The sequence below is a fragment of the Bidens hawaiensis genome, unplaced genomic scaffold (genome assembly GCF_021521415.1).
Source record: "Bidens hawaiensis isolate Kalapana, Puna unplaced genomic scaffold, B.hawaiensis_p1.1 tig00028833_1, whole genome shotgun sequence".
NCBI lineage: Eukaryota > Viridiplantae > Streptophyta > Magnoliopsida > Asterales > Asteraceae > Bidens > Bidens hawaiensis.
Genome location: NW_027494743.1, coordinates 174,236 through 246,324, shown reverse-complemented (window position 1 = coordinate 246,324; position 72,089 = coordinate 174,236). Strand labels below are relative to the sequence as shown.

At 35.5% G+C, this 72,089-nt stretch overlaps 4 protein-coding genes across 8 annotated transcripts in view; 1 reads left to right on the top strand and 3 right to left on the bottom strand.

Moving 5' to 3' along the window:
• LOC143577854 (homeobox protein knotted-1-like 3) overlaps window positions 1–2,937 on the bottom strand; it is an 8,026-nt gene extending 5,089 nt beyond the window's left edge. For 3 of the 5 annotated variants that reach the window (XM_077061577.1, XM_077061580.1, XM_077061579.1), the window contains exon 1: window positions 2,540–2,937. In XM_077061577.1, coding sequence (XP_076917692.1) covers window positions 2,540–2,743 — 204 coding nt within the window. In that variant the 5' untranslated portion in view covers window positions 2,744–2,937. The remainder of the gene's footprint in view (window positions 1–2,539) is intronic. The other 2 variants (XM_077061578.1, XM_077061581.1) reach the window with 1 other exon arrangement.
• A 4,725-nt stretch (window positions 2,938–7,662) lies between these two features.
• LOC143577853 (trafficking protein particle complex II-specific subunit 120 homolog) lies at window positions 7,663–17,181 on the bottom strand. The gene is made up of 10 exons (XM_077061576.1): window positions 16,751–17,181; window positions 15,621–15,827; window positions 15,336–15,518; window positions 15,108–15,217; window positions 14,730–14,789; window positions 14,135–14,423; window positions 13,756–14,048; window positions 11,220–12,097; window positions 9,924–10,751; window positions 7,663–8,176 (listed from the first exon to the last, which is right to left on the bottom strand). Exons 1-10 carry the CDS (start codon window positions 17,162–17,164, stop codon window positions 7,956–7,958), a joined length of 3,483 nt encoding a protein of 1,160 aa, XP_076917691.1. The 5' UTR covers window positions 17,165–17,181; the 3' UTR covers window positions 7,663–7,955.
• Window positions 17,182–38,475: 21,294 nt separating this feature from the next.
• LOC143577851 (aberrant root formation protein 4-like) lies at window positions 38,476–42,979 on the top strand. The gene is made up of 14 exons (XM_077061575.1): window positions 38,476–38,604; window positions 38,673–38,816; window positions 38,883–39,032; window positions 39,100–39,172; window positions 39,256–39,434; window positions 39,530–39,586; window positions 39,675–39,825; window positions 39,936–39,995; window positions 40,423–40,691; window positions 41,589–41,660; window positions 41,905–41,982; window positions 42,061–42,258; window positions 42,334–42,385; window positions 42,563–42,979. Exons 1-14 carry the CDS (start codon window positions 38,518–38,520, stop codon window positions 42,781–42,783), a joined length of 1,791 nt encoding a protein of 596 aa, XP_076917690.1. The 5' UTR covers window positions 38,476–38,517; the 3' UTR covers window positions 42,784–42,979.
• A 6,175-nt stretch (window positions 42,980–49,154) lies between these two features.
• Window positions 49,155–50,112, bottom strand: LOC143577850 (uncharacterized). The gene has a single exon (XM_077061574.1). It carries the CDS (start codon window positions 50,015–50,017, stop codon window positions 49,448–49,450), a length of 570 nt encoding a protein of 189 aa, XP_076917689.1. The 5' UTR covers window positions 50,018–50,112; the 3' UTR covers window positions 49,155–49,447.
• Window positions 50,113–72,089: the final 21,977 nt, after the last annotated feature.

Sequence of the window (72,089 nt, the reverse complement as noted above, 5' to 3'; positions counted from 1 at the left end):
TACCCATCTTGACCCATATCCATCATAACCCTCTATGTTAATTATCCATCCTGACCCATACCCATCCTGACCTATCACCCAAATCCAACCCAACCTACTCCCATTGCCACCTCTAGTTTCGGCATCTGTTCGGTTTCAATTAATTATGTTTCGATTTCTCGGTTTCTATTTGGTTTTGTGGGTTTGGTTTGAAATAAATTGGATGGAGCTTGTTTTAGTCCATTCTAACCCATAAACAAACCTATTCAAACCTATAAACAAAAGTCACTGGTATTTCCCAACTCATCTTGACCTTCTTGCAAAATTCTTTTGATCTTAGCTCATTTCACTTTTAAAAGTTATCCATATTAACCCAAACAACTCATTCGGGTTTGTTTTGTCACCCCTAGTTTCTTTCATGTAGTCATTATCACTATGCAATAGATATGATGGCAACATGAGTTTTGCAAATTCTTTTATTATTTATTTTGTTTATCCATATTATAATTCATCGTTTTTCTGTGTTAGAGTTAGTTTTTCATGTTTCGGTCCTGTATGCAAGATAATATATATATAGCTTACATTTATGTTTACCAGGTATGTATAAAAATGATTTAGAAAGCCTACGTTCTATCTAATTTCTAATATGGATTTATTTTACTTTATCTTTTCAAATGACATCATATTTCTATGTTTTATTATGCTCCTCGACCCGAAAATAAATTTTGTAGACTGAAAAAATGGGACCCTATAGGTCAAAAAAAATTGTAGGTCCACCACTGGTGTTAAGGCATAGGAAGTATCAAGACGCAATAAGTTTATTTTAATATGAGAGTATATTAGTCTATTTAATTGCAAGTAGTTTTACACAAAGGTGTAGTTACCATTATAATCACTCTATTTCTTTCATGTTTTAGACCTGCACAAACCATTTTAATAAGGTTTAGATGTGCAGTTGTAGCTACTTTATGCGTGTTGTTGTTAGGGATGAGCATTTTCTCCCGAATACCTGTAATTATTCAGTACTCGTACTTGTACTTGTACATGTACCCATACATGTCTATTGGGTACGGGTATGAGTACCTAGATTTACTGATTATAGGTACGGGTACTTTCAGGTATAGGGACGGGTACAAGTACGGGTATTACGGGTACTGGTACTCGTTTAGAATATGTAGGGGCTTTTATTAGGTTTCCAGCATTCATAACTTAACTTTCAAGCGGGATTTACAAAACATAATATATATATATATATATATTAGTTGAATAACTTCATTCTCAATCTATATGTGTGTATTCATATATTGTGTATTCGTATATTTTTATTTCATGTATGTGTAATTGTGTATATCATATATAACATGTATTAATTTTCTCTCTTGTTTTTCTATAGAATTAGGAAAACAATAACAAGGAAAAGGAAAAGAGAATGGATTTTATATTGTGGTTGATTTGTTTCATTTTTAGTTTTGGTATTATGTTTTGGTTGCGGCATTATGGTTCTCGTTATGGTATTACGGTTTTTGTATCATAGATAATTGATTGTCGGTATCGTACCGTTACCTAGTTTAGTGGAGATTTAAAAAAAAGAACAAAGGGGTACCAAAGCGAGTACCGTACCCAAAGTGCCTGTACCCGTACCTGTACCTGTACCTATACCCGTACCCGTACCATATAATTTGGGTACGGGTATGGGTACCAAGATTTACTAATGTAAGGTACGAGTACTTTTGGGTACAGGTGCGGGTAAAGGTACGGGTACGGTCCCGATCTCATCCCTAGTTGTAATTGTAGGGCATACCTTTTTAAAAAAACATGTCATATTTTAATATATGATGAAAACACTCTAAGGCTATGCATAGTGGAGGGGCTATAAATTGGAGCAAATTACGACACGTGACGCCCAATCAGCAAAGGGTGAGAATTTGTTTTTGAGATGTAATGGTGTAGGGGCTACAAATATATATATATATATATATATATATATATATATATATATATATATATATATATATTAATCCTCTCCTCTTCTCCACGGCGACAAAACCCTCTCGCCCTCCCCCCTACCCCACACAAACACACACATTTCGCCCCTTTATCAACTGGGGCGGTGTTCCCCCTCTGATTTCGCCCACTTATCGCCTCAAATCTCATCCACTACGCACGGCCAAACTTAATATAAAATAAAATGTTTGGTTCATACTCAATATACAACATTTTATAATAATAAAAAAGTTAGATATTTTATTTTTCAATTTCAACCCACCTTTAACCTTTTAACTGTTTACTATCTACATCACCCCATCTTAATCATTAAAAAATTATTACGACCAAAACTAGTAGCCCATGCTTGTGCATTTCTTTGGTAATAATAAATTGTAAATCTCAAATTAAAATAGAGCAGCCCCTCTAAGCATAGCATGGGCAAAGTTGGTATTTCAACTAGCATGAACATAATAGTCTTTGCAATAACACCGACACTCTTATATACACAATTTATAGATCACAAATAAAAAGTATAATTCACGAATACTTTTAGAAAATGAAAATATGAACAAACCTGACCGCCGGCGACGTTTGTGTTCCGCCGGAGGGAATCTGAATTCTCGATGGAGGCAATAAAGCCTCCTTGTTGCCGGAGAATTGCGCTATTGAGCCAGTGGTCTTTTCCTGTGGGTGATACGCCGTGCTGATGTTCTGGTTGGAAGAGTGAAGTGTTATCGGTGTTGTCGGAGAAATGTGGTTGGTTAGGATGATATGCCATTAGCTAGAGTATGAGGATAAAGTATTAATGTGCACAAACTATAATATATATATATATATATATATGTATACATACATAAAGTCAATCTTCTCTCAACTCATTAGCGGTGATCGATACGATATTTGATGTTCTCTGATTTACTAGGAACATGAATATTATGTAACATAGCATGACTTATCAATACTGCCTTATAGGGATGTATACTCAAACACCATTCTTATGGTGTCTTTATAGTCTTATATGGCTTGTATAGGGGCTATACGAGTCGTAAATGTATGAAGGGAACATGACGATGCAGTATAGATGGGTTGTATAGCCCGTATACGAGTCGTATAGGCTTCCTGACTCGTATCGGAAGTTAGTTTTTTTTACTTATTTAAAGTAACAAAATTTCAAAAATAACAACCGACTTGGTTATAAAATATAAACATTTAATTTAAAAGTTCATTTTGCTTTATACTAATTAAACTACTCACAAGCAACATGAGTGTTTCGGGGGTACCGATGTTTCAACAGACATGTATCAGAATAAAGTCGGTACCTTGAAACTCATGTTGTTCCTAGGTTGTTTAATTAGTATGGAGCAAAATATGTACTTTTAAATTACGTGTTTTTATTTTATAACCAACTCGGTTGTTATTTACAATAGTTTGTATATTTAAAGTAATTCAGAAAAGAAAAATCACATATATGAGTCAAATAGGTGTTATGCGAGTCATATAGCCCTATATGGCTTGTATAGGGGCTATACGATGCGAGGAAACATCACCTGACACAATCCAACACAAAATGAGAAAATTATGCACCTATGCAGGTCGTATAGCTCTTATACGAGTCATATAGGAGCACCTGGTGTCCAAATAACCTATGTGGTGTAGGAATAACATATGCCTTATATAAAGAGAGCAAACGTTTTGGTCAGTTAGCACAAGTTCACGGATTGTAAATGGATGTTAGGTATGTGGAGGCTCATCTTGGGTTTGGGTTCGGTTTAATGAAGACAAGAAGATTATTGACTTGATGGAGATCAAAGACAACGGAGGCTTGTGGGGCGGCTCATGTTCTCTTTTATTTGAGCTAGTTGAATAGTTTGTTGTTCACTAAATTATAAACCCTAGATCTATCTCTATATATTGTCGTTCTTGTACTATTAAGTTATTTAGTTCCTCACGAGAGTGAGAGGCAAAGCAATAATAAATCATGGTTGCAACCTTCGGACGTAAATCACTCACCATAATTGAACCACATAAATCATTATGTATTTGTTTTATACTTTTTCTAGTTATTTTGCGTGTATGTGTGTGTGTGTGAAAACAAAGATTCTAACAATGGATTGTAATAAATTTATTAATGCGTGTAAACGTAAGCAAATTGACGAGTTATAAATGAGTTGTAATGAAGTAGAAAATGGTATAATCATGTTGACGATTGAGCTTAAAAATTGTATGCACTTTTAACGTTTTAACCATAAATGTAAACAGATTCACGTATTACCCCGATTAATTTTAATAGAACACAAAAACAACTTATTTACCTTTTTAGTGCATGATATTTTTTCCTATAAGTACATATATTGTTGATCGGGTTCTTTACATTTAAACCATATTTAATAATTTACTTGACATCCTAGATGAGTTAGACTTAAAGCTTCAAAATTTATATGAAAGACTAACATCTCATCTCATATTAGAGGGACCTTTGAGGTCTAGGCCTAACGACTCACAACCTACTCTTTATTTAGAATAATTATATTTTTGTCTCTGATATTGTCTTTTTTATCAAACACAATTTCCTTATATTTTATTATTTCTTTATTTGTTGTTAATTTTAGGTACGCTTTGTTCATCGTCAATAATTGCCTTTAAGATGCTTCTTACCATTCATGAGTCGAACATATGGTACTAATTAAAGTGAAACTTGTCCTCGTTTTCAACTAAATGAGGTAATTCCATGAACATGTTCCAAAATTGTGGCAAGTACACATACTATATACTTTTTAATATTCGTGCATCTTCTTTAGAAAAAGATTCATGATATCTTACAAAAGAATCAACATCTTACACTTATTAAAGCTTGATTTATGGTTTTGATGTAACATAACCTAGATGACCACTTAGCCGTCATTCAAGGCATCAAGGATGTTAGGTTAAGTTGATGATTGATGGATATAATTAAGCTTACAAACCACAATATTCAAGGTTCGGGTCCATTCAGAAAGATGTTTAACTTGTGTGATTCGTTTGAAGTGTGTTAAAGCTTAAGGTGAGTATGAGTACATAGCACGAAGTGTACTCTTCTTGACACCACGCTAACAAGGTTTTAGAGCACTCACCTGATGAGTCCAAGACATGATGAGACTAGCGAATCTCGATCAAACGTGGAATAAAAGGCCGGTCCTTAACTGTATTTTTTAAATCTTGTAAGATACGTTTAGCATGCTTTATCATCTAGTATTTTCAAAATGTATTCTTCGACACGTGTTAGAAGTAGTTGATTCCTCATATAATTATTATTGTTGATTGATATTAATAGTCTCTTAATTAATTGAATAACAATCTATTAATTAAACAAGGATCAAATCATCAAGTTAGCATAAAAAAATACGAGTTTTCTTGACAAAAACCCATTAGATATTTATTTATGATAGCTTGTGAAAATTATAAGTGACATATAGTTATGCCATTAATCCTAGTATTTTCTTTCATCTTTGTTCTTTGCCCACAAAAATAGGCTTTTGTTCCTAGGACCACATTAGCACTTATGATAGCTCACATCCTTGGACCACAATACCACTTGTAACTTTCTACGTTTTCCACCATAAGAAAACAAATTATTGGGGTCCACCAAACAAAGAGTGAACAAGGCTCATGGCTAAACTAATGATCCCAATTAGGGAGTGAATCATGGTACAAAAGACCCCACAAGGAGTGGGGACTGGGGGTAAGGGTGAGGTGGGGTAGAGGTTTGAACCATGGTATTTGATGTGGGGGTAAGGGTGGAGTGTGGTAGAGGTTTGAACCATGGTATTTGATGAGTTGTCTTCCTTTAATGAAAGATCATGTCATTGCTTGGTTACTTGAATGACTTTGATGTGAAATCATTTAAGACAAAGATGATCATAATTGTCGATAGCGAATAGCGGTCAATGGCGACAAGCTACCAATATGCTACATAGACGCTAAGTGATGAAATAGCGGGCGCTATTTCGTGTTTAGCGATAACATAGTAGAATTAAAAAATATATTTAATATGGTTTCCATATACAAAAGATCAGTTTTATGGTGGAATTGTTGATGATCGGTGAAATTGTTTGGAAGAAACACCTTAATTGTCGCTAAAAATGATATTTTCATAAGGAAAGATAAATAAAAACAAAAAAACCTCATAATTGTAGCCAAAAACGTTATATTTAATAGGAAAGAGAAGCAAAAACAAAAAAACCCTAAATCTCGCTATTTCCTTGCTATATGGCCACAAAACAGAGAATGATGGGATATTGGCGCATCGCTCCATTGCTCGCTATATCGAGCACTATTTGAGCTATTGACAACTATAACATGATGGTATTATATGTTTCTTGATTCCATGCTTCTCACACTTGTACAAATGTACAATCATATATGCATACAAGAAACATATAGCTGTGTGTATCCTTTGAAGTGAAATTTGACAAATGTGTGCTTGCATTTGGGGCCATAAAAAGGGAATGACAGATTGACAATATGCATTGCATCATTTATCATTCTTATTTGGGGGCAATATGAGTTGTGAGTCGGTTCAAAATGTAAAAAAAGAGATGTTTTATAGAAAAACAAAGACCACGGTCCGTATCATAGAAGGTTGTTGAGTCAGGTTTAAGTCGAGTTCTGGTTTGAGCCACCAATCTAAACCAACTTTTATGTAACTTCATTAGACAAAATATTGTGTGAGAAAAATTGGAATCAAGATTCATATTTATTTTTAGGAAAATTGGATTTTAATAATCCCAACTTAATGCAGTTGGCCAATAATAATCCCAACTTTGAAAATAGTTGTCACTGGTCCTAACTTTCACACTATTTGTTTTCATTGATCCTTCGTTAAAAAAAACTTAACGGCGTTAAGTTTTTTTCAAATTTCAAACTGATATTTTAGGGCTTTTGATCGGAATGAGAATACGAGTCGATTGATGTAAAACTTACCTCCAAACTGTGGTCCAAACAACTAAAGGATGCTTCAATTCGGGTGTTTAAATTATTAATTTACAAAAATCAAGATGTTTGAAGCGCCGTTTCAAGTTAAGTTTTACATCAATCGACTCGTATCCTCATTCCGATCAAAAGCCCTAAAATATCAGTTTCAAATTTGAAAAAAACTTAACGTCGTTAAGTTTTTTTTAACGAAGGTTCAATGAAAACAAATAGTGTGAAAGTTGGGACCAATGAAAGCTATTTTCAAAGTTGGGATTATTATTGGCCAACTGCATTAAGTTGGGATTATTAAAATCCAATTTTCCTTATTTTTAATATCCGTATAAATAACATTAGAAAAGGGCTGGAATTGAAAAAATATTTGTTCTAGCTTGTTATTAAAACATAAGAAAAGCAAGTGTCTCTTCGATTAGAAATAAAAAAGGATGAGATGACTTATCATCAAAAGACTTTTACGTTTCTCATGTACCAAATATGACTTTTTACTTTCTTGGATATACAAACGGCTTCCAACACAACCAAAAAAAAAATTTAGATTCATTGGTTTCGGGTTTGGTATAAACAACTCTGATCGGTTTCAAGGCACACCCGTAAACACTTTGCCTAAATGGGACATTAAAGTGACCCAATTTATTTATTAAATGTGACATGACAACCCAAACCCTGATTATTAGGCCTAAACTTTTGTCTATCAGCAATGAGCAACATACTGTTACATTAAGTCGTTAACCACCTACCAACGGTAATCAGCACCATTTTTAGGGCCACAATTATGATTTAAAAAAATCATACCAGACTATCAACGTAACAGTAACAGTAAAGTCCTCAAATACACACAGGGTTTTGACCGATAACTAGTTATCACGAGTGACGAAAAAGGTTCAAAATGTTACAACAGGGTACAAACAAATGCACATACTCACCACATACATACATGTATATATGTATGCATGCATGTTTTATATATATAAATGAGATATGAGACAGAGAAGCTGGTTGTTTGTATGCAACACGAAGGTGGTTTAGATAGTACCGTTTACGCGAACATGATAAGGTGGGCCCCTACAAAAGATTGGTTCATCAGGTGAAGAAGACGGTGCACGAGCCCTCAAGATTTCATTAGGATCGTCTATAACCGCAGCAGCCAATAACGTGTACTCGCCCGGGACGAGAAAATACAAACAAAACGAATGTTTGATCTCTTCCAGAGGAGGAACATCCACCTTCATGCCACTTAAAGCACCTACCACATTTATAATATCATACGAAAATAAAAGGCGAGTCATTGTTATCAAAGTAATAACAGCGGTGTTCACGGTCTGCTTTTTTATAGTTTTTAGGTCAAACCGTAAGCAAACCATTAGTGAAAGTTTTTGGCAAATGTAAACCAAAACCGAAATATTGAAAACTAAAACCGGGCCAAACCAAACTGTTACTGTTTGGTTTAACCGGTTGGACTAATCAGGCATTTATAATTATAAAATAAAAAATGAAAAAAGGTAACATTACATAATAGTAACCAAGTTTCCTAAATGTCCCACTAAAGTCACTTAAAGTTCATTAGGTATTCCAATCTTGCATTAACTTTTTATAAATGTTAATTTTGAAAAAAAAATTAAGCGAGGCAGATGAAACATATATGAATCTTGAATACTTTTTTACATTTTGATTTAAATTGAACACTTATGAAACTTGGTTGTTATTTAGTGAATTCGTTTTCTTCATTATTACCTCATGCTTCAAATAGCTGGGGAAAAATCATTCGGTTTACAATAATCAAAATTCATATATGCCTCACTTAATTTTAAAATTTTTGAAAATTTATAGGAAAGGGAAAAAACTACACATGATTGGAACACTTAACGAAACTTGAGTGACTTTAGAGGAGCCAAAAAACTTAAGCGGATTTAGTGGAACACCTGGATAACTCAATTACTAGTGTAGAGTTTTCCCTAAAAAAATACATAATATACAATTAAAATAAAGAAGTGATATTGTTCCAAGAGTTAAAACTTAAAAGACCGACTCCATGTGTATAAAATAGTAACCAAAATTTGAAATTGTTCAATCAGGTCACTCATAAAAAATTATGTTCCAATCAGGTCACTAAAGTTTCCTTTGTGTTCTAATCCGAGATATTTTACCTAGATAGCAGGTTATTTAGGTTTCTTTATATATTTTAATAGTTTGACATTGCATAATATATTTTTTTAATTGAAAAAATTGGTAAAAATTGAGAAATAACTTTTAAATTGTGAAATATTTAAAAAAAAAGAAGAAAGAAATCACCCTTTTTTTAAGTTACAGTTTTCTTTTATAAGAAACATATTTTTTTAGAAAGATTTCAAAAAGATAGTTAGGTGATATTAAAGTATTTAATAATGGGATTATTAATTGCTTCCATACCAAAAAAAATTAGGAGCATGTTAATTATATTGTAATTTTTTACATTTTTGCATATATTTTTTTTTTGCAATTTAAAAATTATTTTTCTTAATTTTTACTATTTTTTTCAATTTTCAAAAAAATATTATGCAATCTCAAACTATTTAAAAATAAAAATAAAACCTAGATAACCTAATATCCAGGTAAAATATCTAGGATTGAACACAAAAAGAAACTCTAGTGGCCTGATTGGAACAAAATATTTTATGAGTGACCTAATTGAACCAATTTCAAAACTTGGTTACTATTCTATAGAGTAATCCCCATCTTTTATAATAACTAAAAGCACAAGATATAATAAGTTACATCGCCCAAATCCTACAGTCAGGTTTGGTGTTTTCCAACCGGTTTTGAGGATCAAACATAAACTAAGCAGAACAGTACAGTTCAGTTTGAAAACTCCCAAACCTACTGACCAAAAAAATTTTAAAAAAATTGACCGGAAACCAAACCAATGACCAATTCAGGCGGTTTCACGGTGATTTCAAACCGAACCATAAACACCCTGGTTAAAAACCAATTAGAGGACTAGAAGTTAGTCTTACCAGACCACAGAACAGCAGAATTGGCACCTTCAATGCAGTTTTCACCTGCAACATCTCTACACGTAATATTAAGATTCATACTGATAGATTCCTTCGTGTTATTCCGAACCAAAACCTCCATCGGTGTCATGTCATGTGCCAACACATCACCGCCACCCTTAGAGTTAACTTCTTTCACAAGCCTGAAACTGAAGGTCAAAGGATCTGGTAATAAAACATCCATAATAGATGTCTGCAGGGCTGCTTGCGTGGCATCCTTAATATGTAACTCTCCTGAACTGTTCCGTCCTGATACCCACCTAACCTTAATCTTTGAAATCAGCTTCTTTATATAAGCATTCAGTTCCGCTTTCTTCTTTTTCTCTGAGGTTTTACTATCCCCATTTGATAATGAATTGTTTGCAAGAAAAGAACCGTCAAGAACGGGTAGTTTAAAGTGTTCTAGTGGGATTAACACTCGCGCGCTATATTCTCTGTCGATTCTTGTTTTCGGGTAATCAAATTCAGAAGAATTTTCTTCACTTTCCAGCTGGACCGAGACACCGACTTCAAACACGACATCTGTTGGGTTAGATAACTCGAGTTCTAGAAATCTTAGGCCCCAGCTTCCTCTATAGGGGTCGATTTTCACCAAGCGATCAGCAGAATTATTACCCAGTGAACTGTTTGAAATCTCACCCACGTGGGCAGGGATTTCCATTGACAGGAGACGAGCTTTCACAAAAGATAAGCCCTGTAAAACGCACACGTTTAAGGGAGTAACGAGGCGTCGTCCAGGTGGCACAACACTAACACTTTCTTCCAGCTGTCCTTGATTCTCTGCAGGACCTGTCTCGCAAAACAGGTAGCAGAGGTAAATACTAAAAGTTGAAAGTCACCTAAAGTTAAATTTGAAAGCATACCCCTTCCATATTTTTTTATTTTATATTTATAAATTAGATTATTTTGTGATTACATCCAAAGCTATTTATTAAAAAAAAATTGTATTATTCGTGGTCAACCCAACCCAAACTGATCACCTAAACTATGTCTTTATCGTGGACAACCTTCTAAATCATTTTACTTGTAGATTAAAAATAGTATTGTAAAATTACTGTTTATGTAATCATAATTAACGCACAACCATTATTCATCAAAGAAACTAAACAATAACAAAAAGGTGCTACCGGGTCAACCCGACCCGGCCCCTTTTGAGCTGTTATCCAACTCGCTCTCATATTGCTACTTATAGCACGAGCCTTATAAAGAAAAACATTATTGATAATACCATTAGACTAGAAGCTTTTATTAAATTACCTGCATAATGTATCAATAACATTGGGCTGCTTGCATCCTTTATCGGCCTTGTAACGTTAACCGATGTGCTCTTACTAGCAACAGCATCATGATCCACCAACCCAAGCTGCCAAGCTTTTAAAGTAACAGGTATAGTCACTTCAGCACCAGGCTTTAACGGAAGTGCAGACTTCAATGCTTCATAGCCAATAGATATAACAGAATCTTGATTTTTCCCAGATAACGATATATGTGCCTGCTCAACCGCCACTGTACCAGCATTAGCCACACTTATCCAAAGGTCACGAATCTCTCCTTCATACAATATAACTGCACCATCACCCCCAACAATGTGTGAAACCAACAATGGCAGTGGAGGTACAACTGTAATGTTTGGTACAACTGTCGTTTTCAGCTTCCCAGACCCACAGCATCGAAATGGATCAGAAATCACAAGCCCTTGTGCAGCTCCAAGAAGCAGATTGTCAACATCCTTGAAGAAATGCTCAGTGATTACGCCAAAACAATGAACAAGGCATCCGGGGATACTAACGGGTCCCACTTTAGTTGGAATTCCAGATAAGCTGATTACTTTAGAAGAGTTAGGGGGGAGCGTGACACTGATTGGAAAAGCATCAAAGTTTCCAGAATGAACGGAAAGATATATGCTGTTGACCAGTAAGTCAAAGCCACAAGGGTTCGCTAATTCAACCAGCATTTGAACTGGTTCTCCAACAACCCAAACGAGTTCTTGCTTATTGTTATTGACTGAATCTCCTTTGCTGAATGGTGTGTAAATGAAAGGTCCAGATGGAGCTGATCCGGTCCACCAATCCTCTCTACCGGAATTTCTTTTTATAATGTCCATCTGTGACGGATGCAGAGGAAGGGAATGCAACCTGGTTATCAAGAATGATATTTAGTAATATAGACCAGAATAGTTTAAATAAAAGAAACACAGAACCATGGAAGTATAGGATAACTATGATAGGACATCTAAAGATAAAGAAACTTAATAATGATACATTTGCATGCCATATATACATACACACGTGTATATGTGTGATGCTATTTTGTCAGTGACAGCTAGTAACATAGTATCATAGACAAACATGGCTAAAGCTAATTGCTCCAATTCACATCATATTTTCTCAAATTGCTTTGACCATCAGATCCCACCAGATCAGACCGGTCGTTAAAATCAACATATGAACCGACTAATTGCCATTGAATGCTTGCTCCCCTTGAAATAGTGACTGTTTTTTTTTTCTTTCTTTTTTTTTGGTTCTTTGTTAGCTTTACTTGATAATATAAAAATAATCATTCTAGTTTGATGGGCCTTTTGAGTTTTATTTATGTTTGATTGCTTTGTTCTACTTTCAAATATGTTTATGCTTTGGTGGTAGCCTAGATCTTGGTTTAGGGAAGCGCAAGGTGCTCCAAGACGTTTTGATCCCAAAAGCCAGGGCGTGAGGCTCGTGCATCACAGACGTGAAGCGTGCCTTAGATGATAAAAATAATCTAAGCCCTTAGATAACAAAATAAAGGGACAAGAATCCAATATTCAAGTAACCACATGTGAATATACCAATGGACATAGTGTACGTCTTCATTTAGATGTGAATATGCCAATGCAAATGTGCACACTTTTATTCTTATGTGATTTACAATATACTCGCGTATGATTGCCCAATATTGGTCATAAAATCTCTTGATAAAAGAGCGTAAATCGGTTCCCTGGATATCAAGCCTTTTGTGGATCTCAAATAAACCTGCCCCATCTGGCAGTACAGGTTAAGTATGTTGACTTTATTTCTTGGTTTTGACTTACCACTGACTTAAACCGATTGCCCACATTGACCCTAGTTTTCCTACCAACGACTATTAGCCAAAGCCCTGAAACTTAATGCTCTAAGCTATGCAGTCAATATTGGTGAAATATCAGTCAGAATATAGGTACAGATAATATCGGCGATATTGACCGATATTTCACTGGTTTCCCAATATCAGTGTTTTAAGTCTTAATTGTCAATTGCTAGTGTTCAATGTTAGTGCTTTAAGTCTTAATCAGTTCCTACAAGCTACAATTGTTTGTTTTGCAAGTTGCAAAAGGATAATTTGTCGGGTAGGAGAGTATACTGAATTGCTATGTTAAATTGCTATATATATATAAATTATGCATGATACTAAATTACCGATCCACCGCGATAACCAGTATCTCAAATATCGGTCATTGACCGATATCTGATATTTTTCCGCATTTACTGATTAGGCCCTAAGAGCTCAGAACATCTCACACAACTGAAAAGAGCTGACAACAAAAGTAACAATTATATGCGCTTTATAAGTCTTGACTACTATCCAGCTAGTTCTTTTTAAGTAAAAATTTTCCAGCATGTTACGTATTAGTAGAGAAGTATGTCATCACTCAAGCAGCCCTTAAAGAAATAGCAACTGGCTTGGCTTGTAATTAGTTAGTTTGGGGTATCTTAACAATTGGATACAAATGTTCATGTGCCTTTTTCTTAACAATGATATTCATTTAATGTAAAGTTACCTCACAAAAGGTAAAGCAGGATCAGCACAATGAGTTCCAGAAGGAAGTCTTTCAGCTGAATTGTTGAGTGCACTCGCAAGCCCATTTTGACCTGAAGGTGTTATTAATGGATAATAAGATCTTAATAGGCGTGCAGCTGCACTCCACGCAGCAAGCGGGTCTCCAGCACGAACAGCTGAGAGAAGTATCTCCTTTAGTACAACCATCTGCAGCGTGCTCCATTGTGACTCAAATAAAGATACCACCAAGTGATGATGCATCTTTCCACCATCGGCAATAGATGGCCCAACATCCTTGTATGAAAAAAAAATGCCATTACCTAATATTCTTTTGGTTGTTAAAAATGCATCATATGAAGATATATGACCGAAAAACTCACATTAAAAACAGAATGTTTGGGAATGGAAGCTCGACTTTGGACACGATAAGCTTTTGTAGTTAGGGCCAGTACTTGCATGGCACTTATGGAAGCCAAATTGTTTTCTTGTTGCAAGTATAACTGAGCCACCTGTCTAGAAAAAAAGGCAGCTTTTCTGTGGTAGCCGAGAGTTCCATATAAACGGGCTATCTCAATGTATAATATCAGTCTATCACTTGCATCAATTAAAGACTTTGCTCCATCTGCAGCAGAAGTCAAAAGCTCCACTACCTCTTTAGCCAGCTCACGTCTGAAACACAAACAATCAAATCTGGGTATATACACCGAAACATGTAAACATAATCAAGTAAAGATGGTAAAAAGAGAAACAAAAACACTAAGTATTACACAGTTTGATTATATATAATTTCACAAAATGAACAACTCTGCCTCTTAATGAAGAAAACATTGTATACCTTGATTAATTTACAATATCATACAAAACTGAGTTTGATGTCCACACAAAAATGAAAACAATAGATAGAACAAATCACAGCAGCCATGAAACAAAACCTACAGGAGAAATAATAACAAATAAAAAGTTTTGGGAATATACCTGCACAGAAATCTTGCCAATTTCAGAGTAGCTTCCAGTTCAAAACTGAGAGGTGAGACCCTGTATAAAGTTGATAAGTAGATGAAATATATGCATATTCATAAGAAGCTTAAGCAGAATATGCTAACAAGATCCCGATCTGTATTTAACTCTCCACCAGAACATAAACATCTTATTAGAATAAATTTTTAAAAACACTAAAAGTCCCAAACAAACTTTCAAAAACCACCGCCACTTCAGTTCAGCTACTTTAAATAAAAAATTGCAAGTATAGAGCTTCTAAATTGAGATTAATTTTACTTCGTGTTATAAAGGGAGGTTTATATCATGTGCATATGCTAAAAATGTTACCAGTGTGTGTAATTTGTAAGTATCTACCTCTGAGCATTGTCTTGTATAAATGACTTCCTGTAATGCACAATCACACTGTTGTAGCGAAACTTGACCTCCTCCTCTATAACTTGGTCCTTATGAACTTCTTTATCCATCTTATAGCACATAAACAATGTTACTAGGGTAAGGGCATGAATAATAAGATCTAGATACCAAATGCTAGCATACTGATTTACTATATTTTTATAATAATTGATCCTTTCACATGCTTACCAACAAGGCACAAACACCACCCTCCAATGCGCCAGCATACCAAAAATAATCCCCAGTCAACCTGGCAAGTTCTAAAGCAGTAGAATAATGGTTATTGGCATCAACAGGTGATCCAGCTAGTAAACAATAATCTCCAATTGTTTTCTGTGCTCTACCAAGTCTCCTCTTTTTTGCTTTAATCACCTGAAACAATTGATCAAGTTGGTAAAGTTATAATTCTCAAAGCATGCACTTGAAATTAAGAATTTAGCCATTATTTATAATCAGGACACCTAAAACATAAACCTCCTCTGAGCTGAGACTGGCTTGAGAATCTAAAGGTGTCTTTAGAATGGTCCCACCAGATTCTGCTTGAAGAACCCACTTTTCAAATTCCATTAAAAGTGAAGCAGCAATGTCTTGCATCATTGTTTGCAAGTGAATTTCTTGAGTCCGTTGATCAGCAGGAGGAAACAAAGCCAGCTTATTTCCTCTGTCCTTCCCATCCACTAGCTGCAATATAAGATAACAAAAACACTGGTGAGACATGTTACTAGGATTCAATATTTTTAAGGTAAAATATACCAGCACTTGCAATAATGATCACAAATCAACAAAAACCTTTGAAACAAACTGAAACAAGACCATCAATTAGTTAACCCCTAGCAACCAGTATTATTTTGACTTATGAGTCAAGCTGCAAGTCTGCAACTTCAATCGTTTTCTGACTTCTTAAAAATGAACAAAAATTATGTTACTGCTCAAAGAAAAACATTTCTCTAGCTTTTGTGTTACATCTAATATGTAGAAGGTTTCGACCAAGAAAAGCAAGAACAGAGTGTTGATTGCACTCTATGTTAATGTTCCCTGATTTGGTTATGCACTTGGAGTAAAAGAAAATACACAGCAACGCAAATTTGAATGACAACGTATATGCATGTGCAATTGTGAATGCAGGTAAGTGCATGCACGTCTCACTAGTCAGTACCAGTCAAACCATGCAGAAAGCTGCAATTAAACTCTTCAGTTGTAAAATCATATAAAAAATGATCTTCCAGCCACAAATTTGTGCAACTGGAGGAAACGAGTCCTTGACATTCACTTCTACAATGAATTTCATCATTAACCTTAATCCATAAGTTACTTAACTAATCTTTTTAACTTTGTTTTCTAACCAGTTCTCAAATATCCAGATGGAGATTAAAAAACATTTAAAATTTAACCAGTTAAAACCAACTCTTCGACATTAAAGAGAAACAACGCACATTGCTATTTAACTATAAACACAATTCAGCCGGTCGTCAATGTATCCCCGATTGCTTAGCTAAAGCATGAGAATGAGATCATCATCAACCATTAACCGACTCACCTAAACATAAGGCACTAAAAATTGGATCAGCTAACAACTAAACCCTAAGTAATACCAGAAGCACAACCTGTTTGTCAGCAGGAGCGAAAGCGAAACAGCGTTGCACAAGGGCGGAGGCGTATCCCTTGCAGGCGAGGTCAAAGTGATGGAGAACGGCATCGAGATCCGGATTGTTGGGGCAGTGGCAGATGCCGATAACGGCGTGGATTTTGCGATTGGACTGGAAGTCCTCCCAGGGGCTGGGGGGCGATCCGCCGAGGATGAAGTTGAAGCGGAGGGAGCCGGAGTGCCAGGGCTGGTGGGAGAAAGGAGACTTCTGGTGCTCAGTGTAGAACGGACTGATGGAGGACAGCTGGATGACGTGGTGCCGCGCCAGAAGCATCGACGCGTACTTGCGGAACAGCTGGGCCTGGACTTGGCCGATCGGGATCACGGCGATCCGGATCATGGAACTACTGTCGATGCTCACATCTGGCTCCATCGCCGGTAACTGCACTTCACTCCTAAACTAAAACTAGATCTCTGGTTGCGGACTTGCTGGTTAGATTCATAAACCGGAGAATGAATTTCTTACTTTCGCCACAAATCAGATGCGATTGCTTCAGTTTTCCTTTTCTTTTATTTACCTTATATTTCTTTTAATATTTATCGTTGATGGAGCTTGCAGAAATAAGAATGTTACGTTGGATGTCTGGGCACACAAGGTTAGATCGAGTAAGAAACGTTGTGTTTCGGGAGAGATTAGGGGTAGCGAACATAGCAGACAAGATAAAAAAGTGGAGATTGAGATGGTTTGGACATGTGAAGAGAAGACAGACGACGAATCCTGTTAGATCCGTAAAAAACATTACTATAGAAGGGAGGAGGGGTAGAGGACGACCTAAATTGACGTGGGATAAGAGGTTTAAGCATGATTTGATAGACCTGAACCTCTCCGAGGACATAGTTGAGGATAGGAATTCGTGGAGAAGTAGAATTAAAGTTAAGGATTTTTAGAATAAAAGAATACCTTAGGGCTTCTATTGACCGTATTTTGGTCACACACCATAATAGTATATTCTTTCCATATATTATTATTATTATTATTACTATTATGCTGTTGAACGTTGACTTTCTTTGTATCACTTCACATATGTAATTTAGAGTTGAGGGTCTCTCTGAAAATCACATCTTTATCTCTTTGGATAGAGGTACGGTGTGCCTACATCCCACCCTCCCCAGACCCTACCTATAGTTTTGCTGTTGGTGGGACTTCACTGGGTATGATTGATTGATTTGTCGTCGAGGACAACATCCGGGCTTTCGAATATTCGGATATTTCGGATAGTGATTTCACTATCCGAAACTGAAAATTCATAATATCCAAAGTTTAGATATCTTTTTCGGATATTTTGGATAAGGATTTGAATTCGGATTCTTTTTAACACCACTAATCATAACACTTCAATCCAAAATGTTTAAAGGTTTTGTGTTATTATTGAATCGCCAAACTCCATTGATCAAATTAATATTATTTGTTTAGTTGAGTTTAAATATAAAATTTATTTGTTTAGTTGTTATCACGTTTATCAAATTAATACGTGGCATTTAGGCTGTGTGTTATCTTTTTTTATTGTAAGAGTGAAATTCATCTAAACTTCTATACATAGATAAACATTTTACTTAATTTTAAAAGAAAGATTTGAATAGGGTTTTAATGTTTTAGATTCTGATAGGTCATTAGAAATAGAATCACAAACTTTGTTTTTTAAACATAACTAATTTACAGATTAGATCTTTTAAAAAATTTACTTTCAGACAGTGTCCTTTATATAGGGTTAGGCTAAACGTACATCCCCCCCTTCTACTTGTCATTCTAATTTATTCTATGAGGAATAAAGGTAAACGATTGTAAGACAAGGGGTAAATTGCGTAAATACTTATGAGATGATGTAATCAGTGCGGTCAGTGTGAGATAACTAGATGAGGTCAGCTTAAAAGTTAAAATTTATTTGATTAAGTTAAGTTAACAAACAACTAACGAAACATAACTTGTGTGTTGGTCTCCCATGAGCTTTCTATGGCAGTTTGAATGACCCAACTAACTGACGAATAAAGATAACTGAGTTGGACGGCCCATAACGTTACATGACATTTTAATTGTACCAAATAATTAACGAACTATGAATGTAAGAGAGTTAACTGTACAACTAAATAACGAACTAACGAGATAAAAATATGATTAGTTGGAGTATCCCGTGAATCACCACATGTGATTAACTCCAACCCAAACACATAGTGTTTAAAATAAGTTGAGAAATGGGAAGTATGAGTGCCCATGGGTTCCGTGGATTTTTCACCAACTAACCTGTAACACCTAGTTTCAAAAATATAAATAAAATACAAAACTTATATTTTAAAACGACCAATTAACGAGTAGAATCTAACTATACTATTAAATCAATTGAGTTTGTGTCCACTTGGCTTCTTTTTATTGGTTATACCTTATTGTTTCCATATATCAATCACTTCTATCAATTAATTTACAATTAAATAATTCAAAAATAAATTAAACTAATCAAAATGAGGAAATAAAGAAATCATTATGGTTCATCAAGTCAAACATTATATTTAGTTTCCAAAATATATATATATATATATATATTTCTTTCCATTAAATTTTTACTTTAAATTAACCAACTTTATTAAACCAAACAAGTTTGTCTCAAAAGTAGCCGAATATGATGTTTCTACTATTATAAATAGATTTGTTAATTATAATTTAAAATTATAATATTTATCATTCAATTATTTAAATTGGAGGCTTATATTTTGGCTTAATTAATTTTTTCCAATTACAATTCTAATTCCCATAAAAACCCTCATAACTTTACTGTTTTTGGAAACATTGTGTGGATTCTATTAACAAATCTAATTCCGTTTTTATAAAATTCAAACAACGTTTAGTTAAAATCTACATCTACCTATACTGTTAAAGCAACATTTTTTTGAATACTTGATACATTTATTGCTTCATTGTTAGACTTTCCATATATACCAAGTCATATTAGAATTTTTTGGTAATTAAATTATTCACAACTAAATAATTATATGTTCTTGACGACCCGTATCTCTTTTTAATAACCCGGATCAACGATTCAATTTAATCGGATCTGCCTTTTAAATTTATAAAAACGTTTGACTATTAATAACAATATTAATTACATATATTATAGGTTTCAAGTTTCCTATTTTTGTTATATATTTATGAAATCATTTTCACACTAAAAACGGTTTGACTATTAATAACAATATTAATTAAATAAATTATAAGTTTTAACTTTCCTATTTTTTTGCATCTTTCAAATTTCAAATTCATGTGTCAACTAATTAATTACCTTGAATGAAATTGAGAATAACATTTATTTGTTAATTAACTAACCAAAAATAATTTATGTTATACCTCCATGTATATACTTTCAGTTTCACACAAGAAATTTCACACCGCGTCTTTTCATCTATCAAATTCTGCAATTTCACATTTGTTTTAAGGTTTATTAAATCATTTGTAGTACTCAAATTATTTCATTCATTCATATGATTGATATTGTTTATACATGTTAATTATTATCAATTTAATACTTTGTTTGTATAGTTATTATTTTACAAACAACATAATGGAGCTAAAAAACATAATCATGTTTAATGAGTTGAATGTGTTTAAGAATGTTTGCATTCTCAAGGTTCGTATATTGAAGTTATGATGTCTAAATGACAATAACAAACCCGGTGAATTCATATTCTTATTTTCAAGGGAACTCTAAACAAATTGTCGGTTATACGTAGTTACTTTTTAATTATGTTGATTGGAATTCAAATTTGTTGGTTATAATATATACATAATTAATTTATATTTTTGAAAGTTACTTGACACATTTCTAAGCCTTCTATATATGTATTTTGAGATGAAAATTAATAATAGTCAACATGTCATTTTATTGTTCAGAGTTGTTTCCCCTTTTATCGGCACTAATGATGAAACATTTATTTTCTTATTAATATGTTATACGTATATATATGTCCTAAAGTTAAGGTTTTACACTCGATAACATGCCTTCCCGACTCTGTTTTTTTATTACCTTTTAAGAATGACTAAAAACGAGTTGGCATGATGGTGTTGTATAAAAAGATCTACATAGGTACGAAAGCCTACCGTTTATTGATTCTTTATTTTCTGCGTTGGATAAGAATTTTGATATCATGTTATATCAATAACTGATTAGAAGTTTATACGATTAATCAATGTTAAAAGTTATGAATAATAAATTAAAAGTTACAAGTTCATATGATATGTTACATGTTATAAGCTTATAAGTTATCATGTATATGCTTTCGTTATCCGTCATCTAAGTGTTTTGTTCAAAATTGTTTTTGTTTTGTTGTTTTCTTGCATGTTAGGTTTTCAAGGTTATCCACGAAGAATTGATCAAGTGTTTTATAAATGAAGGAAATAAAATGATTTTGTATCGTATTATTTGTTTTATTGTAAAATGTTTTGTTTTTGTCGATCTTCAAATGTAAAGATGCATTGAATTTTGCAAAAGTAATACGTCAGCCCGAGTGCACGCGGGGTGTTATAAGAGTACACATAATCGTTTCATATTCGGTGACATATGGTTCATGTTAAGTTTTATTTTTGAATACCTCAAATAGTTATGAAGTTGTCTTAATTGTATTATTTTTGAAAAAACTTTAACTATAAAAACTGGGTCAAATAGTTATGAACTCGTCTCAATTATATTTAAATTCATGAAAAAGTATTAAATATCTAGTAAACAAATGAGATTGTTTTTATGGAAAATTATTAAATATTTGTTGCAAGTATAAGTAGATACTGACTTAAATTATTAATCTTGAATAAATACGATAAAATCACAAATACGTCTACAAATGTTGGGTATAAGAAATACATTTAGAGAATTATAATGTGCTTGTTTATATATCATTTTATAACTATGTGCGTCGTTTGAATCCAGAAAGTATGTAATTTTGTATAATATTAAACTTAATTTTTGTTATTGTTTCCTATATAGATTAATTATTATTAAATATTTATTTATATTATAGTTTTATATAAATAGCTTACAATGATATAACTTCTCTATATTAAAATAAATCAAAAAGAAAAAAAATCACCCGAAACAAAAACAACTTTCGTTGTTTAATTTTCATCAAAGAAACCATACGAAATTTCTTCTTCTCTCTCAAGCGTTGCTCTAACAAAATCAACACTCAATGTTTATTATTATGGATGAATAAAGGATCTTCATCATCAATATATCGTTTATTCAATTTATTTTATATGATTTATTTATTAATGAACATTAATTTTCATGAAATTCTAATTGGATATAACAACTGAACAAGAACATGAATTACCAAAATTTTAATCCTCCCGAAAAGGTACGAATTTGATTAATAAATTAAAATTTTATTGAATGGTTTAAATGTGCACGTTAAGTGCTCGATGAAATGCTTCAACCAAAAAAGGTTGATAAAACTTGTAATTAAAGGTAAACTCAGTCGTTTATCCAAAAAATTTCGGGTTTTTTTTTCATATGATTTTGAATATGAGATGTTAAAACATATGATAATTTTGTTTCATTTAAGTTTGGTCTTAGTTTTTTCAGGTTGGCTTTAGTTTTTAATTTATTTCCAGTCTAATTTTTTGGTGTTTTATTTCATTTTTATTAGTGCTTAATTTCATTTCGGTTATAATATTGTGGTTGTTGGTTTCATTTCAGATTATTTACTTTTTTAAGTTTTGTTTCAATTTCTTTGGTTTCGGATATTGGATTTTAATAATCCAAACTTTAGCATTTTGGTCGACAATAATCCCGACTTAAGAAATTCCATATGCTATCCAAACTTTCATCATATTGGGCTCCACCGGATTTTTTTTAACAGAGACTAACCCAATTTTAAATACAAAAACATAATACATACGTCAAATCGTATGTTCACATAAACACATACTTTTATATTTATTCACAGATATGCACACACACATGCACGCATACATACATGCATATACATTTACCTCACGAATTTACTAAACTCCACCACGTGTGGTACACTGGTCACTAATCTACAGTCAATATTGCAAACAATTTGTTTTTGTGTACTAGACTTTATATGGTTATTTTTGTCTTTTTGTAGTAATGCTCACTTTATAGGTATAAAAATTACACATATGTTTTTGTTTGTCTATTACAAAATGACATTTAAATTTTGTAATGCTAACTCTTTATTGGTGCACATGCACGGATTTCAATTATTTTTGTAATTACACTTCATATCACGACACATAGTCAAATGTATGTAGCTTTATTAAGAATGAAGACTTGAAGAGTGGAAACAGTGCTGAAATGCTTATTTTAGATAGACAAAGTAACTTTGCAAACAAAAAAAAATATGATTTATAAAAGATATGTAGTAGCTTATGAAAGATTATATTTGAAACTTGTAAATTGGGTTGTAAATATTCTAAGATGTAAAATCATGTTTTGTAACATTTCGTTTGTTACTGCTTTCTTTATGTATTAAATATGAATTGCATTTATAAATCATGTTGTCGTCTAAAATAAAAGATAAAAAAAAGTTTTTTGTCGTTTAAAATTGTATATCAGCTACTTGACAATTTTTGTATTTTCACCCGCGTCATACGCGGGTCAATAACGTAGTAGTTACTAAAATATGAAGCGTCTAACCGAGTGTTCATCGGATCAAATCTCAATTAATAATAAATAAATAAATAAAATGACATAAAGTCATAAATTTGTAAGTGCTCGCGGGCATATGTATCCAAAATTCTTAAGTGTGGAAAAGAAAATAGTTGAATATAATAACAATACAAAAACAATTACACGTGTATGTGGGAGAATATATTCTCATCCACAAAACTAATATGTAATAATTGTAGTACACCTTGCTGCATACGAAAAGTATGAAAATTATCCACAACATAAATTTAAATCTCATTATTAAAGTTGTGACAGACTCTTAAGTCCCTTTATATAAGAAAGCTAGTTAAGTTCAAAAACATATACTCCTTTAAGCCTTTTTGCATAGAAATGGGACTAAAGGACAATACCATATATATCTGTATTGGTATAATACCTCGAGTAGCTACAACGATACCTTATCCGATTGATCGAGACTTTAGTACACGAATCCAAAGCTCGGCCTGAACAAGGTGAGACTTTGTGCCATCGTGTAATTTTCGATCTCGTGATTGTCGTTAAAGCTTATCGTTTTATACTAATACAAGTATGTACTACACTAGGTGCTTAATGCCAGGAAGCTCATAAACAGTAAACTTGCAAGGTGAGACATTCGAGTTTTTGTACCACTCACATTTGTGTGAGACAACTATTTTTCCGACACTGTCATGATAATTTCAAAACCTATAAAACTCATGACAGATGGTCTAAAAGTTTTCAAATACATTTTTAAAGTATTTTAAATACATTACAGTGATTAAGTCTCTATAGACTTACGGGATGGTTACTATCGGTATTGTAGGGTTTTGTATATAAGGCTTGCCTAATAGGCCATTACACGTTACTTATTGGACAAGTGTTAGCCAATAAGTAATATGACCACAATCATAGATACGGTCGAGTGACAATTACCTATCGGTAATTTGTAAGCAGGCAGATGTAAAAACATCTTAATGCTGTAACTGTAAAAATGTGTCATTTACAAATGAATCTACTCACCAGTATTTCGTGCTGATAAAATATTTTTTTAAACATGTTTCAGGTGAGATATAAAAGACAAAGGATTGATGCCTGCGGGCCTTTCATCTTAAATAAGTGGCTTATCACCAGAATAAAGAAACATGTTTTGTAAATTAGGGTTATCCCTATAAAACATTTATACACATAAATATGAATTTTATCCTAGTTTATGAAATGAAAATCATGGTGTTTAACACGATGATGATTTTTCCTAACTACGGTCCTGATGAATCTTTTCACTGCTATATAATAAACACCGACACCACCGCTCGGTTTCACGGCTCCCCACCCGGGGTATGGGGTCGGGGGCTGTGACATGACCATTTAAAATAGCATAACACAATAATCGGGAATGACCGAATTTAGCCACGAATCACAGTGAATTCGGTTAAAAAACAAATTGCAACCGCTAATGCGGTTACGTTTGACAGCCTATGGTGTCGGTCGTATGAAATTTGTGTCCCGCTTTGGGGTCTAAGATCGAGTAACGTGGTCAGGTTATCCTCCGAATAAGGAATAACGTCTTACCATGGGTTCTCGGAACCGGTTTGCCAAGGCCCGACTCACAGTTCTCTCCCCCTTCCACTTACTACAGGATTTGTCACACAACTTAGCCCTACGGTGAAAGAGTAAAAGCAACACTAGGGAATTCTTAAGAAATTTCCCAAAAATAAAAGACAATCTTCTTGATTTAAATTAATTAAGAAAAATTATCTTTGAGATTGAGGCATAGCCTCGGAGTTGTGTGTGTGTGCGACAATTAATTCGAACACATAAGACAAGCATATAAGCACGTATGGGGCTCCTAAGCATGTTACTAAGAAACCCGTAACGAGATATCTTAAACCTTCGGCTCTGATACCAATATGTCACAACCTAACGGCCCAACCTAAGGCAAAAATGTTGGGGCGCGAACTGACTGTTTACATCTCTCAAGGTACTATCATGCAATAATTTGAAAGTAAACAATATCTATTAAATTCAATTAAATATTCAAATAAATCCCAACAATATCATGTAACAAAGTACAAATCATTTAAAACAAAATAAATAAGTTCAAAATTTAAGTCTTGATAATATTTTTCTAACATAAGGTGCATTAAAATCTTCACTAATCATGCAATCAATTCATTCTAAAACATGCATATGCGTATAAAATAGATATATTTTTTCAACACCAGGTTGAGTGAATAAAAGCACAAGTTAGTTCAATACAATATAATATGAGAAAAATAAGCAAACTGCCCTTATGAGGTATACAATCAAGCCAAATGAGCAAATAAATGAGTGTCGGTAAAACCATTGCCATGCGAAGTGGGCTTTGGATACTACGATGGTCATATGATCATACGAATGTGAATATGTTGGACCTCTCCGAATGTGTTCAAATAAACGAATTAACAAGTAGCAAGTTAGACACATAATTGACAACACACAAGGTTAACAGTTGCTAATGTGAATATTAATAGTACGTAAATAATGCAAGTACACATATGTCGCCAAAAGTATGGAAAACATAAGTAAAAGAAGGGGAGTGATTACTCACCTTATCAAATAAGCAAATGTATGAGAATAATAGATACTATGCGCCACGCTCGCCAAGAACTAGCAAAGACAAAAACCTAAGCAATAGTAAATATCGGAGAACACTACGAATTAATAAATTGACTAAAGAAAGATTTGAGATATGAACGGGTTTTTGAGAGTTTAAAATAATTTATTTTAATGACCATTTTATAATGGTTATTAAAATTATATTAGTATTAATAAATGAATATCTTTACTTAGTAAGTATTAAAATTGTAATAATATATATATATATATTTATATATAAATACATTTGTTTAGAAAATATTTGACCAGTAATTATTTTAACAAGACATATTTTAATTATGTAGTTTATATTGAAAACTTTTAAAATCTTTATTAATTAAAATCGTTAACAATCTTTAATAACTATTATACATTCACATACACACACACACATATATATATAGTTTTAAAAATTATTCGGAAAACGACTAGTTAATGTGATGGTATTAATCATAAATCAATTAATTATTATATTTATAATATTTATAATATATTTTAGATGATTAAAAGAATCTACCTATTCTAATAAAGTAAAATAATTGTGACACATGTCAGTTTATGGTTAAATCTTATAACTTTTTTCCCTCCAAAACTAAGATATTAATTGATCATAATATATGTTTATATTCACTTTCCTTTTACACTATATTTTTATTATATTTATACATTTTTATAAAAATAAATATTAACATATTATTTTACTATATATTATAAAATACTTGATGAAATCAAAAAATTAACAACAAACCATGTTTGTTAATAATTGATAAGAATATAAAATTTTAGATGTTATCATTAACATATTTTACTATGTATATTGTTGAAGATTATAAAGAAAAATAAAACTTGAACATGCTTTCATTTTACGAAGTAATTTTTTTAATTATTAAATCTTAAATCTATACTTAAAAGTTGATCATTTTATTTATATTAATCCATTTAACTATTATTATTATTTTTTGTAAATTGTCATACAAAATAAATTATAAATATATACTTTAAATCTATCAACTTATTTTTCGGTTAATTTAGTAAACTTATTTTTCCGGTTAAGTTAGTAATTATAGACCAATCACTTTCATAAATAACAAAGTTTATCATATTTATTTTTGTTTTTTTATCAAGGATTGTTTCGGGTTTTGTGGAACTTAAATTTGGCTTTAACAGTCAAAAATTGGTAAATAGATTGTTTGGTATAAGTTAACTACATTTTGGTCGAAATTTGTTATGGGTTAAAAATAAGAAATCTGAGTTTTTTTTTAAAGTTTGAGAATGCAAATATATTTATCGTCAAATTTGTTACGGATTCAAAGTTGTAACATTGGCAAACACAATATCGTCCCACTCTTAAGCAAATCCAACATCGGCCGTGGACAAGAGAGATCATTAGTTCATAAGTAAATGTCCAGCCTCTTCAATCACCAATGCGTTTTGGGCTTAGTTGGTTGTGGAGCACATGAAAACTCCACGGTTAAGCGTGCTTAGGTAAAAGTAGTACTAGGATGGGTGACCACCTGGGAAGTCTCTAACTTGGCAACCAAAAACAAAGTCGTGAGTTCCCGGATGGGCAACCCATCGGGGGCAAAGTGGACAATATTGGTGGTACAAGAGGCCGGGATGTTATAGGTGGTATCAGAGCCACTCTTGTGCTGTTCGGGATGATGGGACACGCCTCATCGAGGATGATGAGTCCAAAGAAGGGTTGTTTGTAACACCTTTGGCAAACACAACATCGTCCCACTCTTAGGCAAATCCCACATCGGCCGTGGACAAGAGAGATCCTTGGTTCATAAGTAAATGTCCGACCTCTTCAATCACCAACGCGTTTTGGGCTTAGTTGGCTGTGGAGCACATGAAAACTCCAAGGTTAAGCGTGCTTAGGTGGAAGTAGTAGGATGGGTGACCAACTGGGAAGTCTATACCTTGGCAACCAAAAACAAAGCCGTGATTTCCTGGATGGGCAACCCATCGGGGGCAAAGCGGACAATATTGGTGGTACGAGAGCCAGGATGTTACAAAAGTGTTGACTTGAAAATGTCAAATGGATGAAATTTAGAATTTTAAACATGATTTGGGTTTCAAATATATTTTTAAATACATTTTTGGAAAAAAATCAAAAGGTTCGGGATTTGGTAAATTGACAATTTTTCCCTCGACTATTAAAATTTTAGAATAGATGGTGAACATTTACGATATGCCACCCCTAGACCTATCAATGTTTCTAACTTGTATCAAATTTGAAACATTTGTGTCAACATTAACTTTTCTCAAATGGCGATCAGAACGTTGTATGGGAAGCATGCGATGCAAAACTATGCTCAAATGAAGCAAAATATTCATAAAATTGAATGGGTTAACATGTTATTTTTTATGTTGTCAAACTTATCAAAATATTTTTCATGGTTTAGCTCAGAAAAATATAGTTCTTGAAGAACATCTGTCATACCCCAAACCACGGCCTAGGCGTGTGACAACTATGCTGGTACCACAATTGTAAATAAATTAGAGTTACGTTCAATTAGCGGAAGTCTTATAAACATGTGGATTTATCTCATAAATATTTACATACAAAAGACGGGATATAAAAGTTTCCCGTTTTAGTGTTTACAACATTACTTGTTTTAAAAAACCACCATTTTAATAATTTAAGTTTATACAAAACAAATCCGAGTTATCGAATATTCATAGCACTTCGTCACTCCGAGCGCTATCATTGTTCACCTGCAAAATGTAAATAAATACGTCAGCAACGAATGCTGGTGAACACGCTGACGCTAAAATATTTTCTTTTACTTTATTACCCCTCGAGACTACGCCTGCCTCGGCCCATCGTGGCTTAGGAATAACAAAGTTAATAACACAATTATAAACTCAAGCCTCTACACTAGGTCACCTCAGCAAACACCGCAGCGTTCGACTTAGTTAAGTACCTGTAAGTATATACATGGTCGTGCTTCCTATAGGAAAGCGTCCTACGACCAGGCGTGGTGCGATGTGCCCACCGCGTACTACCACATATGTAAGGATCTAGAAAAACATATACTACAGCCTGAGGGCTAGGCTTATACCATTATTTATAACAGTTTTAGGAACACGTAGTTCCTTGTAAATAATTTCATATAACACGTTTGACTTGTTTAAAATAAGTTTGTAAAAGTTTGGGGGCGTATTCACCTTTTCGCTTTGGGATTGGCTTCAAACACCGTCCGAGGGTCTTTCCCTTGCTATCTCGCACCTATAGTATGAGTATAACCATTTGTTAGTCGGATATACAATCCGGCTTAAGACCTTTAGTCTTATTTTATAAAATTTACCTCGATGAACCTTTAGTTCATAAATTTCTTTTACTTGAAAACCATTAGTTTAAAAGTAATTATAAACCTTTAGTTTATTAATAAAACCCGACGTTTCTTCTTATCCAAGAAACGTATTCTTTTCTTTTATTATTTAAGAATAACTATTATTGCTTAAATAATATTTTCATAACAAAGAATAATATATACTTACACACATATATATTATCAACTATTCATATTCTTATCTTTTTGTTTCTTTCTTCGTTATGTTTTCTTTTATTTTATCGAGGTATCGAGTATAACCTTGACTTAAGGTTTTAGCCTTTAATATAATATTCTAATATATTCAATTGACGTTACGCCTACCTTATTGGCGTTTTGGAAACCCTAGAAACTTGAGCAACACCTCAACGCTACATGGTCTCCCTTGCCGTCTTGATCAACTCTTAGTAAGCCAAATGTTCAACACCAACTTCAACACTCGTCGGCACGCCGTTCGAGATTCATCGCAATAACAATCACCTTCTTGATCGTATGCGGGTGGAGGGTGGCACGAACTTCGAGGAAACGTCGACACGGAAAAATGATGGATCGGGCACGCTTATCGAGGAATTATGGCACGTTTATCGAGGTGGATCGAGGGTACGAATATCGAGGTGTAGAGAGATGTTAGAGAGATAATTGTTTGTGTGATTTTGGTGTGAAATATGAAGACCCCGAACCTGCTATTTATAGGCAAAATTTTGGATCCCATCGCAGTACGCGACGGCCTTCAGGGCACCCGTCGCGTACCGCGGCGTAGCCCTGGTGAGTCACTACATAGGTTTGCCACGTGTAGCCACATGGCAGACGGTGTGCCACGTGTTGACATGTGGCGGACGATGTGCCACGTGTGGCCACGTGTCGGGACACGTGGCGACCGGTGTGCCACGTGTGGACACGTGGTGTGCCACGCGTATCGCTGTCAGACACCCCATCGCGGTACGCGATGGGTCTCTCTTCTGATCCATCGCGTAGCGAGATGGGTCAAGAAATCAGAATTTTTATTTTCAACCCTCAGGTTTGGATTTTTGTCAAATTTAGTCCCTTAACTTCATCTTTTGACTTTTTTGAACTCGAAATATTTACGATGTTACATCCTCCCCACCTTAAAATAAATCTCGTCCTTGAGATTTGCTTTATTGAAATAGATGAGGATATTTCTTTTTCATTTCTGATTCGAGTTTCCATGTATAATCGGGCCCTCTTCGTGAGTCCCATTTGACTTTCACAATTTTCAACGTTCGTCTTTTTAATTTCTTTGTTTTTGAATCTTCTATTTGAATTGGACGTTCTACGAATTTTAAGTTTTCATTTATTTCAACGTCTTTTAATGGCATAGCTAAAAATTCATCGGTCAAGCATTTACGAAGATTTGAGACGTGGAATACATCGTGTATCCCTTGCATTTCCTCTGGCAGTCGCAATCGGTATGCAAAAGTACCAATTCGTTCGAGTACCTCAAAAGGTCCAACGAATCGAGGACTTAACTTTCCTTTCTTACCGAAGCGAACAACGCCTTTCCAAGGCGAGACTTTTAATAACACTTTGTCACCAACATTAAATTCTAACGGCTTACGACAGACATCGGCGTAACTCTTTTGGCGATCACGTGCCATTTTAAGTCGTTCTCGAATTTGGAGAATCTTGTCGGTGGTTTCTTGGACTAACTCGGGTCCAGATAATTGATTGTCTCCGGTTTCGCACCAACAAACGGGCGTTCTTCATTTTCGACCATATAACGCCTCAAATGGTGCGGCTTGAATACTCGTGTGATAGCTATTATTATACGAGAATTCCATTAGGGGTAAGTGGTCATCCCAACTTCCACCTAAATCGATCACACAAGCTCGGAGCATGTCCTCCAATGTTTGAATCGTCGTTTTGCTTTGCCCATTAGTTTGCGGATGATAGGCGGTGCTAAGGTTAAGCTTTGTGCCTAAGGCTTGTTGGAAGCTCTTCTAGAAATGAGACGTAAAGTGACTGTCTTGATCAGAGATTATAGACATCGGTACTCCATGCAAAGCAACGATGTTGTTTACATATATACGCGCTAGTCTATCCATTGAATATGATTCATTGATGGGTATAAAGTGTGCGGATTTTGTCAATCGATCCACAATAACTCAAATTGCATTATGTTGTCGAATCGTTTTAGGGAGTTTGGTTATGAAATCCATAGTGATTAACTCCCATTTCCATACAGGAAGTTCGGGTTGTTGAAGCAGTCCCGAAGGCTTTTGATGTTCAGCCTTGACTTTCAAACATGTCAAACATTTCGCAACATGCGAAGCGACATCCTTTTTCATCCCATTCCACCAGTAGTTCGATTTGAGATCATGATACATTTTGTCACTACTGGGGTGCATCATGTACTTGGACTTATGGGCTTCGTTTAAGATTTTCTCACGCAAGCCTCCAAGATTGGTACCCAAATCCTATTACCGAGTCTAAGGATACCGTCGTCACTTTTGACTAGTGAGTCAATGGTGCCGTTACGTTTTTCGTCGGAGATTTGGTACTCATTGATCATTTGAGTTTGAGCCAATTTGATTTGTTCGAGGAGGTCAATTTGGAGTTCTAGACGCAATGCTCGAACTCTTTTGGGTTTCTCATGTTCCTTGCGACTTAAGGCATCAACCACGACGTTGGCTTTGCCTTCATGGTAAACAATCTCACAGCCGTAGTCATTGAGTGTTTCCATCCATTGCCATTGGCGCATGTTAAGATCCTTTTGATCGAAGATGTGTTTTAGACTTTTATGATCAGTGTACACGGTAAATCTTACTCCATAGAGATAGTGCCTCCATATCTTAAGCGCAAAGATTATGGCGCCTAACTCTAAATCATGAGTTGCATAGTTCTTTTCGTGTACTTTGAGTTGACGAGAGGCGTAAGCGATTACTTTCTTACGTTGCATTAGTACACATCCAAGCCGGAGTGAGATGCGTCACTAAATACCACAAAGTCCTCAGTACCTTCTGGCAAGGCCAGTATAGGTGCTTGGGTGAGCTTTTGTTTGAGTATGTCGAACGCCTCTTGTTGCTTTGTTCCCCATTCGTATTTAATAATTTTGCGAGTTAAGGAGGTTAGAGGAACAATGATTCGGGAAAAGTTTTCAATGAATCTACGGTAATAGCCGGCCAAACCTAAGAAACTTCGAATCTCGGTTGGCGATTTTGGGATTTCCCACTTAGAGATAGCTTCAATCTTAGCGGGATCTACTTGAATACCATTGACGTTGATAATGTGACCAAGAAATTGTACTTCATGCAACCAGAACTCGCATTTTGAAAATTTAGCATACAACTTCTCGGTTCTAAGAGTTTCAAACAAAGTTCGAAGGTGGACTTCTTGATCATCCTTAGACTTAGAATAAATAAGTATGTCGTCGATGAATACGATCACAAATTTATCCAAGTAAGGTTTGCAGATACGATTCATCATGTCCATGAACGCAGCTGGAGCATTAGTAAGTCCATACGGCATAACCGTGAACTCATAATGTTCATACCTTGTTCGAAAAGCGGTCTTTGGGACATCCTCGGATTGAACTTTGAGTTGGTGATAGCCGGAACGAAGATCGATTTTAGAAAAGAAGCTAGCACCTTGAAGTTGGTTAAAAAGGTCATCGATTCGAGGGAATGGATAACGATTTTTGATTGTGACTTTGTTTAATGCACGATAATCGATACACATACGCATAGATCCATCCTTCTTCTTGACGAATAGAATTGGCGCTCCCCAAGGTGACGAACTCGGTCGAATGAAGCCTTTCTCCAGAAGCTCATCGAGTTGTTTCTTTAACTCCTTCATCTCGGTTGGCGCTAAATGATACAGAGCTTTGGCGATCGGAGCAGTACCGGGAATGAGATCGATCCTAAATTCTACTTTACGATCAGGAGGAATTACGAGAAGTTCATCAGGAAAGACATCGGAAAAGTAGGAGACTATAGGTACGTCCTTTCTCTCTTTGGCTTTGATTCTTCAATGACGTAGGCTATGAATGCTAAGCATCCTTGATTTAAACATTTGTTAGCCCTAATCATGGAAATTATGCTAACTTAGCCAGCGTCTTTGTCCCCTTCAATTCGAATCGTTCGTTTATCAGGGCCTTGAAGTTCAACGGTTTTGCCATTGCAGATGATACGGGCATGGTTATCGGATAACCAATCCATACAAAGTACAATATCAAAACCAGCAAGTGCCATTGGTAAAAGTTGAATAGGCAGAATATAACCAGCTAAGTGAATTTTTCCGTTTTCAAGGGCTTCGGAGATTTTAACGATTTCGCCACTAGCAGTCTCGATGCTTAGAGTGTTATTTAACTTTGTTAACGATTCGTTTAATAGATTAATTACACACATATGTATTATCAACTATTCATATTCTTATCTTTTTGTTTCTTTCTTCGTTATGTTTTCTTTTCTTTTATCGAGGTGTCGAGTATAACCTTGACTTAAGGTTTTAGCCTTTAATATAATATTCTATTATATTCAATTGACGTTACGCCTACCTTGTTGGCGTTTTGGAAACCCTAGGAACTTGAGCAGCACTCCAACGTTACTTGGTCTTCCTTGCCATCTTGATCAACTCTTAGTACGCCAAATGTTCAACACTAACTTCAACACTCGTCGGCACGCCGTCGAGATTCATCGCAATAACAATCACCTTCTTGATCGTATGTGGGTGGAGGGTGGCTTGAACTTCGAGGAAACGTCGGCATGGAAAAATGATGGATCGGGCACGCTTATCGAGGAATTATGGCACGTTTATCGAGGTGGATCGAGGGTAGGAATATCGAGGTGTAGAGAGATGTTAGAGAGAGAATTGTGTGTGTGATTTTGGTGTGAAATGTGAAGACCCCGGACCTGCTATTTATAGGCAAAATTCTGGATCCCATCACGGTACGCGACGACCTTTAGGGCACCCGTCGCGTACCGCGACGTACCCCTGGTGAGTCACTATATTGGTCTGCCACGTGGCGAACGGTGTGCCACGTGTTGACACGTGGCGAACGATGTACCACGTGTGGCCACGTGTCGGGACACGTGGCGACCGGTGTGCCACGTGTGGACACGTGGCGTGCCACGCGTCTTGCTGTCAGACACCCCATCGCGGTACGCGTTGGGTCTCTCTTCTGATCCATTGCGTAGCGCGATGGGTCAGGAAATCAGAATTTTCATTTTCAACCCTCAGGTTTGGATTTTTGGCAATTTTAGTCCCTTAACTTCATCTGTTGACATTTTTGAACTCGAAATATTTACGATGTTACAACATCCGTCTTTATAATTTAATGTTCTCCTTTTCTTCTATGAGGTGTAAACTGAAAAATATATCCATTACGGTAATGCTCATTCAGGATTTAGGCTTAATGGTCAGAAATACTACTGTATGACTATTGTATGAGAAGTCTTCTTCCTGAATTCTTTCAATTATACATATATGATACTGACAATGAAAGTTTCAATAAAATGAGTGTTCTCGGGTACATTTTTGCACGTGCATTTTTTATTAGGTTCATTTATAAAAATCATTATGTGATATAAATAAAATCAATTTATATACACTTAGTATAAATACAACAATAGATGTAATCATGGTTGCAAAACTCGCTAGGCGCTCCCAGGGCGGTCGACTAGGGAGTTGCGAATACTCGGTTTAGGCGGGGGTGTACTCGGGGAGTACTCGGATATGGTATTTTACAAAGAAATTCATTTTTCGAAGATTATATATATGTCAAATATGAAAAGTTTACTAAATATTCTACAAAATACAAATGAAAAATACAAAAACAATTAATAACACGTACATATTAGTTCAAGAGCATGTCACAGCTGATGAATTATGTACCTCACTCGAACTTAAATAAGAGCTTTGTGAGTTGAGAACTTCGAATCGGATGATAACAATGGTGGTTGCGAGTTTAGAACAGAAATCAGGTTGCGTGTTAGCGTGGAAAGGAAAAAAAAGCAGTGGTGGGCTCTTAGAAAACTTGATTTTTTTTAATAAAAGTCAAAATTTTGTTAATACCAAGTTGGACCGCCTAGGCCGAGTAGAGCCGCCTAGGACCAAGTCGGACCGCCTAGGACCGAGTCGGACCGCCTAGGTCTGATTCCGAGTTTTTTGACCTTGGAGAAGAAAAGCGGTGCAGTGAAGTGCCGCGGCCGAGTTTTACAACATTGGATGTAATACATTTTTTCATATACATTATGTAATTATTTTCTTTAATTGTAAATTTATAATTTGGATAATATCGTCTATTACAAGGGCTCTAAAACTAGTTAATATATAAAATAAATGAGTCTTTCCAAAAATAAATGAGCAAAAACGGGCTGAGGGAATTCGAACCCCCCCCCCCCCCCCAGCGCCCTAGCCAATATTGCACCAGCCAACTGGGCTAGTGACTAACTCAAGTTATATCTAGAAACAAAAATATTTAACCATACCGATCAATGAACCCAGATAGGTATGAACCCTAGCAATCACAATCAGCCAATACACTTGATGTTTGGCCGATTGTTCATAGGGTTATTGTAAAACACCAAATGACGATTCCAATACATATCTAATTTACCCTTAAACAATGTCAAATTGATGGTTTGATTGAATAATATTACGGGCGCTAGGAACGGAGTTAGAACTAGTATAGGCATATTACAATAATAAAATTAATCCTAGGGGTTTAGTTGGCGAGGTTTGTAAGATTGTTCTGACCAGATTAATTGAGTTGTAGTTGATGTTTTATGGTATAATGCTAAACGAATTATAGGTGGTTTGTTAATACAATCAATTCGTATCACAAACGATCTTGGTTTCCAAATTACAACGTCTGTGAGGACGAATATGGCATGAGGAGTAATTCAATAGATCAATTCCAAATTTGCATAGAATATTACGACTCAAGCTAGCTAATTGGGTCACGGGTTTAGTAATCGGATAGGGTATACAGGTATGGGTAGATGGGTTAACGGGTTGGATGGGTTATAATAACCAGATTTTACTATTTGGTCCTTCTAGTTTCGATATGAATACATAAAAATGTTAGACTTTAGTTTATGGTTAATAATGTATACATATGAAATATATATATATATATATATATATATATATATATTAAATATAATAAACAAATACTAATAACTCGATCGGCGCGATATTTTATTGATAAAATTTCTTGAACATAGAAATGGGTCGGGTAACGGTTACAAGGTAATAAATGAGAAAGCCCGAATTGTTACAAAAAACAAGAAAATCATCAAGTCGGATGTTTCGGTTTCTTAAAAACAACGTTTATTTAACGTTTATAACCAAGTATTAGTGATTAAAAATTGATAAAAACATGTTAAAAAATAAAATATCAAAAACCGAGCCTGGGGGACTTGAACCCGCACCCCAGGCCGATTCAGATGAACATTGATATCATGCACCTGCCACTGTGTCTAACCTGTTATGACGATGAAACCAAAAATTTATAACAACATACTCAGTTCAACCCCAAATCCAAAATGAAACCATAGAATCGGGTTTAGTTTAATTGTTCAATGTTTGATCAAATTGATTTGGGTTTGACGTAAACCGAGGAAAAAACAATCAATTTACATGAAACAATTACCTAATATCGATCCGATTTAAGCGTGAATGAAGAATACAAACTTGTGGCCAAACTAGGATTCATTACGGGGTGCTAGGTTGCTTCTACGACACAATTGCTTGAGGGGTTTAGGTCACGAGGTTAACATGAGGGTGTGGTAGCGTTTAATTGAATTATCATTAAGTCTTTTTAGTGAAATACGAGTCCATTAAGTCGGTTTTGTTAAACTTTAGGAACTTAATCAAACCGTGGTTTTTTGCCCCTAATTGTGGTGTCATTATAACTCGTATTAGGCAGCAAAAAGATTTAGCAGGATCAATTTTAGTTAAAACCCGAGAATTGAGGCTCAAGAAACAAAAGAAGGGGGGGGGGGGTAGATGGCGACAGGTGGATGATGAAGATGATAATATATATTTTTCTTTTTTGCAAATTAGTCCCTGATAATTGAGCGGGATACACATTTGGTTTAAAGTTAATTAAGGGGGATATTTGTGCAACAAACCCAAAGTTAAATACCATTTAATTCATAATATTCGTTTAATAATTAAATCGAGGAACTTGTTGACATAGAACATACTAATAAATGTGAGATTGTATTGGTTGCATTACTCGGATACTGGTCGGGTCGGGTAACGGATAAATACACAAAATTAAAAAAATGTTACAGTTCTCTCAAACATTACTTGTTTATGAAATTTTAAATGTGTTTTTGTCTATTATTACTTGAGTTGTTGAGTAAGTTATAAATTACTAGTTTATTACCAGTTTATTCTTACATAAACTAAAAAATAAATTATAAATGAATTATATAAGAGCATTCTCAACAGTTCCTTTAAATTATGTGTGTTGACTCTATTTTTTAAAGTGTGCTTTTAAGTGGCTATGAGTGAATAAGAGAGAAAATGTTGCATTTTATAAGTACATTTAGAGAAACACTATTCATAATCTATAAGAGCATTCACAATTATTCCTCTATAATTATGCGAAAGAAATCTCTTAATTTTTTAGAGGGTTGTAGTTAGTCGTAAGTGGATGAGAGAAAATTTTAAAGAGATAACTAAATTTGGAGAAACACTGTTAACCCTTTGTTTAAAGAGATAAGTAACTTCCGATTACCACCCACCACCATCAACCTCTCTTCTCATGCATCAACTATCATCTTCACCTACATCAAAACCCATTCTTTCATAAAACAAATATTTGTAATTTATGTTTGTTCGTTTTAAAAAATGAACATGTTCGTGTTTGTTTATGTTTGTTCGTTAAAAGTTTAAAAAACCTACGCGTCTTAATTGAAAGAGCCCAAACATCAAAAAAATATAATAAACATAACAAATTAATACATATGTATCAAATCAATCAAAGCTATGTAAAAAATAAAACAAATTATTATAAAATATAAAATAACAAAGTGATTAAAAACAACAAACTAAATAAACTTCATAACACGAGGACTCAAACTGGTGTGTAGATATCACTAAAATTTGGTGTGATATACAAATGAGAATCGCGAATGAATATCTAGAAGCGAATGATCGATCTGGTTCCCGGTAAAACCCCACTCATCATGTCACTCAACAACACTTGTCTCCAGCAAGCCCTAGATTCATGCTCCCAAGTAAGTAAGTCAGTCAGTCAGTCAGTCATCATCTCTCTATCCAATTTATTTGCCTGTCTGTTTAACAGTCAATCGCTAATGGCGACTTCAAGCAATCCGACGAATCCGTATCATCACTCGTCCAACTCCTCGATGAACCTCAATCAGAGGACTCCGCCTTTGAAGCTCTGTCACAGATACACCACTACTTGATTTCACCTTCACCTGACCAGGTACCTCAATTATTCATTCATTTAGGGTTTTATTCATTCATTCAGGGTTTTATTGAATACTGTTAGGCGGTTATTGATGCGTTGGCATTTGAGCTCCCAAAGGCTGTAGCCAAATTAGGTTCTGCATCTGCAAGGTCTTTTGAGTATGCTGAGAGAATTATTCATCATTTTGTTGAGAGTTGCAGCCCACGCGACATGGTTTCCATTCTCTGTGAGGTATGTTCAGCCCAAGCGATGAAATGTTTTTTTATTTTTTGTTAAAATGTTAATATTATAAGCACAGGCAATGACTTCTTCAAGTGATGGATTTGATAATGCTTCCTACTTTACGCTTCTTTTAGGAGCTCTTGCAAAAGGTATTGTTTTACTGATTACTAGATTGAATTTCATTTGCCGATGTTTGTGAATGCGTTTTTCTATTTATTTTTTAAAATCTCAGTTTTTGAGGTCCTCCAGAGAAGACCATTTGAGCAAGTCAAAGCAGCCCTTCCTGTTGTACTTAAGGTGCTAGAAACGGTTTTATCAAATCCAGCAGATGAAACAGTCGCAACCTCTGTAGATCTGCTCAATAAATCAGTTTTAATTGCACATTCGCTTAACACAATCTGCATAAAACTAGTCAGTGACACCTTGTCTAGATATCTCTGGACTGTACTATTTAGGTTTCACGTCCCGCTAAGTCCTTTTAATCTTACTCTTTACTGATACAACAGGATCAGAAAGATAAGAAGCTCATTGCTTTATTTGGCTTATACATCCTGCAGATCACAGTGAGAGCCCTATACCTAAGTTAAAATCAGTTGATTAACAGATATTTTTTCAATTTAGGCATTCATGTTGTCTTATTTATAACTGCAGGCTCTTATCTCAAATAGTGTGGGAGCACAAACTTCAATATGTTTTCCCATGATGTTACAATTGTCACACTTTCTTCACTATTGCGGGTTAACATATCTTGGTCTAATAACTGGACATGAAGTGGACACGGCTATTGACCTTCTTTCTCAAGGTAAGAATTCAGTTTTGACTATAACTTGGTCAATGATTATCGATATACAAATGAATTTTCTCATACTGTTGTTTTTTTGTTCCCCTTTTGTTGCATATAATAATGTATAGGGGGTGAAGATGATTGTATGAGTTGTTTTTCATATGTCAGATGTGGTGCAGCCCTTACAGGTTATGTGTTGCAGTTTTGTTTTGTTTGCAACTGCACTTAATTACACAATTAGGTAAACAACTTTGACCAGAATTCTAATTTAGATAACTAAACTATAAAAGCTCTAAAGTTTATGATTGAAGGACGGTAACAAACTTTGAAAAATGTTGATGTGATTTGGTAACTTATGACATGGCTGCTCACATGATGGTAACTTATGACCATGTGAGTTTTTTTTTTCTTAATAAAGTGGTACTGACATGGCGGCACGGCGCTGATTTGACACCTGAATGTCAAAACGAAAATTTGAAACTTTGATGTTTTTTCAGGCTTAGAAATTACACCAAAATTGTGTGCTTATATGTGCAGTTACCCATTTTGAAAACACTTGTTTTCTAATTTAGTAGTTATTATTAAGATGTTTGTGATTGCGAAATATGTAAACAGTACTTTGGGGAGACCTTTCTAATGAAGTTGGTGATGCTAAAAAGCAAGATTTGGAAGCAGTCAAAGACGAACTTTCTAAAAATCAAACAAAAAGGTGGGAAGCAGTTGGCATGCTGAAGCACATATTTGCATCCACTAAACTTCCATGGGAGCTAAAGAGACATACCATTGACTTTTTGTTTAGCATTATGGAAGGTGTTGACCTTACAAAGGACCATGATGAACCCTTGGACTCAGTTTACATACCTAGTCTCTATGCTTCTTTACAGGTACCCTTGCTTCTTTACATTTATCCAAAGGTGGGAAAATACACAGGTGGGTCGGTTAGTTAACCGGTCAAAACCAGTAACTTTGGTACTTCTTGACCAGGAACACCTTGTGTTCTTTTTTTAGCTTCTTATATATAGTCAAATAGTCAATATGATTTCAAGAATCACATTATTTGAATTAGGGAGTGCATGTGTCGGCTTGGGTCGGTTTTGGGCTTAAACTGAACTAAAAACCGATTTCGGTAGGTTTCACAAAGAGTTTAGTTTGGTTTTTTCAGTTTTGCCATTTGGGAGAAGCCTTTTAACCCAAAAATTTGAATTTAGAGTTGAAACTTTGGGTCTAAATCTTTTGATAATTAATTGTGTCCTAAAGTTTTTGGGCTACAATGTTTTTTAGTTTTAATAAATTACTTAACACTTAAAACTAAAAACTTTTAATTCATAAATTCGATAAGAAAAGTCGCTTTTTTTGGTTTTTACGTGTTCGTTTTGGTTATAAAAGTTGCTTCTTGGTTCGGTTTTCATGGCCTGGTTCGATTTTTGGTACATGTAAGACTGAAACCAAAGTGGGAATTTGGTTTTTGAAAAAAACGATAAAACCAAACCGTCGGTTGGGGGTTGGATTCAGTTAGTTCAGGTCACTTATGTCTGTTCCATGCTCACTCCTAAATTTTCATTGATAATGTACAATGCATTAAAACTACGCTTTGGATGATTATCGACATGTTTGACTTGTTTTCTTTTAGGCTAAATACTTTTTTTCATTTGACCGGCTAAGATATTTTGTAAACTGAATTGGCCCATTCATTAGTAAATGGATCATCATTGCCACTGGCACATAACCCGTATCTACATATTGTACTAGTCAGTGCCTAAAAGTCTAAACAAATTGTTCAGGCGATTCAACTGGTGATTGTATATGCTTCAAATCCACTATTACGGAAAAAAGCTTTTGCTACTTTCAAGATGGTAAGGAACTTCATCTTATTCTGTGTAAATGTAGTACTTTTTTTTTTACTTTTTATGTTACTATTATTATTTTTCTTAAGTTTTATCTATAATTATTCCAATGTTCACCTTCCTTTAAAAAAACGCTAAGCTGATTGCGGGATGTCATTTGTCACATATGGCTTATTTCAGAAACTATATACTTTCTTTTAAATTTGGATTATGGATTGTGATCTTTGACTCTTTTACCCTTGGAGGATATCAGGTGCTTGCAGATCTTCCATCTACTTCAAGATTTGAGATTTTAATGGCTTTAACAAGAAACAGTGAGTTATCATCAATGGTAAGCCATGATTTATGAGCATGTTTTAACTGTTAAGTTCCTTTGGCAGTAGTTTTAAAATGTGCAAGTGTTGGACAGATCGCAATTCTTTTAGATTGTGTGAAGGAAGAAATGCACAAGGAATATCCCCAAAAGCCTCCAAAACAAAATGAATCTTCAAAAGCAGAAAATAATAATTCATCACCATTCTGGACTGATAAAGTTCTCGACTTTGTGGAATTTGTTTTAAAACCACCACACGGAGGACCCCCTATTCTTCCTGAATTCACCGATGCGGTAACAACCCAACCACCCATTTAGCCACTCATAGTTACTGTTTATTTGTAAATGACACCTGCTCATTTTCTGCAGGTATTGTCTGCACTCAATCTCTATAGATTTATATTGATTACTGAGTCATCAGGTACCTGCATTTGTTCATGGTTTAAAATCTGTTGTTTAAAATGGGTACTGAATGTTGACTTAATATGATTCTTTGAACATTCAGTGTTATCATTATTGTTGTGGTAATTAATTTATTTGTATCTCTAATTCTTCTATAAATTATATGAAAATTGTTTTTGTTTACAATAACACACAGGTAATACAAACTACAGTCAGGTGTTGTCAAAGAACAAGTTGCAGAAGGTGTACAAGGAATGGCTTGAACCTTTAAGAGCTTTGGTCTATGGCGTTAAAGCTGAAAACCAGGAAGATAAGAGTCAACCGGCTTTTGGCACATTATGTGGTCTTAACCCTGTTGAGTTTGTTTTGTATCGATGTATTGAGCTCGTTGAAGAAAATCTCAAGCATGCTATCTAGATATTGCTTGATGATATACAATCTGTTTTAAACTCAACTCTAGGGTGCAAAACTTATGTAATAGGTTTAGAGTAGAAGACACAATAACATGGTATGGTTTTGAGTTGATTTTACTTCAGATGGGTCTTTTTGGTTTTCATTAAAACTTTATGTTCCCTGTCAGTTCTTTAATTTGATAGAGATCTTCGTTATAACATCTCACTAGCGAACATATGTCGTCTTGCTAAACCTGGTAGTGACCACAATGATTTTTCTCTGGCAAAACAAGCCGATAGAGTTTGTTTGGGTCAATATGGGTAGTTTTAAAAGTGAAATGGGTCAGGATGGATAAAACAATTCTTCAAGAAGGTTAAAATGGGATGAAAAGATAAAGTTACTTTTGTTTACGGGTTAGGATGAGCCAAAATAATTCCAAACCATGCAAGCTATATAAACACAATTAAGTAAAATCATTATGGAAAACCTCTCCTGCAAAAACATATTATGCTGATTTGTTCATTATCTCCTTAAGACTCTCCTCTAGTCAATAGGTAGGCTAATGTGCTGATCGATTTAAGAACAAGTGAAAGATCTCATGGCTAAAATCAACTGATGGATATCCTCTTAAGACATTCCCCTTATCAGTTGAAGCAAATATTCCTCTGAAGATAAAATTAACCGATAAACAGGTTACACCCTTGATCGATAATGTTAATGTAAAATTCATAGTTATTTTACAATAGCAATTTAATGTTCGTGTGTTTATTATAGTGAAAATATATATGATATGTTCTTAGGTAATCCATTATGATTGTGATTTTGATTTATGAAATTATAGTTAAAGAAACCTTTACCTAAAAAAATCAATTCCACCAAGAGTGTTTGATGACAACATATTACCAACTTTGGTTAAGCTGTCGGTAGCTAATAAAGAAAAAGAAAAATTAAAAAGAATAAAAAGAAAAAGATAAAGTAGTGTTGCAAGGTAACATCCGTCTGGAACACAATAAACAAAGATACCTTAAACACTTTGATTTGGTCCATGTTGGTGTCTTCTTTCGTTCAACTCAAATATCATTTCTTAGCTGCTTCCTCATCCACCACAACACATTTTTAAATAAAAACATATGCTATCAATCCCAAAGTTCATATTACGTTTTTCACTTCTACCCGAAACCCAACTCGAAAAAACCCGTACCCAAACCAAACTAACCCCAACCGAAAAACCCGAACCCGAATCGAAGTAATTTGTGTTGGTTTTCGGGTTTGATATATAAGTTTCGGGTCAACCTGAAAAACCCGAATAAACTTTTTGTTTTGAAATTAAATATATTTTTAGCTATAATAGGCTTTAGTCTTAGCCACTAAAATTATCAGTTGCTGACCCTAATCGATGGTTGTCATTCCAACTATTATGGATCCATTTTTTATAGTTAATTTATGTTTTCCGTTTATTACTAATAGCAACCGTAATCGAACAACCAAATCACGTCCGATTGAAGAAGATTATGGTTCGAGTTAGTTACTTAGTTTTTTCTTTTGAATTGTTTTATCAAGATGTGTTGCTTTATTATCTGATTATTTGCATTACGAGCAAAGAAGAATATGTTGTTTTAATTTTAGCATCGAAGTTTTCTATTTTTTGTTTGTTTTGTTTTCTAGGATACTCGAAACCCAATTAACTCATGAAAGATTTGGGTTGGGTTTCAGGTTAAGATTTAAAACTTTGAAACCCGAAGAACCCGAAACCAGAAGAACACCCCTAGTTCATATATCGATCATCACACCCAATGGACATCAATAATATGAATCAAATTCAATTTATTCAGACATAAAAGAAAATGCGACCTTTTGAAATTTTTAAAATTACATCACGATTATCAGTTTATCACTCCAAAGTCACTATTTTTGCTCTGTTCTTTACCCATAGAAATAGAAAAGTATTTGTCTTGATGTCCTCAAGTCTTCGACCTTGCGATTGAATCATACTTGTTTTCAACTCCATCGTTGTTACAAGCTCGTCAAATAAGCCAAAACGTGTATAAGAAATGATACGAGTGTTAGAGTAGTTGACCCAACCAACGAGCCAATATGGGACCAGAATTGCAGATGCGGAGCAGGTGATCCTATGCTTGTCAACACCTCCAATGCGGGTACGACACCTTCTATGCAAAGAAGTTAACTTTTAGCGTAACCTAGTTCCCTTTCAATTTGGTAAATATATGGTGTAAGAGTTGGAAGCTATTGGCGGATATAAGACGGCAACAAGGAGTGGTGGTGAGCAGAGCAGCTGAGCCTTTCACTCTTTTAAATAGCCTTTTTAATTCAATAAAATCTTAATCACTAATTTAATTCAATTAAATCTTCTTGTTATTAAAAAAAAAGAGACGCATCAAGGTACAAGAATGAATGTTTTTCAACGCCTCTCCGTGTTGCGACCTGCATCCGCCTCAAATATTGATCAACGCTTCTCCGCTACACTTAGTCTTGATGAAATTAAAGAACTCATTTCATTCAGATTGCAATCTACTATTATAATAAAATAGGGTTTCTTTAACACATGTCATTCACACATCATCCTGCCATTTTATTTTCACTTCCTGTTATGTTGACACCTGGCAGGCCTCTCCATCCAGTATCTTGACGTTAATTTTAGAGGATAGGAGTTGTGCGGTTACTTCTTCCTCATCAGTCTCATGATTCATAACTCCATAATCATTATTACGTCATCTCCATCCTCCCTCTTATTTCTATGTGAATTTAATTTATGGTTTGTTCTCCGCATCATCCCATCCCACAATCAGCTCGTGATTTAGTTGGGAGACTCAATTTCATGAACTTAGATGTTTCTTTCTGTAGCCAGCCATAAAGAACGGTAATTTCAATACTTTTGAAACTGAATTCATAATGGGTGTGTGAAGCGAAACCTAGGTGGATTCGGTAAAGGATTCTCTCGGGTGGCCAACATGTTTTTGTCTCTCCGGCTTTTGATACCTTTGGCTCCTTGGCACCGGAAGCTATCCGTTTCCTAACCATGGTCCAACGGGTTGTGCATAGCAATGTGTCGACTCCAAAGGGCAGGGTATGTCTTTAGCAGGTTAGGGTTTGCAATTCAGAAAGGGGTGGCGGCGCAGCTTGTTGCCCGCCTACCTGCTATGTTGATGTAATATCTATGTTTCTATTAATTAATATAAACTTTATATCTGAATGATTTACCTTTTTAAATTTGGATCTACATTTTTGAATACTTGTGTATATGTTTGTGCTGGATCAATTTTCTGTTGAAAAGCAACTGAGAAATACAAATGTAAATGTATATAAAAGCTTTATTTTGGTGTTACTATGGGTAAAAGACTTCTTCTATGAGTAGTGAATCAAAGAGATCCTATCTTTTCATGTTGGGTACCCCGTCCGTTGTCTTTAAATTTACCTTGGTTTATGCTTACTATTTTAGAAGAGAACTCGAATGGCGAGAACAATTGCAGTTTGTATGTATCATTCTACTCTTATTGCTACGATAATGATGATATGAGAATTGATAGGATTCTCTCGGGTGGCCGATATTGTTCAAAGTCAGTCAACCATCCAAACTGAGATTGTAGAGTTTTAGTTTTCTAATCTTCAATTCTGTTTTTATAGATAGAATATTTGAATACCCATTTTTTATTTATAAACTATAAAGCTACTTTTTTTTTGTTTATTTGCAGGAAAGACGCATAATATAGGGACCGTGGGGTGGTTCACAGGGTAGAAAATGTGCTCTTAAGCATCAAGGTTTTATAAAATAAAAGGTAACAGATCGACATGGAGATGTTGACTCCATTAAGTTCCAAACGTAAGCTCCTTTTTCGGTCCACGGTGATAATCGAATAAACACGGTAATCAGTAATCTTGGAATAATTTTTTTTATGTCATTGCATTTTATAAATGTTATATTTCCCAATTTGTAGATTTGCGTTGACTACAATGATAAGGATTTTTCATGCCACCACTAGCGAGGTGGTGTGTGTTTTGTTTTGGATGACAGTGGCACTTTCTAAGAAGAAAAAGGGAAGAAATGCCTAAACCACCACTTCTTTGTGGAGGCATATATAACTTCTTTTTACCTAATTTATTTTGTGATCATTTTGGAAATTTGTAGAAAGTTCTTTAACCATCTATCTATTTGTTACAGGCTCGAATCCAGTTGTTGAAGTTGTGATCACAGTTTTTCAATGGTTATGTGAAGAGTTGCAGTCCTTAGAGCTGAAATTGTTGTTGCAATGTGAAAAAGAAGGAAATATATGAAGTTGTTTCTAATAGACACTCACACCATCTTACTCATCTTCTGTCCTTGTCTATTTGCACCTTGAAAACTGATATCGTGCACAGGATAACAGGTAACATGAATCTCCCTTTTGTTGATGTCACCATCTTTATTGTAGCCAACAACACGTGTGTCATACTGCTGTGTGCTTTGTGAATTATACCAATAAGTGATGTGAAATCGATATTATTTTCTTGATAGAAATATTTCAGATTTTATTTTATTTGTTATGTTTAAATTAGGAGAAATAAATTAAACAGGTTACCAAAAGTGTACTCAATTGTTTTTCATATTTTGTACTTAATCTTATTTACAAAACTAAAAAAATTGGATATTTGGATGATATGTCTTCACCTCATGGCTCATACTGTTTATGTTTATGCAGGTGACTTCTTGACCTTGACCGGAGAAAGGCTATATGGTGCGGATTGGTTGCCTGTGCTCTTACTACATATTTTTCACCAAATGCAGTTAAATTAGCAAATTGCACCCAGTGAGTTTTAATTTATTTCACTAAAAAAGTCCTTTGTTTACTTTTTTTTTAAACATTTATCATCGCCTATGCTATTGTAACAACTATGGTCTGAGATCTATTGTTATATCCGATGATTTGGAATGGTGTGATCGCTTGGCAAGGTATTACAATTGATTTGTGACTAAGGGTCGCATTAGTGTTTTTTCCGGTCAAATAGGGTTGTTTTTAAAAGCATAAGTTGGTCGTGTAAAAAGGATTGTTTTAAATATTTACTTTGGTTGGGTCAAAACAAGCTTTAACAAAAATTGGAATGTTGAAATTTTAATTTTGATTTGATGTTATTTAATATTTTATTTTAGTCTTTTCTTTTATGAGCATTCTAATATTGATTCATGTATTTTCTTTATACTTTTCTAATTATGTTTTTGTGATGATTTGAAATTTTATATCCATACATATGCACTCAATGTTAGCAACAAGGTATTTTATACACATAATGGTGGTTTTTGGGCAGCAAGTGGAGGTGGCGTTGCCAATGGTGTTGTATCCTATATTATACACTTTGATGCTGAGAATAACAACTTTTGGGTTATGTGACTTAACTGAATGTAGCACATTAGTCAATGGTTGGATTTGGTAATGTTAGAATGTAATGATAGTTTTGTTTGCCATATTGACTGACATTGGTAGTTAGGACATCTCCAATGAAATGGAGAGGTTTGAAACACAAATCATTTCTCTCTCCTACTCACCCACTAACCTCACTCAAACCCTCATTCTCTCCTCTCTTTTTCTTCAAAGACCCTATCCGAAATCCAATGCACCTCCCTCAATCTCTCCTCCTCCTACATTCTCTCTCTCCTCCAAATAGGACATGATATGCTTTAGAGATCTTTCATTGAGAGACTTATATTATTGGATTATCGTATGTGTTCATATAGTATGATATTAACAAATCATATTTTTTTTTATTTCCATCATGAACATTAAAGTTAATAATATTATAAAGAAGTTGCACAGTGTTCTTCTGATGCATATTTAAAAAATTATCTAAATGTTGATTTTAGGCTCAAACTTTGCAATTTTAACTTTTTAAAAGTATTACATTAAACCCCCTAAGATTAAAACGTAAACGCAAGTTATGATAATTTGAGATTTACAAATTTTCAAGCTGTTTTTTTAGCTTGTGAGGTTATCCATATGATTTGATCAACTGTTAGCTACATGAATGATGAATCTCAAATCTTGATAACTTTGTAGTTTCATTTGTTTTTAGATTTCAAATTTCATGGTATATTATGTGACACTATTATGCTTTGTATATTGTATTTGCATCATGAAATTATTGGTTACTACTTTTCAGGTATTGAACAAGTGTTTGAAAGTATATAAAACTTGCATATCTACTAAAGTGAAATTTGATTAAAATATCTATATGTCTACTCAAGTGAAATTGATATGTATCGTAAATGAAATGCTAAATATAATTGATGTTTATGTATTATAAATTATTTTAATTTTATAATATTTAATACTCAGCCCCCCAGTACATGGGTTATAGCCTAGTATACTATATACCTTAATCTCAAACACTAAATCCTATGCTTTAGTTACATACTGTAATATATAAAATACCAAAACACAAACACACACCAACTGGATTACATTACACACACCAGTCACCACCCCTAACCTTTGTCCACCACAATTAAACTTTAATAATAACAAACCTGACCTACTACACCAACACCTATAATACTAATATAAATTAAAAACCAGCCAAACCTTACTTCGAAATTCATATTTCCCCACTGAAAAATAATTAGGGAAATCACAAATTCAAAGCAAGCATTAAAACCCCAAATTATTATTATTATTATTATCATTAATATTACTTGAAACTATTAAAAACTTAAACCCAGTATCCGCCGGAGATCGGAGCTCCGGTCTTCCTTCACGGCGTAACTCTTGGTAAAAAAGCCCGGTAACGGCAGAGACGACGGCGGCGGCGAGTCGACGAAAGCCGAGCCGGCGAAGAAAAAGTCGGCTAAATTCTTATTCATCTGCTTCGGAACCATATCCGGGTCGGGTCCTAACGGGTTGGTTGACGAAAGGGCAAAATCGTCAATTTTCATTTTTTCAACTTTAGGGTTTCTTTTATCCTTTTCAGATCTCTTCTTGGCCGGCGTAACCTTGCGATCAACGGCCTTGGCGTTGGTGTTGTTAGAACCCATCAACGATTCATCCAACGGTTCGCCGCGTTTCAAGATTTTGACCTGGCCCATGACAAGGGGGGTCTTTGCAGGCGGATCTGAGACCATCGCCGACGTGGGTTTGTTCGGGCGTCGCTTCCGGCCGTCGGATCTGGTGGTGGGATTTGATTTAGGTTTAGGGTTTCGTCTGTATTTGACCGGCGTGAGGAATGGATTATTGGTGAGGCAATCTTGAGGATGAAGAACGGCAACGCCACCCATGTATGTATGTATGATTGATTGTAGTTGACGGAGTGGGTCAAATTATTGGGCCGTTGGTTAGGGTTTGGATGAAGAGAGAGAGAGAGAGAGAGAGAGAGAGAGAGAGAGAGAGAGACGTTTTTGTGAATGTGTGATGGAAATCAAGGGGTTGAAAGGATAATATTTATAGGCCAATGGCACTACGCTTCATATGCTTCTCTTTAGGGTTTGGCTTCAGAATTGGTCAATATTCTCACCAATGTTTTCTAATTCTTACTATACAGATGTTAAAGTTTTTTTCTTTTTCTTTTTTTTTAACGATTTTTCTTTTTTTTTAACGATCAACGAAAAGAAAATTTATTAAACAAACAAACCAATGAGATAAAAATGAAAATTGTGTAAAAGATTTATGACACGAAAATACTCCTTTAAAAATAAAAATAAAAAAATTATAACTTAAAATATGAATAAAGAACGAAAAAATTTTAAAACTAAAATGTTTCACCCGTCATTCGCGTTCAAAAAATTGATGAAAAGACACAATGACGAAAATGATCAAAAGACACAATTATAACTAAAAAAAGACAATTAGATCGCAAAATATAACCAAATGTTGAGTAATATAACACAATATAAAGTAAAAAAGACACAATGTCAATGAAATAAGACAAAATCAATTACGAAAATAAACACAAAACATAATGATAAACAAAAAGACACAATGACATTTTTCACTCACCATTTTGTATTTTTTAGAAAGAGAAAGACGGTGGAAACATTTTTGTGTTTTTACTTTTTTTGTTTTTTTATTAAATTTTGAGTAATGATTTTTTTTTTTATTTTTTAAGGGTTTTTTTTTGTATGGCTATAAATTCTTCTCATTTTTGCTTCTCTTTATAGAATAACTTGACCCTCGTTAACATTATTATCTTAACCCTAACTTACATTTTGCATTATATTAAAGGTAATTGCATATTTTTATTTCTCTAACCTTTTAAATTATGTATGTTTCCTTGACTTATAAACTCAATTGCATATTTTTCCTTCCATAAATACAAAAATGAAAAATTTATGGGATTTAATAAAAAATAATTTATATAATGACTATTTTATATTTATTTTCGTATGCTTTCAACCAAAAACCCATATAAAACTAACTCTCCCATTCGGCTAAACAAAACATAACCCCACCCCTGACTTAGCCCCCTCTCCATTCGGCTAAAAGAACATAACCCCACCCCCCGACTTAACCCCCCCCCCCCCTTCGGCTAAAAAAAAACCTAACCCCCTCCCTTGTTGGTGATCAAGAGCAAGACAATAACAAAGTATAATGACTTAAGGGATTCACTTCTTCAATTGACATTAAAAACAAGCGTACATAAAAAGAAATAGATTATGGCTTGATAACGTAAACAAAATAACTAGATGAGATAAATAAGCTGTAACTCGGTCATATAATGACCAATACTACTTATTCAAAATTCAAACTCATAATAAGCTAGATAACAACCTCCTAACTTTAATGAATCCCATGCACGTGCAAGTATTAATTATGATTATGTGAATTACTTCCAACCTCCCATAATTCACATTCTTTCACTCCCAACATGGACCTGAAATACATAAACTTTTCTTTGGGAAGTGCCTTTGTCAGAACATTAGCAACATGCTCATTAGTATCAAAACATTCCAACTTGATTTACATATGTTCAACCATATCTCAAATAAAATGAAATTTTAATTCAATGTGTTTAGACCTGCTGTGAAAAACCAGATGTTTAGATAAACATATTGTAGACTGGCTCACTATAAAAGGTGGTTGCACTTACTTGTTTCCATCCTAGATCATCTAGAACTCTTAACCAAATTCCTTGACAAGTGGCACCGGTGGCTGCAACATACTCGACTTCCGTACTAGATAATGCCATTGTAGGATGCTTCTTAGCATTCCAAGTAACTGCACTACCTCCAATAGTGAATACTTGGGCCGAGACACTTTTCCTATCATCCATGCACCCAACCCAATCACTGTCTGAGTAGACAATGAGCTCAATTATAGTGTGGCCATTTGATCTTCCATACCATAAGTCAAATCTACTTGCGCCTTTCACATACTTCAAGATTCTTTTTACTGCTCCAGTGTGAAGTTTTGATGGTGATTGCATAAACCATGACACATACCTAACAGTCTAACATGAAAAGTTATGACAGGTCTTGTATGTGTAAGATGCATCAAACCTCCTACCGTTCTTCTATATTTTGTAGGATCTACTTTATCTGCTCTATCATCACGCTGCAACTTTTCATTAGGATTCATAGGAATACATTCCTCAGTGCAGTTACTCATACCATATCTCTTGAGAAGGTCTGCAGCATATCTTTCTTGTGACACAAATGCCCCTTGCTCAGTTTCTTTTACTTTCAAACCCAAGATAAAATGGATAACGCTAAACTGGTCATCATGCCTTGTTTAATTCACTAGCCAAGACATTGCTTGAACTAGTATAGATTATATCATCCACATAAATGCATACATAGATAATATCATTTTTACTAGTTTGTTTGGTGTACAATGTAGGCTCATTCTCAGTTCTGTGATAACCATTTTGAGTAAAATAAGAGTCTATCTTAGCATACTAGGCTCTTCGAGCCTGTTTGAGCCCATGTAGAGCTTTGTAAAGTGCATACACGTAGTCTTCTTATCCATTCACCACAAATCCTTCAGGTTGCTGCACAAAGATATCTTCTTCTAGGTTGCCATTTAGAAAGGATGATTTTACATCTAGTTGATACAAGGACCAACCTAGATGAGCCGCAATAGATAAAATTAGTCCAATGGTTTCAAACCTGGCCACGAGTAAATATATCTCTTGAAAATCAATCCCTTCTTTTTGTTAATAGCTCTTGGCCACGAATCTAGCCTTATACTTGATTAATTCTCCTTAAGGGTTCAACTTAGTCTTAAACAACCACTTCACACCAATGAAATTTCTGTTTGTAGGTGGCTTGATAAGTTTCCAGGTGTTTTTATGAGTTATTGCATTTAGTTCTTATTTCATTTCCATATGCCACTCAACCAAATTGCAAGCTTCATCACAATTTTGAGGATTTGTAGTGGATAGGGCAAATTGACTAATGTGGTACATCTTCAAGATTCCTGACTTTCAAAGGTGTAGTACTACAATCTATTGGAGCAATTTGATAACCAACATTAGTGGGAGTGACAAATGAAGGAGAGGGCACATCACCTTGATTGGAGCATTGGCCTTGTTCCGATATAGAGTTATGATCATGGACTGCTTCATCATCTGAGAGTTCACCTCAATCATCTTCCACCAGTTGATAACATTCATTGGTAGTCTTACCCTAGTCCCATTGAGAATCTTGAACGAATTCAACATCTCTCCTTGTACTAATATTTTTGGTAAGGGGATCATATAACTTTAGCCCTTAGTTTGAATAGAGTATCCAATGAAGATACTCTTGATAGACCTATGATCTAGTTTCCTTCTTAGTTGAGAGGGAACTAAACCATAAGCAAAATTGCCAAATACCCTCATGTTGGTTACTAACATCAGAGTGCACAAGTTCCAACTTCTGTGATGCTCTCCAAGTGTTAATGTGAAATGACTGTCTGCAGATCTCTTTACCCATAATGCAGCCTTCACAAAAGTGAAATTCCTTGATGTAGGGCAGACCATGTATCATCCCTTTTTCATGCAGCATCTGCAACCCTTCACAATGCAAGTGACCGAATCTTGCATGCCAAATGAGTGACACTTGGTCACCTTTGGAGGATTTGGTACATGGCTTGGCTTTAGCTACATCAAGTAAGAACACGTTATTTGGCGCTAGCATAATTCTTACTATTTTTGTTTGAGTTTCTTTGTGAACTACGGAGTATGAACCATCATTAAAGTGCAATGCAAAACCCCTTCTCATTAGCTGCCCTACGCTCAACAAGTTGTATTCTAACTTTTGTGCATAGTAAACATCACATAGGATCTTAGAGTTACCATCACTTGTGTTTATTCTAATGTCCCATGTTCCTTCAACTTGTACTTGCTTCTTGTCATCTAGATTAACACTAAGCTTGAAAGATGTAACAAGTTTAGCGAATACTTCTTTTACTCATGTCATGAGATTGGAACAACCAGAGTCAATAAACCAAAGTAGATTATTTGTGTGACTCTGAGTTAGCCATCACCATGAACTCCTGCCTTTCTTTAGCAACTTCCTCATCAATGCATGCGGGAAACAATCTTTTCTCATCATGATCTACTTGAGCTTCTTCTTGATCTACAGCCACATTAACATGTTGGTCTTCACTGAACCAACAAATCTCTTTTTACATGCCCAAACATGTTACAAATGTGGGATTGAGGACCCCTATTTCTTTCTCTCGATCTTCCTCTTCCACTCCCTTTAAACATCCCATGACTTCTACCTCTTGGATCATTGGAACCTCCTTCATTTGGAATTCTTCTTTCATTCTGCAGGGCTTGTTCATCAGTTCTTGCTTTAGGTTTCTCATCATATGCACGACCTATCATTCTCTCCTCTTGTGATTGTAGTGAACCCATTAGTTTCATAGGTGCTGAGACATATCATCGGATACCTTAATGGAGGGAACCACATAATCAAATTTTGAGTTTAGACTTCGCAACACATTTTCAATAGTCTTTTGATCAGTCACAATTTCTCCATAGGCTCATTTTTTTACCCACAATTGCCATCACCTCAGAGAAGTAATCGCCTATCAATTCACCATTCTTCATTTGTAGGTTTTCAAAGTCTCTTCTAAGGCCTTGTAACTTCATACCTTGAACCTGAGAATCCCTTTGGAATTAAATCCTAAGGATATCCCAGGTTTCTTTAGCACTTGATGCAACAACAATATTCTTGAGAAAAATTGATCGTGTACACCTTTTTGCATTAGGGCTATGGCTTTAGCATCTTTTTTCTTTGCTTCTCTATAGGCCTGGACATTGGCTTCCCGTTCAATGATCCCAGATTCAACCAGATCCCAGAGATCCTTTTATCTAAGGATGGTCTTCAAATGGATGTTCCGGTGTTCATAACCCTCACATTTGAAGATTGGATTTGGATATTGTTTGTAGGCTCACTCATATTGATAGAGGTTCACACAACAAATTGAAATAGAGGAAAAGATTACGTTTGCACACGCCTTAGCTCTAATACCACAATGCTGGTGATTAAGAGCAAGAAAACAACAAAGTATAATGAATACAAGGGTATTCACTTCTTCAATTGTAATAAAAAACAAGCATCCATAAAAAGAAATTGATGATGGCTTTATATAGCTGGTGCATGATGGGTGTAGTAGAAAAAAGTGTTAATTTTTCAAAGGTTTGTTCACACAATGTTGAGTTTTAAATTTATAAAAATGATTATTATCTTAACTAAACCACACACAAATAGGCAAGTGTATGTATCGTATATATAGTAAAGTATAGGTAAGAACCAAGTATCGATCCACGGACACACTTATAGAGTTTTACCACTAAATCGATGCATTTAAATATCATTTTTGTTTTGGTTTTGGTTTTTAGTAAATAAGTTCTAGGAAAAATAAAATAAAATACAATATATTTGGGTTTTTATAATTTGAAGGTGGAAAGGAAATCAAAGATAAAAGAGTACCATCTTGGTTAAAACTCCTCTTTACCAGATTTAATAGTTGATTAGTAAACATGTGATTTTAAGCTTGCTATGGTGATAAAATGTGAGAATAACATAGTTAGTCATGTTATTCTATGATAATTAAAAAAAGAGATAACTTTTGACCCCTTTTACCAAAACATCATTTTATGTAAGCAAATAGTTTTTAATAAAAATAAGTTAACTCATTTTAAAGATGAGACAATCCATTACATTATTAAGTGAATTGTCCTTGATACTTTAGTAAAATAACCCTTGTATTATGCCTAAACTACCAATTAAGATTAGTTGAGTCTTAAAGGATTAACCTTGAATTACCAAGTCTTAACCCGCACAACTTTTGAACAATTATAGAACTCATGTAACAACTACTCAAGAGTTGCTTTAAATTGGTTATGTTGCACACTCACTTAACGAGTAATTAACCGATCTTAGTGGATGAACACCAACAATCCATTTCCACAAAACTGTTGATCATTCTTATTCTAAAATGGTCAACCACTATTAATATTCCATTTGGTCCATGTCAATATTAAGATTCATGTTTTTCCCCAACCAAGCCCTTACAAGAATGACGATTTCTTGACTTATCGTCAACGGCACTTTAAAAGTTTCTTAAGTTATTCCCCAAACACTCACAAGAGTGGTAATTCCCCGGCTTATCGTCAAGCTCGGCGTTTGGGGGTTGAATATAAGGATTCTTAATTTATCAACGAAGTCCTCACAAGAATGGCGATTTTTCGACTTATCATCAAGTTTGGGGTCTTGGTGTCTATTTAAGGTTCAATAAGGCTTTGCAAGACTAGCAATTCCTCGGCCTATCATCAAGCTTTGCACTTGGGGTATCTTTTAAGAGTATTTTAACATTCCTCATCAAGTGATAATTGCAACAAAACCATTAGTTATAAAAAACCAATCACATGTTTTACTAGCATTATCAAACTTTAATTATGATTCATTATAAACCAAGATGATACTATTAAAGTTTAGCCACTAATAGTCATAATGGTAGTTATCAAAGTAATAGATACAAGCATGATCAAATTAAAACAATCTAACCAATTTGGATGACTAATCTTTGATGATAATGAATTCTCCCAAAAGCTTAATCTCCTTAATATTCAAGGGTTGAATGAAAGGGGTTGATTCCCTTATTAATGGTGGTGAAAGGAAGTGGTTGGGGAGTATTGAATTCTCCTCCAAGGGTTGTTCGAGTCCATTAAATGAAGGAGAAAATCATTCAATTTATAGGCTGATCAGACCCTCAAGGCATGACCGTGCTAAGCAAGGCACGACCGTGTCGCCATTTTTGTCATGCTGCATTAATTGCTCTTGTCAGATTGTACAACTCAAGGGTAATACAGTCGTGCTAAGCAAGGCACGACCGTGTTGAGTTCCACAACAGTCTAAAGTCTTCCTGTTTTGTCTTTTTCTATTGTTTTGAAGGCATGATCGTGTTTTGCTTCAGAACCTTCTATTTTGTCTTTTCTTATTGCCTTTGATAACATGGGGTGTGTCTTGGTTAACATGGCGCTGTCTTGATTCCTGATTTTTGTTTTTACTTTGTATGCTCTAAGCATTGCCATATCTTGATTCACCATGGGGTGTGTCTTGTTGGTTTTCACTGTTTTTCTCCATTTTTCTTCGTATTTCAGCTTGTTTTATTCCTTAGGACTATAGTTACCTATAGATAGAAATTATAAAAATTAGTGGTTATTTATTCTAATATAGTTTCCTAAATTACGCTTGTTTGGAGATATTTTGGCACTTAAAAGATGTATAACTTCTTATACATCAAATCTCCCCACACTTGAAACTTGTTTGTCCTCAATCAAGCTTTGAACAAACTCTTCGAAACAACATGTCAACCGAAGCTAAACATCCTGAGAAATTTTAGAAAGTCCCGGTAATCCATAAGAGCAAAATGTTTCAGTATATGATTTGTTAAACTATGGTTTGCTTTTATGGTCTTCATCTTATGCAAAACTTCACGTGCTCGCAATGTTCACACACACTCGGCTTTATATCTGGACATACACACAATGTTGTATGTATAAACACTCTTTGCCAAGATACGACTTACAGAAAATATGCTTGTCGAGAGATCAATTCTCCACCCACTTTGTGAAGCACTGCATGCATCAAAAGACATTATATTTCCAAAGCTTTTTGTATGTGGGTGATAGATTTTGTTAGGTATTTTGGCAATGGTATTTGAGAGGGTACGACTAATCGAGCTTCTTTTCAGTATTCTTCTTCTTCTTCTTCTTCTTCGTCTTCTTCTTGTCTTTGTTCCATTCTTCGTCCCAAAGTGTGGTGAATCAACAATATTTTTACAATCCTAATGACTCTTTTGAGGTCAGATCGTCAATTTCGGTTTTTCCAAGATGTGGATCAACTCCTCCTCAATCCTATGTTGAACATAAATTCCAACTCTAATGGATCGTTCGGCTTTGAGCCTAATAGTCCCCACCCTCATTAGTTTGGTATATTCGTATTGAGATTGGGTTTGACTTACTCTACATCTTCCTTTGTGGGACCAATTTCTGCAGCTTAAACACATTTCATATCTTTTTGCTCGACTTTTCATTACGCTTTGGAAATCCCACAAAATGGTGGCATTTGTTCTTCTTGGCGCAAATTTTTCCTCACCTCATTGCTAAAGAGAAAAATTCTCACCCTAAGTTCTGGAGGCACCTAAGTTTTGCGAATTGTAGGCATCAAAGTGAATTGAAATCAAAAGAATGCATTCCAGTTATTTAGGGGTAAAAGACCAATGCTGAATACTACCGGTGAGAGGGTTAATTTGGTAGGGTAGGTTTGGTGATATGTGTAGGGTTTATGTGGGAGTTTTTTTGAATTTTGGAAATATACTTCCTTTCTTGTTATGCAACTGTTGGTGCATTTCTGCATGGCATTACCTGTATAAAGACACACGTGAAGATCAACTGAAAGCAATAAAGACCAAAGCTTAATGAACTACAACAATCGTCAAGGGGGAGTTTGTTAGTACATGAAATGTGATAAGTGTTGAGAGTTGAACCAATGAGTCGTTTAATCTGTGTAATTAGTGTTTGAAACTCATTCGTGAAATTATAATAGAGGATGGAGAACGAAGGATGGAAGCATGATAGAGAATGAGAAGCATGGCTAACAATGAGTATACAAGTTTAATGAATGGGAGCTACAAGTAGTGTATAACGAATGTCAAGTTTAACGAATGAGAAAGTTAGATCATACTACAATATGTAACGAATGGGACGAGTATGAGAAACATGAATAGCGAATGGCTTATGTTAGTATATATAGTATCATTTGTTAAGTTAGTTACAACCGTTGATATTTTACGAGACACCGTATTGTAACGAAAATCTGCCGAATTTTATAACGTGCTTCAAAGAGTTAATACTTACATATTGTGTACATGGTAGGTCGTTTTCGTTCATCGATTAGTACCGAAACAAACACCGTGCGTTTTCAGTTTCGTAGATCAATATCAAGTTCATCGATCCTAATCGGGTAAAACCAAGTGGTATCAGAGCTTTCGGTGCTCGATTCTACATCTAATCGCTGAATTTCATGTGAATTCGCTGCCTCTATCATGTTCGATTTTTATTCCATGTGCTCGTGTTCTTCGGATTGAATTTCGGTTGATTCGGATTAAAATATGTTGATATTTGACATTTAGAACTGTTTAGGATTCATCTACGAGTGATTTAGAGTCCAAATCTGTGTTCAATTTGATCTCTAGTGTGATTTTTGATGTTTTTGGTCATGTAACCGCTATTCCGGTTACTGTAACAACCTTTTCCAGCGAATATCGCTTTTTCGGCAAGTATTATAGTTTGCTTTTGATGTAAGTCAATATTCCGGTGACTTAATTGAGTTCAATTCTGACATTAACTATTCACGCATTTCGGAATATGTTTCCGGCAAGTATAACCATATATTCCGATGATTTCGTTTTTCCAGCGAGATTGATAATTTCTGTGACATTTAGTTTGTATTCCATCAACGTAACAATGTTTTGTGGCTATAACGGATTTTACCGAAGTCTTAACTAATTTTCTCGAAAAATCCGAGTATCTAATTCTGTGACTGTTGAATCCAAGATTAGCACGCATGGCGTTTCCGGACTCATCAAGATCCAAGTCAAACTCCTCTTCTCATGTTGTTGGGGTGTTATCCTTCTTAGGGAGCAGGAAACCTAAGTTCCTGCCTAGATCTTCTTGATATTATAACACAACCAAAATAATAATGTTCCTGCCCAGATATAGATGAAAATATAGTGTGGTGACGTTAGAGGGACAGATGTCTCCGACTCATAGTAAGATCATCACCGCCATCATGATCATCTCCCCGTGTATACAAGTGTGTAAGACACTAGAGAGATGAGAAGGGTTAGAGAGATTAACCCGGTCTGGAGGAAGGGAGCCTCTTCCTTATTATAAGATGGAACTTGGGCTGTAACCCTAATGGGCCAGCCTTTACCTGGGTTATTAATGTCAGGCCCATTCACATTTGTCTTGTTGGACCTGGGCCCAATTCTGAGGATATCACAACAAGTCCCTAGTCTGTTGTTTTAGTTATTTATGACTAGGACGAGAGACTTAATCATTGTATTTTCTTCTTCCTTTTTTCCGTCGGGATCCAATGCTGGTTGATGGGTGTATCCAATGGAGGCGGTGGTTTTCCTTCTTATTATAGTATCATAAAACAGTGATAGTTCATTACATATTTTGAATTTCCTTATTTGGCCTTCCCCGTATAACTAATCGCAACTTTCTAGTTGGAGTACCCCTCGGACATTTGTTTCCTTGATTATGGACTTTTAGGCCTTTAATTATATGTTGGGCCTAAAAGTGGGTTGGTTCTATGGGCTAGTGGGTTAAGATGTTGTCTTATTGGGTCACGTCTTGGGTTGTCTCTTCAAGTCCCCCAGTCTCTTGTGCTAATTATTTATGATTGGGATAAGAGACTTTAAGCCCAAACTTCTGGGCTAATAGGTTAATGTTTTCTTCAAGGGTAGTAATGCTAGATGTACCAAGTCCATTGTATTTGATGTAGCTACATGTTTGGTATTCTAGATAGTAAGATGGTACCTCAATCACGTTGATTGTTTGTTGGTGACTTCAAGGTTTGAAGATTGTTCGGATGTTGAAGTAAGAATGTAGTGATGCTTATCTCTTTGGTCAAATTCTTTTTATTTGACTGGACTCATTTGTGGTGTATTACTTATTATGGAGGAGTTTGTCAAATAGTGTTTATGGCTTTCTAATGGAAAGGGTTATTTTCCTCAAGTATGGAAGTATGGGTAATGAGACCCATTAGAGGAGTTATTTCTCATCCAGTGAGAGATATAATTAACAAGTCTGGTTGAATTGTAAATTCCTCATATATTGGGGTTGTTACCGAGAAATATTTAATAAGGCCTTCATCATACTTGAAGGATTGGCTTCTAGGGTTTCCATTATGGAGAGGAATTTATACTTGACTCTGCCTGGAGGTTTCTAGGCTGAACCCTGAGTTGCATAGCGCCCATGCTAAATTTCAGGAATTGGATAAGTATTGATTAGTTTTGGAGATAATGTGCAGGAAGTTTGCGAGTTATTATGGTGAAATTGAGTGAAGGGATAAAACTTTTTTTTCCCTTCTTTTGTTTCATCATCCTTTCTTCTTTTTCTTCATTTTTTACTAGTATTATGATCTTCTTCTTTTGTTCCATTGGGATTTAGCTATGATAGACGGGAGGTTAATCTGGGTGAATTTTAAGGAAGAATTAGAGGCTACCTTGGCTGAAGTCAGGTAGTTGTAGATGGTGCCACAAGGAGAAAGAGTGTTTGCATATTGAGGTTCCGTTAGTCAAAGACATTTACCTGTTGGTGGTTAATCATTCATGGTTGTTTCAAAGAGTTTCAAATGATTCTTTGATTGTGTAAGGTACAACCAAGAACATTTGTAGTTGGCTATGTTGGCTCGGTGCAGGGAATCATAACTGAGAATCTTTTGCCTATTGCTAACAAGTGGACGAGTGAAGCATATGGCGCTTTTGCTTTGGCTGTTCATTTCTCCTTAAAAACTTTTCGCTTGAACTCTCTTCGGACACAAATATACATTTTTCCAATCTAGGGGAAACTATTTGACGTAAGCCATCCATCTCCAACTAATGCAGTCCAAACTTCCTTGATTCCTTGTTGATCTGTTTTTGAGAATAAACATCCATCAAGGACGGGGAGGCCGGAGGCAGATCTGGTGAAGAATATCTTTATCTGATAAATGATCCATCCTTCTCATACTGATGTTATACTATCACAAGAATGTGTTAATAAAGCTCTTGATATAATATGTATTTGGTCATAGAAGAGTCCCATTGGGGACAAAGATGATCTGAGAAAAAACAAGTAAGCCTAAAGTTCCATTCAGGACGGAGATGACCAGAGATTCCTGTCTTCATATGATAGGCACGACTAGTTCCAAAATCTTATAGATATCCGAGAGTGACCGTTCATAGTGGAGCTATATCATGATAGCCCCCATATTATAATGGTGTTAGCCTTTAGGAAGGGCTTTTTATAGTTTGTGCCTTGAGAAAGGGCTTTTTATTCTTTATTCCTTGAGAAAGGGCTTTTTATACTTTGTGCCTTGAGAAAGGGCTTTTTATACTTTATGCCTTGATAAAGGGCTTTTTATATTGTTTAGTCGACTAGTAGCCCAGCGGCGAGGCCTTCCAAACGCTCATTGCATTGGAGTTATAATTTTCATATGATCAATGCATTGATTGTTGCCTTTAGAAAGGGCTTTTTGCCTTAAGAAAGGGCTTTTTATACTTTATATATTTTTTCTGGGGGGAATAAAAATATTGTGCCTCATGGGGAGGTTTTTTTTCCCTTCTATCAAAAGAAATATATAAATCAACATGTCTCCCCAGAAGGAACTTTCTCTCTTCTGGAAACGTATAAGTAAGCTAGCTCCATAGAAGGAGCTTTTCCCTTCTGGAAAAAATAATTCAACAATTATCTATTTGTTCATATTTATTATTTAAATTATACCGTACGGTTAACCATAGATATAAGGCGTGATTGTCTCTTCTTCCATCCACCTGGGTAATCAATTGATGCCTAGAGACTTAGAGATCATTCATTCGTGCATAAATGCCTTCAAAGATAGATACCCCTCATGGGCTGTTTTTGTCACTCGAGAAGGTCTTTGTTCGCTTCATGATCAGATATATGTCCTTTAACCCGACCATCCAGATAACCATCCGCAAATAAAGAACCTATTTGTTTGTCATGAATTATCATTCCACCGACATGCGGTAAGTAGGGCGGGGTTGGCGCTTGTTATTGTCCAGTGCTAGTGCTGATGAGTAATCAACAATGACTATATGGTGCATGTGCCAGTCCCCCCTGGTTTCTTGTTCCTCTAATCTTGTGTCTCCTTTAAAATTAGAAGAAGGCTCCTCTCATTCTGAAGGGACGTATCCATATATATATATATATATATGTATATAGGTTTATAGAAGGAGAAATCTCTTTGTCATATAATAATTCGTGGAATGTTATTTGAAGAGGTTTTTCCTTTTCATTATGGGGATAGCTTTTCTAATTAGCCATCCCATGGAGGGGGGGGGGGGTTCTTCTTCCCCGACGAAAACTTTTGTAACCTGAGATTTTGCTTTAGGAAAGAGGTTCATTCTTTATAAAAGGGATCCTTTAGACACATCATCCCCTAGAATAAGGTTCTTTTTCAGGGGAAACTCTTGTTTTTAGGATGGGAGCTCCCTCTTTATGGAAGGAACCATTTAAACACATCATCCTCTGGAAGGGACATCTTATTTCTCGGAGAAAACGTTTGTGATATGGGACTTTGCTTTAGGAAATGCATTCCTTCTTTACTGAAGGGGCATTTCAAACATATTATAACTTGGAATGGGCTTCTTCTTTTTCTTTAAATGTGAATGTCTTTGAAAGGATCGTTTTTTCTCTTCCCATGTAGAATGTCTTCAAATACCAAAACTTATGAGAGGGAGTAACTCCCTCCTCGTATGATCTCTTCCATGAGAAAAAATCTTTAACTATAAAAACTTATGAGCATATGGGTGATACACCATACTAGTCCCCCAGTTCAGTTCTACTGCGTGTAGTTAGTGGAATTGAACTTTACCAATTAAGCCATGTGAATGTCTTCTTGTTTCTTGTCTAAGTGTCCTTTAGCCCAACCCTCCGAACAACAGGTTGTGAATAATGAACATTGTTAGATGGCTTAGTGCTACGGGATAGACCTTGTTATGAAGGGTCTTATCATAAAGGGTTTTACTATTAAGGGAGTTTATGGGAAGGGTCTAGTTAAAGCCCAACTAAGTTAAACCCCTGTTTGGAAGGGCCTCGCCCAGACAACTGGGTCTTTATTTGGAAGAGCCTCTAGGAAACTGGGGTTTTATCTTAAAGGGTTTTGTTATTAAAGGAATTTAAGAGAAATGTCTCGTTAGGAAAGGCTTTATCCAGAAAACTGAGGTTTTATGGATGAGGGCCTCATTAGAAGGGGCCTTATCTAGAAAACTAGAGATTTATTGAGAAGGGCCTCATTAGGAGGGGCCTTATCCAGTAAACTGGGGTTTTACTGGGAAGGGTATCACTCAAAAAACTTGAGCTTTATTAGAAAGGGTATCGCCCAGAAAATTTGGGCTTCATTAGGAAGGGTATCGCCCAGAAAACTTGGGTTTCGTTAGGAATGGTATCGCCCATAAAACTTGGGCTTTACAGAGAGTACAATAGCTTAGGGGTAGTGAAGTCACATCACCTTTTGTCCTTTTACTTTTTTCTTAAGGGTGATGTCTTTTCACCTTTTGTCTTGTCACTTTTACTTAAAGGTGAAGTCATTTCACCTTTTGTCCCCTCTTTCTTATTTATATATTTATTTATGAGGGTCATGTTATCTTACAACCTTTCGTCCTTTCATCTTTCTTTAAAGGTGAAGTCTTATCACTTTTATTATTTTCTCTCTCATACTTTTTTTATCATTTATTTATTCCATTAATTTTATATCAACATGTTTGGATAACTACCTACCTCAGGAGAGAATTTATTAGGAAGGATTTCAGGAGAGAGGATCTTGTCCAGATAATTGGGGCTTTGTTTGGAAATACCTCGTCTAGATAACTAAGGTTATATTCGGAAGGACCTTCGGAGAAGAGACCTTACGCAAACCAATATGGCTTATTGGGAAGAACCACAGGAGAATGGGCCTTACCCAGAATACTAGGGGTTATTGGGAAAGATCTCAGGAGAATGGACCTTACCCATGATACTTCTTTATTGGGAAAGACCTCCAGAAGAGGGACCATATTCAGGAAAACTGGGCGTTATTGAAAGTACAATAACTTAAAGTTAGTGTAGTCACATCACTTTTTCTCCATTTTGTTTTTAATGCCCAATGACTAAAAGTTGGTGAAGTCACATCACCTTTTGTCTCTTTTATTTTTTCTTAACTGTGATGTCTTTTTACCTTTTCTCTCCCTTTTCCTCAGGTCACGTTTTATCAACTTTTCTCCCATTTCTTTTTTCGTTCTTTTAATTAATGTGAAAGGGTAGTGTCATATCAATCTTTTTATAAGGTTCAGGACAGAGTTGACTGGGTTTAACCCCCTGTGTTTGGAGAGTCAAACCTCGATAGCCACAACAATGATGTATTTTCTCAATAGTTTATAATGAAGAAAGTACAAGATTCGTAACCTGGACTGAAGTGGTTTAAGATTAGGTTGACCGGGCTCTAACCTGGGTGTATAGGGATCAAAACCGAGCTGAAGGGCCTCGAGCCCAATTTCCTATGATTCGAACTTGTGTAGAAGGGGCTTTACTGCCCTTGCTACGTATCTTCGCGGGAAAATATGGATTTACCATGATTCTGGTAAGAAATGTTTTTTTAGGGACGGAGTGATTCCGAGGAGAATGTGGATTTGCCGTTGTGGATGTAGAATCCGAAGTAGTTTTCTCGGGTCCCACGGATGACGCCAATGTTGAATCCAAGATTAGCACGGATGGCGTTTCCGGACTCATCAAGATCCAAGTCAAACTCCTCTTCTCATGTTGTTGGGGTGTTATCCTTCTTAGGGAGCAGGTAACCTAAGTTCCTGCCCAGATCGTCTTGATATTATAACACAACCAAAATAATAATGTTCCTGCCCATATATAGATAAAAATATAGTGTGGTGACGTTAGAGGGAGAGATGTCTCCGACTCAAAGTAAGATCATCACCGCAATCATGATCATCTCCCTGTGCATACAAGCGTGTAAGACACTGGAGATGAGAAGGGTTAGAGAGATTAACCTGGTCTGGAGGAAGGGAGCCTCTTCCTATTTATAAGATGGAACCTGAGCTGTAACCCTAATGGGCCAGCCTTTACCTGGGTTATTAATGTTAGGCCCATTCACATTTGTCTTGTTGGACCTGGGCCCACTTCTGAGGATATCTCAATAGTGACGTAATAGATTCACATTTTCATTGCCGATCACTTCTGTGTTCGATTTGGTTAATTTTTGGCCGATCTATGTGATCAGATTTGTGATTTGACTGATTTCCATTCCCGTCGTATAAGCTCAGACAACTGATGTTCAGATATTTCGTATAAGCTCAAATAATTCATCTCATCCATACGCTTCAAATTTGGTGTATTTGTTGTGTTCACACGCTTAATATTTCTTTTTCGATTCACAAACACAAAAAACAAATCATTCTGTTAGACACCGAAGTTTCAATTAATTTCTTTTTATTGCTAAAAGTCAACATGGCCTCATGAAGCATGCAGTAAATGTGTATTGAAATATTGATTCAGATTTGAAATATACCACTTGAACATACCACTGTTAATTTTTGTGGTTGCAATCGGTGTAAATAAAAAATACAAGTCTTTCAAAGTAAAGAGATTTGGTGACTAGGGGCAATTTGGGATATTTCGTCACGGGATAGTTTGGTCATTTCGGATAAAGAAGTTTAAACGAGTAAAGTTCGGTTTGGTTCATATTTTCGGGTTTTAATTGGTGGCTGAATGTGAGTGGCGATTTATAGAATTTGCTCGTTGACATTATTCGTTAAACGGGTCACTTTCGAGCCACACGAGTATTTTTGGCATTTACAAAATAAGAAAGTTTAAACGAGTAAAGTTTGAGGCGCGGGTCAGATATTTTGACAACGCGTGTGGTGAATTTGTATCGTTGTTTGAAAATTGGTTATTGACTCGAAGCGGCAAATTTGCAAAGTTTGTTTGGCGTTTGGTTATTTCACTATTATTAGTCAAACGAGCCAAAGTGAAAGAGATTTTTGTTGAGAGTTTTTCGGTAAAATTGTTTGATCAAGTTTTTCGTCAATGCGAGTGTAACTCGTTCAAAGGGAAATATTTGGAGAAAACATTTTTTTGGGTCAACTTGTACGCTCAATTGTTCGAGATTTTAAGTGCTGGTGGCATTTTCATAATTAACCGCAGTGGCAGTTTGGTAATATTGCTGCAGTGGCAGTTTGTTTATATTGCAGTAGTGGTAGTTTTGTAATTAACTGTAGTGGTACTTTGGTAAATACTAGCAGTGGCAGTTTTGTAATTACCACTCAGTGGTAGTGTGGTAAATACTTGAAAAATACAAGCTAATAGTTTTGACGAGTTTAACGTATGTCTTTTAATCAAACATTTCAACGGCTTAAAGTTTGATTCGGTTAAAGACGTCATTTGAAGTTGTGATCAAGAAAATTTGCTCGATTCTCTTTTCAGTGTTCACCTTGCTTATTTGTTAAATTCCAAAGATGAAGTCGTTTTATAACAAAGATTTATATATAATAATCATATTGATATTATATTCTTATTCCTTTCTTTTCTTTTCTTTGTTATATTTTCTTTTATTAATCGAGGTATCGAGTATTTCCTCGACCTTGGGTTTTAAGTCTTTTAATAATTTATTATTATTTTATTCGGGAATTATGCCTACCTTAGTTGGCTTATAAAACCTTACACAATCGAGCAACACTTTGACGTCTTTACCCTTTTCTTTATCTTCTTGATCAACACTTTTACTTTGGCCCGCAAAACGATGCACTCCAATCTTCACCACACTCGTCGGCAAGCTTATCGAGGCGAGTCGTCGGGATGGTTCTTGGCAATACCTTCTTTGAGACAATGTCGTTGGAACGTCGGGATGTCACGTTTATGAAAATTGGGCACCAAAATCGAGGAGCTTAGGCATGTTTTCCGAGGTAAACGAGGGTACGATTAATGAAGCTTTAAGGAGATGTTAGAGAGATATTTATGTGAATTTAAGTGTGAAAAATGAGCAAACCTGAGCTTACTATTTATAGGCATAATAATGGGCCCATCGCGATAAGCGATGACCCTTTGGCTAGCCGTTCGCTATCGCGACGTATACTGTCCTCGTCAGCAGTAGCCCTGCCATGCGGCAGACACGGCGCCTCGTGGTGACACGTGGCGACACGTGTCACGACTGTCAGACCACGTCATCGCGATACGCGATGACGTTGGCTCTTTGGTGATCACGTATCGCTATGAGCCCATTTCTTGGGTTTGTAACCAAACCCTTCGTGATACGCGATGGGCTTGTCCTTTGTTCCGTCGCGTATCGCTATGGGATAGTGAGACAAATTTTTCATTTTGAACCTTAAGGTTTAGAACTTGTCATTTTTGGTCCTTTAACTTTTGAACTTGATATTTTTAATCCGAAATTTTCACGATGTTATATCCTCCCCACCTTGGAATGAATCTCGTCCGCGAGATTCGCTCTTAGAACAAGTGGGGGTACTTTTTCTTCATTTCAGATTTGAGTTCCCAAGTGTATTCAGGGCCTCTTCGTGAGTCCCACTTTACTTTTACGATTTTCAATGTTCGTCTTTTCAATTTATTTGTTTTTGAATCTTCAATTTGAATTGGCCGTTCTACAAATTTTAAGTTTTCATTTATTTCAACGTCTTTTAAGGGCATACACAAAGATTCGTCGGCTAGACACTTTTGCAGATTTGATACGTGGAATACATCGTGTATCCCTTGAATTTCCTCGGGTAGTCGCAATCGGTATGCAACAATACCAATTCGTTCAAGTACCTTGAAGGTTCCAACGAATCGATGACTAAGCTTTCCTTTCTTTCTGAAGCGAACAACACCTTTCCATGGCGAGACTTTCAAAAGAACTTTATCAGCTACGTTGAAATCTAACGGTTTACGACGGACATCGGCGTAACTCTTTTGGCGATCACGTGCCGTCTTAAGTCATTCGCGGATTTGTAAAACTTTGTCGGTGGTTTCTGGACTATCTCGGGTCCAGACAATTGATTATCTCCAGTTTGCACACGGGCTTTCTATATTTACGACCATACAATGCTTTGAACGGTGTGGCTTGAATACTCGTGTGATAGCTATTGTTATATGGGAATTCCATTAGGGGTAGGTAGTGGTCCCAACTTCCACCTAAGTCTATCACACAAGCGCGGAGCATGCCTTCAAGCGTTTGAATTGCCCTTTCGCTTTTCCATCGGTTTGTGGATGATAGGTGGTGCTAAGGTTTAGCTTTGTGCCTAACGCTTGTTGGAAGCTTTTCCAGAAATGAGACGTGAAACGAATGTCTCGAATCAGAATTTATAGACAACAGTACTCCATGCAAAGCAACGATTTTTTTCACATAGATACGCGCTAATCTATCCATTGAGTACGATTCATTGATGGGTATGAAGTGTGCGGATTTTGTTAGTCTATCCATAATAACCCAAATAGCATTATGTTGTCGAGTCATTTTCGGGAGTTTCGTGATGAACTCCATGGTTATAAACTCCCACTTCTAAACGGGAAGTTCGGGTTGTTGAAGCAATCCCGATGGCTTTTGGTGTTCAACATTAACTTTCAAACAAGTTAAACATTTCGCAACATGCGAAGCGATGTCATTTTTCATCCCATTCCACCATTAGTTCGGTTTGAGATTTTGGTACATTTTGTCACTACCGGGGTGCATCATTACTGGGACTTGTGAGCTTCACTCATGATCTTTTCACGTAAATCCCCAACGATTGGTACCCAAATCCGGTTTCCCATTCTTAGGATACCATCGTCACCTTTGACTAGCGAGTCAATGGTGCCATTACGTTTTTCGTCGGAGATCTTGTTTTCATTGATCGCTTGGAGTTGAGCGGATTTGATTTGTTCGATGAGATTAACTTGGAGTTCTATTCTTAACGCTCAGACTCTTCTTGGTTTTTCATGTTCTTTACGACTTAGAGCATCGGCTACAATGTTAGCCTTACCTTTGTGATAAACGATCTCACAGTCGTAGTCATTTAAAGTTTCCATCCAGCTTATTTGACGCATGTTGAGTTCTTTTTACTCGAATATGTGTTTTCAAACTCTTATGATCGGTAAACACGACAAACTTGACTCCATAGAGATAGTGCCTCCATATATTTTATGCAAAGATTATAGCGCCTAACTCTAGATCGTGAGTTGTGTAGTTCTTTTCGTGTACCTTGAGTTGACGAGAGGCATATGCTATCACTTTCTTGCGTTGCATTAGTACGCATCCCAAACCAGAATGAGATGCATCACTAAATACAAAAAACCTAGGTACCTTCTGGCAAGGCCGATATAGGTGCTTGGGTAAGTTTTTGTTTGAGTATATCGAACGCCTCTTGTTGTTTAGTCCCCCATTCATACTTAATGTTTTTACGGGTTAACGAGGTTAGGGGAACGGCTATACTAGAAAAATTTTCGATGAACCTTCGATAATAGCCGGCCAAACCTAAGAAACTTCGAATCTCGACTGGCGACTTTGGAATCTCCCACAGAGAGATAGATTCAATCTTAGCGAGGTCCACTTGAATACCATTCACATTTATGATGTGTCCTATAAATTGTACTTCGGGAAGCAAAAATTCGCATTTTGAGAAATTGGCGTACAATCTCTCGGTTCTAAGTAATTCAAGTAAGGTTCGGAGATGAGTTTCATGATCATCCTTAGAATTAGAGTAAATAAGTATCTCGTCGATGAATAAGATAACAAATTTATCCAAGTAAGGCTTACAAATTCGATTCATCATATCCATGAACGCGGCTGGGGCATTAGTGAGTCCAAACGGCATGACCGTGAACTCATAATGTCCATACCTTGTTCGGAATGCGGTTTTAGGAATGTCCTAAGATTGGACTTTAAGTTGGTGATAACCAGAACACATATCAAGTTTAGGGAAATAGTTCGCGCCTTGAAGTTGGTCGAAAATATCATCAATTCGAGGTAATGGATATCGGTTCTTGACAGTGACTTTGTTCAGTGCTCGGTAGTCGATACACATTCTCATGGATCCATCCTTCTTCTTGACGAAAAGTATTGGCGCTCCCCATGGCGATGAACTCGGTCGAATGAATCCCTTCTCAAGTAGCTCGTCAAGTTGTTTCTTTAATTCCTTTATTTTGGTTGGAGCTAGACGATACGGGGCTTTGGCAATTGGTGCGGTTCCAGGCATAAGATAGATCCTAAATTCTACTTCACGATCGGGAGGAATTCCAGGAAGTTCGTCGGGAAATACATCAGAGAATTCAGAAACCTTAGGTACGTCTTTTATTTCTTTTGGTTTAGATTCTTCGGTGAAGTAGGCCATGAATGCTAAGCATACTTGATTCAAACATTTGTTAGCTCTTAACATGGATATTATGCTAACTTGGCCAACGTCTTTGTTCCCTTCAATTCGAATGGTGCATTTATCAGGGGCTCGAAGTTCAACGGTTTTGCTATTGCAAATGATACGAGCATGGTTGTTGGATAACCAATCCATACCAAGTACAATGTCAAAACTAGCAAGAGTCATTGGTAGCAATTGAATATTCATAATGTAACCAGCTAAAAGGATTTTTCCGTTTTCAAGGGCTTCGGAGATTTTGATGATTTCACCACTAGCGGTCTCTATGCTTAGATTTTATTTAGTTTTATTAATGGTTCGTTTAATAGACAACAAAAGCAATTATCTATAAAACTTAAGTTGGCACCAGAATCAAACAAAACTGTAGCATACATGTCGTTGACTAGGAACGTACCGGTGATTGTTTTCGGCATGTCAGCCGCCTTTTTGGTGTCAAGCATTAAGACTCTTGCATTATTTTTCTTGGCTTGACCACTTCCACCCGCACCTCCATTCACGGGTTTTTTCTTGGGGCACTCGAAGCTTAAGTTTCCCATCTCCTTGCTGTTAAAGCAAATCGTTGTCTTTTTCCAACAATCGGCCGTTGCGTGGCCGGGTTTGTGACATGAGTCACAATCGATTGTGGTTGAAGACGGAGCAAAACGACATTGCCCTTTGTGGTACCTTTTGCAAGTCTTGCATGGCGTGGAATTTGAGTCGGATCCAGTTATGTTTTGATTTACTCCTTTGACCTTGAAT

Bases quoted from the DNA above. Each gene is read 5' to 3' on its own strand.
- LOC143577853 (XM_077061576.1), bottom strand. From the start codon at position 17,164: ATGGAGCCAGATGTGAGCATCGACAGTAGTTCCATGATCCGGATCGCC. The intron at 14,424-14,729 runs GTATATTCCCAA...TTTGTGTTTCAG, and splicing joins TTGGCAAGATTTCTGTGCAG to ACGTGAGCTGGCTAAAGAGG. The intron at 8,177-9,923 runs GTAAGACTAACT...TAAATGTGGTAG, and splicing joins TTCTGCTGTTCTGTGGTCTG to GTGCTTTAAGTGGCATGAAG.
- LOC143577851 (XM_077061575.1), top strand. From the start codon at position 38,518: ATGATCGATCTGGTTCCCGGTAAAACCCCACTCATCATGTCACTCAAC. The intron at 39,173-39,255 runs GTATTGTTTTAC...TTAAAATCTCAG, and splicing joins TTTAGGAGCTCTTGCAAAAG to TTTTTGAGGTCCTCCAGAGA. The intron at 39,435-39,529 runs GTCAGTGACACC...CTGATACAACAG, and splicing joins ACACAATCTGCATAAAACTA to GATCAGAAAGATAAGAAGCT.
- LOC143577850 (XM_077061574.1), bottom strand. From the start codon at position 50,017: ATGGGTGGCGTTGCCGTTCTTCATCCTCAAGATTGCCTCACCAATAAT.